The sequence below is a fragment of the Mesoplodon mirus genome (assembly GCF_964341445.2).
Source record: "Mesoplodon mirus genome assembly, chromosome: 2".
In the NCBI taxonomy this organism is placed as follows: Eukaryota; Metazoa; Chordata; class Mammalia; order Artiodactyla; family Ziphiidae; genus Mesoplodon; species Mesoplodon mirus.
This window is the reverse complement of record NC_138977.1, coordinates 203,518,028-203,578,975: the sequence shown is the minus strand read 5'-3', so window position 1 is coordinate 203,578,975 and position 60,948 is coordinate 203,518,028. Positions and strand designations below refer to the sequence as shown.

The 60,948-nt window shown below is 47.4% G+C and overlaps 3 protein-coding genes across 6 annotated transcripts; all 3 read left to right on the top strand.

Annotated features, from left to right (window-relative positions):
- The first annotated feature begins 433 nt into the window (after positions 1-433).
- On the top strand, positions 434-26,868 carry OGA (O-GlcNAcase). Its single transcript, XM_082630265.1, has 16 exons — positions 434-719; positions 4,067-4,118; positions 4,580-4,677; positions 6,223-6,353; positions 8,121-8,292; positions 9,481-9,579; positions 11,248-11,532; positions 13,532-13,690; positions 14,730-15,343; positions 15,735-15,909; positions 19,313-19,398; positions 20,351-20,455; positions 21,148-21,233; positions 21,515-21,707; positions 22,931-23,090; positions 24,735-26,868. The coding sequence occupies exons 1-16, from the start codon at positions 521-523 to the stop codon at positions 24,869-24,871; spliced, it is 2,751 nt and encodes a 916-aa protein (XP_082486391.1). The 5' UTR covers positions 434-520; the 3' UTR covers positions 24,872-26,868.
- A 1,024-nt stretch (positions 26,869-27,892) lies between these two features.
- NPM3 (nucleophosmin/nucleoplasmin 3) lies at positions 27,893-29,909 on the top strand. Its single transcript, XM_082605346.1, has 6 exons — positions 27,893-28,033; positions 28,323-28,408; positions 28,649-28,768; positions 28,876-28,969; positions 29,331-29,452; positions 29,548-29,909. The coding sequence occupies exons 1-5, from the start codon at positions 27,916-27,918 to the stop codon at positions 29,441-29,443; spliced, it is 531 nt and encodes a 176-aa protein (XP_082461472.1). The 5' UTR covers positions 27,893-27,915; the 3' UTR covers positions 29,444-29,452; positions 29,548-29,909.
- A 5,395-nt stretch (positions 29,910-35,304) lies between these two features.
- On the top strand, positions 35,305-40,902 carry FGF8 (fibroblast growth factor 8; the record flags this gene model as incomplete). Of its 4 annotated transcripts, none has more annotated exons than XM_082604868.1 (6): positions 35,305-35,336; positions 35,431-35,467; positions 35,996-36,082; positions 36,340-36,487; positions 39,666-39,772; positions 40,612-40,902. In XM_082604868.1, 6 exons carry the CDS (start codon positions 35,305-35,307, stop codon positions 40,900-40,902), a joined length of 702 nt encoding a protein of 233 aa, XP_082460994.1. The 4 variants fall into 4 exon arrangements, with proteins under 4 accessions (XP_082460994.1, XP_082460993.1, XP_082460996.1 ...); XM_082604867.1 differs by having other exon boundaries at positions 36,307-36,487; XM_082604870.1 differs by lacking the exon at positions 35,996-36,082.
- Positions 40,903-60,948: the final 20,046 nt, after the last annotated feature.

Sequence of the window (60,948 nt, the reverse complement as noted above, 5' to 3'; positions counted from 1 at the left end):
CCCTACCGAATGAAGCTCAATAGGCTGGCCCAAAAGAAGGAGGGGGAGTCGGGTTGAGGGGACCGGTCTGAGCCGGTCTCCGGCGCAGGCGCAGTGCGGATAAACAGGAAGCGGGAGGTAGGGGCAGCAGCAGAGGAGATCCAGGGGCTTCGGGAGGAGGCAGCGGGAGAACGAGGATTATCGGAAGGGCAGCAGAAGCTAACTGAGAACGAGAAAAGGAGCCTTGGCCATCTGCCTCCAGGGAACGAGAGGTTGCAGCCTCGCTCTCTGCTTAGGCTTCCGGCTCCCCAGCTAAGGCTGAGGCTGCGGCTGACAAAGGGCTCGCGCTGGTGCCGCCGCCCTTCTCATCCGGGCATTAGGGTCCCTGCGGCGAGGGAGGGGGAAGGGCAGAGGGGGAGGGGAAAGAGCGGAGGGGCGCGCGCTTAGAGCCGAGGCCGTTTCTGGGGCTCTCCGGGCCGGCGGCCCAACGGACGGAGGCCAAGGAAGACCTGCAGAGGTGGCGGCGGCCGGGGGCAGGAGGATGGTGCAGAAGGAGAGCCAGGCGGCGCTGGAGGAGCGGGAGAGCGAGCTCAACTCCAACCCTGCCGCCTCCGCGGGCGCATCGTTGGAGCCGCAGGCAGCTCCAGCCCCTGGAGAAGACAACCCAACCGGGGCCGGGGGAGCAGCGGTGGCCGGGGCGGCAGGAGGGGCTCGGAGGTTCCTCTGTGGCGTGGTGGAAGGTGAGCGTTGTGGCGCGGGCTGGGCAAGAGCGTCCTCCCTCCCTTTCCACCCCAGTAGTAATACGTTCTTTCTTTTTTTGCGGGGGGGAGGGGGCTCTAAAAGGGGGTTATTCCCTTGGGTCTGAAATTTGACCCTGCTGAAATGAGGGAAGAGGCGAGAGGATGGGCAGGTCTTTTCTCGCGTTCTGAAACGGCGTCGAATTCCCTCCCGGCTATTAACAAGCCTGACCCCACCCGCCTCGGGCTTGGAGCCAGGCATGCTCCAATGGAGGCGGTGTAAGGAGCCTAGTCTTAGGCTCTGAGTTTTACGTCTTTGTACCTTGGGATGTTATTCCCTAGGGTGTTTTGTGTTCAAATGGAGAGATGTGTTTAGTTTTGTTGTCCCCACCCTTTGAAAAAAGACTACCCGTACAGGTGTGCTAGTTATATTGCTGGAGTGAAGAGAAGCACTGTCGTCTTACAGTTTTACAGATTCCTTTCTGCTTAGAATTTTTGTTTGTTCTTGTGTTTTTGTTTGTTTTTTTGCTGGCCAGTCCCGAACCCCCCATCCTTTGAAGATTGATTTGCAGCCTAGAAAATTGCCCTTTGCCAACTACTGTGCCTTGCCTCTGAGGGATGAAGCTTTGATTTTAATAGTATTTGAGATACGGAATTTTAGTGACTGCAGAAGAGGTGTAAAAATTCCCTTTTCATTTCCTTCCCATTTCCATTTAAAAGGAATGATGGACGTTTTTGGTGGTTGGGGAAAATGACCAGAAGATTGTATCACAGTTCATGAATGTAATGAACAAATGTTGGGCTGTGCATTCTAAGCGAAGCATGAATCAGTTTCATTATTGCTCTTTCCTGGAGTACAGCATGTATTTGAACTCTCTGAAGTATTTTGGGTGACCCAGGGTTTCTTAGCTGTATACTTTATTAGTTCTCCCCTATATGTGGTGTGCATAGGAGTAACACTAAAAAATACTGGTCTTTATGAAAAAAACAGAAAGATGTGGAAAAGGAAAGAAGCATTGTCCTCTTGGCTGAGAGCTTTGGTACTCACGGAGTATTCATTTGAAAGATGGGTGGTGGTTATACTACATTAGATAAAGTTTGATTGTAGGAGAGAACATACTAATTGGCAGCTACCATAAGGAATGAAACGGCTCAGCAAAGTTAACTGTCTTGCAGAATTTTCGGGAAAACAGAATGGAAAACTGCCTGTGTATTTGACTGGAGTCAGTGTTTATGAAAACATGATTGCTTTGTTTGATTTATCCGTTGATGTATATATAGGGCTAGAATCTGTACTTTGTTATGTAAGATCTTGGGGTGGAGGGTGGGAAAGGGGTGCTGGGGGATTAGAAATTTTAGAGCTAGACTAAAGTGAATCTAAGGAAACTTGCCTGTCTATTACACCTTCAGTAATTATGGAGAAAAGTTAGTTGTGGTTTAGATCAGTTGGTTTGTTTTTCAGAATAGTATTAAAAGGGAACTAGTTTACTTAAAATTGTCTTATCTATTGTCTTTTCTCCTTTCAATTCCCTAGTATGTTTTCTTGGTGACTGAGCACCTGATATTTTTTTGGTGTTTGTTTTGCTTTTCTTTCCCTCACAAACCTTTGTTGATTTTATTTATTAATTTATTATTTATTTTTGAGGTTAATTTGCTTTTATTTGCCAGTATAATTTAACTACAGTGGCCTGCAAACTTTTTTGATCTAAAAAGTACATTTTACATAACAGTCCAACAAACGCACACACATATATAATATGTATACATATATAAAAGTGAAACAAAAGTTTTGCTAAAAACGTCTACCCTGAGTGTTCTTTTTTTTTTAAGACTTTTTTTAAAACCAAGTATGAACTGCACTGACACATCATAATCACCAAAGTCCCCAGTTCATCTTAGGTTCAGTTTAATGAAGTGAATAGTGTTGCACGTTCTGTGGACAGACCTTTGTTGATTTTAACTCATGTGTAACAGCACTACTTCCTCTTTGCGGTGCCAATTAACTAAAACCATGAACCTTACTCTCAAAGAGCAAAGTTAGGATTTCTGAAGATTAAAGTGTTAGTCACTTGAAAAAAAAAATTTTTTTTCATGTTGAAGCAGCTCTAAAGGGAAGTTTAATGCCTACTACTTTAAGAGAAAAATGATAATGCAGAGTGTTGTAGGAAAGCTATAAAGACTTGTGAAATTCACCTAATACTTTAAATCACCTGTAAGAGAGTAACCATTGAATTGTCCAGATTGAAAGTGCCACAGTTTCATATATTAGTATGTAACGAATTTTTCTTAGGCCTGTCATTGTCTTTGTGGTGCAGAGTAACCATTCTATCTAGAGTGGAGCTTACTACTGTTCAGAAAGTTTGATTTTTGAGTTAGTTTCTTAAACTGTGTGTGTGTGTGTGTGTGTGTGCGCGCGCGCGCGCGCGCGCAAGGAACATTATGTGTTCAAAACACAATTTGAACCATTTTTATGATATTCCTGGGAGGTTGTCTTTACCTCTTGCAGATGATTAGACTGAGACGGGTTGGAAATAAAGGTTAGGCAAGCTGTAAGGTGTGATTAGCACAAGCCGCAGCTCTAAATACCAGTTTGGTACTTATACCACTACTTAAGTCATCATTCTGCAGTTCTGTTTCTTGCAGTGTGCATTACTATTGCTTTGCCCCCATCTAGGATACTCTGGAGTGAGTCACGTTCTTGAATTTTCAGTTGTTTATACATTTGCTCTGGAATTGAGATTGCTTGAGAGTTTCCTGTTTGGGCCAGTTCCAATGTTGAATTTGTTGAGTGTAGTTTAAGGCATTTTTTGGGTCCCTTTTATAATTTTGGGAACCAAAAAAAAAAAAGCCATCATAAAATTAGATCAATCAGATTCTTTTCTAATTCTGTCCCTGGTTTTTTCCCTACCTTACTTGTTTTCGCCCCTTCCCCCTCTAAAAGTGGGTTTAACTCTCCTTCTAGGTAGTAATTGTTATTATTAGCAGTTTGTGGTTACTTTGCTTCCCCTTTCCCCACTGTAAGATTGAGATAATTTTTTTTAAAGTTAGATTTAAATATATTTGGTATTTTTTGGCAGTGAAAAGAGATGATGTTTAGCTATTTTTAGATGACTTTATCGCATAAATAATGTGTTCATGGTAGAAAACCCAGAAAATTTACCTAAGCAAAAAGGGAATTAAAATCACTTTAAAATATCGCCCCGAAACACCTTAATGTTTTACTAAACATCCTTCAGATCTTTGTCTATTGTACATATTTTTTACAAAGTGGTGTTGTATGTATTGTAACCTGCTTTTCTCAGTAGATAGTTTATCACATTCTTATAATTTCATTCTTACTTTGTATCTAGGATTTTATGGAAGACCATGGGTTATGGAGCAGAGAAAAGAACTCTTTAGAAGGTAATTTTTTTATTACGTGAAGGAGAGTCTTAAACGATTAACATTTCCTTTTTTTTTTTTTTTTTTTTAACATTTCCTTTTGTTTGAGGAAATACACTGAATAGGCCAGGTGCCGTTTGATGATTTCTCAGTTGTAGAAGTTACTTTACCTTGGTCTTTTTCCTCTTCTTCACCTAAGCCAGTGGTTCTCAAACTTTCCTGGGAAAGCTGGATAGGTTTTGGGCTCATCTGTCTTACTCAGAGCTGTTGTATTTTTATTTAAGACTGTTTATAATATGTTGACATTCCTTATAATATTTAATTTTTTACAACTCCACTGGATTACAGAAAGGTTAAAAGCTACTGCCCCAGAATATTAGCTTTTTAAGAGACGGAGCTGCTCCAAGAAAAGGAAATAAAGTGAGATTTACAGGTTATACATGTTGCCTGTTTATATACGTGTAATTTTTTCTTCTCTTAAGGCTCCAGAAATGGGAATTAAATACATATTTGTATGCTCCAAAAGATGACTACAAACATAGGATGTTTTGGCGAGAGATGTATTCAGTGGAGGAAGCTGGTAATCTTTTTCTTTTTAATCCATAAATTCTGAGTACATGAAGAAAACAGCTATATTTTAAATGTAGTTGTACAAGAATTAAGTATTCCACTTTCACTTTGTAGGTAGTTTTCTTTTATATGGTAACTCTGTGTGTTAGTGCACATTGAAAGAGTAGCTCTAACAGTGTGTAGCCATGGTGTGATTTACAGGTATACCAGTCTTACTTCACCTGTTCTGTGGTCATAAATTGTACTTTTTAACTTCTGCCAGTGGACTAAACAGTGGGCCATTAGACAAAGAGGTGCTGAAGCAGGGCTAGGCCTAGGGCAAGGCAAGTGAGGGGCTTGCCGGCAGTGCAAATTTTAAAGGACTCCAAAAATCAATAATCAAGATGAATAATACTTTATTATCCATTTTTAAAACCAGAACTAATGCAAAAAATCCACAAACAAAATACCAAAATTTAAATAAAGATAGGGTTAGTACTACTGATCCTTTTGCTTCAGGCTCAAGTATGGCTTGGTCTTGACCACTTGATTTCTGTTACTGGTCCTCTCTTTATTTAAAATGAAGGGCCTCACCCTAGTCTGGGCCTATACTGAAGTGAAAAACCATCCTGAACTATCCTTGTTACATGTGTTCTTATGTCGAGTTAGTTACATAAAGTTCATAATTAAGAGAAGTAAATTAGACAAGTGGTGCTTTTCTTTGGGGACTTGAGTGAATGGGGGAACATTTTCATACCTGGAATTAAATGGTAGCTAACAAGATATTTGGTTACAGAGCCCAGTCAAGGCACTGAAGGCAGAAAGTTTTCTTAAAATATGAAAAGCAATTAAAACTCGATCTAGTGTTGTTGTTTACTACTCTATATAACTTAAGTGTCTTCAACTTGATTATTTTCTGGTGATGCTGGTAATGAAATTTAATATGATCAAAATATAGTCAAATGACTATCTTGAGATACCACTGAAAGTTATTTAAAGATACATCCTGTGGTATGGAATAGTCAATTTACTTAGGAATTATGGAATTATGACATTATGGAATGTCAGTTTACTTAGGAAAATTGTCTTTCCCATTTTAGAGACTTAAAACTGTGATGAATATTTTTCTTGTAGTTACAAAGATGTGAAGATTGTTAAGGCCATCACTTAACCCTGGTTCTTAAGAACACATTTTTCTTTTTTTCCAAATTATGAAGTTGCTATATGTAGATGTATTTATTTAGGAATTCCAGTTGTACAGAGACAGCAAAAATGAAAGCATACCTCTCAAATATTATAGGAAATAAAAATGTTTTGTATTCAGTAAGAGAATTGATGCTTAATTCAGTATTTTTGAGAAATGGCAATGCTTTTATTGAGTTCAGGGTGACGTTAAATCACATCAGGTTTGTGCCATTATGTATTGTCACATTGGACCTGACAATTTTGTAGAATTTAAGGGACTTTTTTTTTTTTCTTGACTCATTGAAAATTGGAGAAAATAACCTTCAGTTTAAAGGTGAAGGCTCTTTTAGTTTTTGTGGTGCTTTCTTAAATCATGGACTCTATTCTTTAGAGCAACTTATGACTCTCATCTCTGCTGCACGGGAATATGAGATAGAGTTCATCTATGCTATCTCACCTGGATTGGATATTACCTTTTCTAACCCCAAGGAAGTATCTACATTGAAACGCAAACTGGACCAGGTAATTTCCTTACTTTTTCATTATTTTTCCCTAAAAGTTTTCTGAGTTGCTTTTATGATGTAAAAAGGAAACCAAATTCGTAGTACTTCTTTGTTTCTGTACAAATTTTTTTACTTTAACTCTTTTGATAAGAGGAATATTTTCTAAAGTGAGTCAAAAGAGCTTTACTGGAGGTACCATTGCTTCTCAAACTTCAGTTTGCATAAGCACTGCCTTAAAACAGTGCTTAGAAGTGATGCTTAAAAGGGTTCTTATAGGGCTTCCCTGGTGGCGCAGTGGTTGAGAGTCCGCCTGCCCATGCAGGGGACACGGGTTCGTGCCCCAGTCCGGGAGGATCCCACATGCCGCGGAGCGGCTGGGCCCGTGAGCCATGGCCGCTGAGCCTGCGCGTCTGGAGCCTGTGCTCCGCAACGGGAGAGGCCACAACAGTGAGAGGCTCGCATACCGCAAAAAAAAAAAAAAAAAAGGGTTCTTATAGGCTCCATTCCCAGAGATTCTTAATATAGACTTGAGGTGGAGACTTACCTCAGATTCCAGGAAATTCTGAGTGGTCCAGAGTCACATTTCCAGAAACTCTGTTGGGTGCCTGACTGAATTTCTGAGTGAGGTTATAGAAATAGGTTCACTCAGTTATATGGACAAGAGATATAATTTAGTTTGGACATGATTGGCTAGTTTTCCAAAATGAGAAGAAAAACTAGGTAAACGTGTAAGCTGTTGGTGAACCTGATTGGAGTCTAAATTCTGCTTAACATAAAAGCTGCACATGTTTTTTGGTAAAGTAAGTGTGCTGTTTTTTAAAATATATATATGTTTCTTTTTTTTGGCCGTGTGGTGTGCGGGATCTTAGTTCCCTACCAGGGATTAAACCTGCACCCCCTGCATTGGAAGCGCGGAGTCTTCACCACTGGACCGTCAGGGATGTCCCCTATATATGTTTCTTTAAGCAAAAGTTTATATTGGATTTCCCTGGTGGTCCAGTGGTGAAGACTCCACGCATCCAATGCGCGGGGGTGCGGGTTCGATCCCTGGTCAGGGAACTAAGAAATCCCGCTTGCCGTGCAGTGTGGCCTTTAAAAAATAAAAATTATATTATTGGTGGCATTAAAATGGCTGGTAAAAAATTTAAAGTAGTTTGGGAGGTTCCTAGCGGTCCAGGGGTTAGGACTTGGTGCTTTCACTGCTGGGGCCAGATTCAGTCTCTTTTCCGGGAACTAAGATCCCACAAGCCGTGTGGTATGGCCAAAAAAAAAAAGTTAAAGTAGTTAAATTTCTGTGAATAAGCTTTTAAAAGGTTATTTACGTATTTGATCATATTCTACTATGTTGGTCTTTCTGATTGATGGTTTAGATTTATGTGCAAAGAAATTAATAGCATCAGTATATCTTGACTGGGACAGGTGACTTGGGTTTGTCATGTCTTAGAGTTTATTTATTGTTCACGGTTGGGTTTTTTTTTTTTTTCTGTTTGGTTTTCTGTAGTTGGCAGTGAAGGAGGTAGAAGGATAAGCTGCATTATAGAAGCTTTGTTAGACATATTGGCATATTGCATTCAAACCCAAATGAAAAAATGGGTCCCCAAACTGTCTAGCTGTTTAACATAGAAAATATAAAGGCAATGGCTTGGCATTGAACATTCTACTAAGGAAAATATTTGACTTTTAAGTATAACTATTAAGTATATACTTTAATATTTGAAATCCTTTGTTTTTTACTCTGTAAGATGAGCTGGTAAAGCATCTTGTTTTTTTTTTTTTCTTTTCCTAGGTTTCTCAGTTTGGATGCAGGTCATTTGCCTTGCTTTTTGATGATATTGACCATAATATGTGTGCAGCTGACAAAGAGGTATTCAGTTCTTTTGCTCATGCCCAGGTCTCCATCACAAATGAAATTTATCAGTACCTAGGAGAGCCAGAAACTTTCCTCTTCTGTCCCACAGGTATTGTATATAATAGCTTTATATTTAACTAGTCTTCTTGAAATATATAACTTTCAAAAGACCATGTATGGGCTTTATTGTGTTGTCCCCTCTCCCTTTGGTATATAAAGGTAGGAATTCTTTTTCTAGAAGATATTTCTGCACATCTTAAATTGGAGAGATTTTAGGGATTAATAAATGACAACTGAATAGGCAAAAGATTTTATGCATTTTTTTGGTACTGGAAGTATATGAACATTACATGTTCAGGATTAGAGGAGGGGATAGTATTATAAAAATGAAAGCTAGAAAAAAGCAAATTTACATTGCTTTTTAACTTAGTCACTTCTCATATCCTCCTACTTGTTCCTTTTTTCTGCCCTTGAATATCTGTATCCCTTTTCATTCCTCCCACTCCCATCTGGGCTCTTAACTTCCAGTAGTCAGCATAGAAAGCTTAATAATTTCCCCCCCCCTTTTTTTTTCCCCCTCTCATCTCTCCCTGGTTCCTTCCATTGAAAATGTTTTTTCTCTTTTTTTGCCTCTCAAAATTCAGCCTATAAGAAAAATTCCCTAGGCTTGATTTCTTGTTCAGGAAGAGTTTAAAAAGTTCTAAGAAATTTTAGACTGAATTTATTTAACTGTGTATATGTCTATCTTAGAGTATTGTGAGCCATGAACCTTATCTCAGTGGTCTGATACTATGTGAATACTCAGTGTTTAATAAGATCATACTTGGTAATTACTTAATTCACTGCAAATTACGATCAATTGTAGTTGAGTACTAATAGCCAGGGGCCTAATATTGCATTCTTTCTATTATGATATTATGAATCCAGTCTATTTGGCCTCTGATCGTAACTGAGAAATGTAGGCAATTCAGAATTATGTAGAAAATGCTAAAAATTCTAATTATTTCTTTAGTAAACTTGTATTTCTGGTGACCATAGGACCATAAGGATTGATCTGTCCTAATACTGGAGGAAGAATATCAGATTTTATGATTTGATTCTTTTTTTTTTTTTTTTTAAGTTGAGTCATAAATGAACTACCCACTTGAGTTTACTTCTTTCGGGACATAACATGGAGGGCTTTTATCATTTGGATGAAAATAATTTAGAATTGGTAGACATTTTTATCCCTATTCAAAAACTTATGACCATTTCACTCCTGACTGTTTTACTGATTAATTTTTTCCCCTACATTCAGAATATTGTGGCACTTTCTGTTATCCAAATGTGTCTCAGTCTCCTTATTTAAGGACTGTGGGTGAAAAGCTCCTACCTGGAATTGAGGTGCTGTGGACAGGTAAGTCTTAAAAGATTTAGACAGTAAAACTTTTAATTAACTAGGACTTGGGAGTTGGTTGTTCTGGTTAATTGGATACTTTTATTTATTTTTAAAGTTTATTTTTATTTTTTATTTTTGGCTGCGTTGGGTCTTGGTTGCTGCATGCGGGCTTTCTCTAATTGCGGCAAGGGGGGGCTGCACTTCGTTGCATCGTGCAGGCTTCTCATCACGGTGGTTTCTCTTGTTGCAGAGCACAGGCTCTAGGCTCGCGGGCTCTAGAGCGCAGGCTCAGTAGTTGTGGCGCATGGGCTTAGTTGCTCTGCGGCATGTGGGATCTTCCTGGACCAGGGCTGAAACCCGTGTCCCTTGCTTTGGCAGGTGGATTCTCAACCACTGCGCCACCAGGGAAGCCCCAAATTGGATACTTTTAAAAAGCTGAGCCTTGGGCTTCCCTGGTGGCGCAGTGGTTGAGAGTCCACCTGCCGATGCAGGGGACATGGGTTCATGCCCCAGTCCGGGAAGATCCCACATGCCGCGGAGCAGCTGGGCCCGTGAGCCATGGCCGCTGGGCCTGCACGTCCGAAGCCTGTGCTCCGCACCAGGAGAGGCCACAACAGTGAGAGGCCTGTGTAGCGCAAAAAAAAAAAAAAAAACAAAAAACTGAGCCTTAACCAGAATATTTTGTTATTAATTCTCTTTCTTTTACAAAGTACACATTCTTCACTTAGTATTAAAAACATCTTTGAGGTTTTATAAAGCAGAAACTAACACACCATTGTAAAGCAATTATACTCCAATACAGATGTTAAAAAAAAAATCTTTGAGGATTTTTCAGTGAGTCTGAATATCAGTTACTGATAAACAATAGATCTGTAGGGATCTGGGCTAACAGGTATTGATCCCAGCACTAGGAGAATGTTGTATTTTATAAAATGAAAGCTGTAATGCTAGATTGACAGTAATCAATGAGCTGTATTAGCTTTCATTCTAAGAATTAAGGGCAGAAATCCTCCCAGGGTTTAGGTTAATTAGACTTTGTCTAATTGAGGATATATTATAATGGTAAAAAATGGTTAACATGGAAATTTCTTTCTTATTGATGTATCACTTTGAGGAAAGTTACCCAAACCTTAAATATTCCTGCCTTTTAACCACTAGTTCTATTTCTGGGAATCTGATCTGAGGAAATGTAGGGCAAGGGGAATAAAGCTGAGTAAAAGGACATATTGCTGTGTTGTTTTAAAAAGAAAAATTGTTAGGAAATATAACAAGGAAAATAAAAAATTATATGCAGTGTATTTTGAAGAACCATGTATGAGAGTCTTTGTTGTTTCTGTTTAAAAATTTCCTCTGAGGATTTATTTATTTATTTATTTATTTAATTTATTTATTGAAACATTTTTATTGGAATATAATTGCTTTACAATGGTGTGTTAGTTTCTGCTTTATAACAAAGTGAATCAGCTATATGTATACATATATCCCCATATCTCTTCCCTCTCGCATCTCCCTCCTTCCCACCCTCCCTACCCACCCCTCTAGGTGGTCACAAAGCACCAAGGTGATCTCCCCTGTGCTATGTGGCTGCTTCCCACTAGCGATCTGTTTTACGTTTGGTAGTGTATATATGTCCATGCCACTCTCTTGTATGAGGGTCTTCTAATAAATGGTGATCGTTATTTCTAGGTCCCAAAGTTGTTTCTAAAGAAATTCCAGTAGAGTCCATTGAAGAGGTTTCTAAGATTATTAAGAGAGCTCCAGTAATCTGGGATAACATTCATGCTAATGATTATGATCAGAAGAGACTATTTCTGGGCCCATACAAAGGAAGATCTACAGAACTGATCCCACGGTTAAAAGGAGTCTTGACTAATCCAAATTGTGAATTTGAAGCCAACTATGTTGCTATCCACACCCTTGCCACCTGGTACAAATCAAACATGAATGGAGTGAGGAAAGATGTAGTGATGAGTAAGTAGATGACTTAATTCTTGACTTTGGGAGGAGGGTTGGGATTAAGTAGAACCATTGGCAAGTATGCATTCTTCTGTCATCAGGGTTTAAGAGGATTTTTTTAAGGTGGTGTTTAGTCCTGTGAATGAGATGTATATGATAGAAAAAGGGCTGCTTGGACTGCCTTTGTGCAAGTTACTTAATAACTTCTTGGCCTCAGTTCTCTGTTTTTTTTTTTTTTTTTTTTTTTTTTTTCTTTTTGCGGTATGCGGGCCTCTCACTGTTGTGGCCTCTCCCGTTGCGGAGCACAGGCTCTGGATGCGCAAGCCCAGCGGCCATGGCTCACGGGCCCAGCCGCTCCGCGGCATATGGGATCCTCCCAGACCGGGGCACGAACCCGTATCCCCTGCATCGGCAGGCGGACTCTCAACCACTGCGCCACCAGGGAGGCCCTCAGTTCTCTGTTTTTAAAATGTGACTTAGCCTTTGAAGTCTGAGTAACTAGACAAGGTAGTCTTTTAGTGTTCCTGTTATCCCTTGAATAATTCTGATTGAATTTGTGTTTCAGGTGATTTTATTAAATGGTGTATTTTAGATGGCTAAATATTCTCCTCTGAGTTACTTAATATATACTTTCAGCTTACATTTATGAAACATATTCTCATTTTAGACATTGGGGTAGGGAATCTTTTCTTTATGGGAAGTATAGTGCCTTTAACCTTGCATTCCCAATAATTGATAATAAGTGGACATTTATGACTGACTTGTCCAGTGATTCTAAAGTAAATGTTTATTATTTATGAAAAATTCCTAATTGAGTTCCAAGTAGGAGAACGCTGACTAGTTGTTTATTCACTAACATTTAAACACCTATTTATCAGACACTAAGGATGCAAAGAATAAAATAGTCCCTACTTTGAAAGAATTTAGTCTGGTGTTAGATAAAGCAGATAGGCAACTGTACTATAGAATGATAAGTGCTGAGATAATTATCTACAGAGTGCTAGGGAGAACACAGGAGGCAGTGATTACTTCTGCTAAGCAAAAGTGCTGGTAAATGATTTCATAGAAGAGGAGTTACTTACACTGGGTCGAAGTATGCGTAAAGTCTGCTGGGCATTAAAGGGTTGGTGGGCTAGAGATGAAAATACTAGACACTGAAAATTTCAAGTTACCTGAATTTTGGCTCATTGGGGGGTATTGAAATGTCACATTATGGTGCTTAGTGGTATGTAGTTGAAAGTTGTGTTCTGTTTCTCAATTCTGTACCCCTACTTCCAGTTCTGTTTATTGAATTAATGCTTCCCTTCAAGGCTCAGTCATTGTCACCCTCCTCTCCCCAGTAAAAAACACAGAGTTAGGGATATAATCTCAATCCTCTCTGTATACATGGCTGTTAGTATCTACCTCTTTTAAGGCAGAGCATGAAGCACATTAACGACTGGTGGACATTAGCCAGACTGGCCTGTGTGCAGGGAAGTAAGAAGGAAAGCTAAGAATAGTGGGATTTGAATACCAAGCCAAAGAGAGTTCAGACTTAATTCTTTCTACCACTACCCTGGTTCTTCATTATATGCTTATTATCTGTGCTCATATGTGGGCTCTCCATCAATTTTCTCTTCTCCCCTCAATGCATTTATTAATTTGCCCATTATTTTTTCATAATTATTTGCCTTTTTAAGTTATAAGCCCCTGAAGGGTAGGGAATCTTTTCTTTATGGGAAGTATAGTGCCTTTAACCTTGTATTCCCAATAATTGATAATAAGTGGACATTTATGACTGACTTGTCCAGTGATTCTAAAGTAAATGTTTATTATTTCAATTAGAATTTTACATTTAGCAATGCATTTAGATGACTATTCTAGGTGAAGTGGGTTCAGTGAAGGGTCTTGGTTGTGTTTGCATATTATGCTTAAGGTTTGTTCTTGTTCCAGTTCTTTGCTTTTCTGGTTTTACTGTAACAATTAGTGTTTTGTAATGAAAACTGTTTTTGTGCTCTTTCTCTTTTTTTTGCAGCTGATAGTGAAGACAGTACTGTGTCGATCCAGATAAAGTTAGAAAATGAAGGCAGTGATGAAGATATAGAAACTGATGTACTCTATAGTCCACAGATGGCTCTAAAGTTAGCTTTAACAGAATGGTTGCAGGAGTTTGGCGTACCTCATCAGTACAGCAGTGAGTTTGGCCTTCCTTTGTAAGGGGGTTGGATCACATTGTTTGAGACATAAAGAACATTTGTGATGTGTCTTCTTATAGGCCTGCCAAGCAAAATGAAATTTAGGAATCTAGAGGATAAGGTTTTTTAAATTTTACTTTTGGTCTTAAATAGCTTTTATTTTGACGGAATGCTAATTTTTATATATATACATATATATATTTATTTTATTTATTTATTTTTGGCTGTGTTGGGTCTTTGTTGCTGCGTGCCGGCTTCCTCTAGTTGTGGTGAGCGGAGGCTACTCTTCGTTGCAGTGCGCGGGCTTCTCATTGTGGTGGCTTCTCTTGTTGCGGAGCACGGGCTCTAGTTGCGTGGGCTTCAGTAGTTGTGGCACGCAGGCTCAGTAGTTGTGGCTCACGGGCTCTAGAGCACAGGCTCAGTGGTTGCGGCGCATGGGCTTTAGCTGCTCTGCAGCATGTGGGATCTTCCTGGACCAGGGATCGAACCCATGTCCCCTGCATTGGCAGGCGGATTCTCAACCACTGCGCCACTAGGGAAGCCTGCTAATTTGTTTTTAAAATATCTTTTTTTGAAGTAGTTTTTAAATACAGAGCTTCAAAAGAGAAGAAAGGGCTTCCCTGGTGGCACAGTGGTTGAGAGTCTGCCTGCCGATGCAGGGGACACGGGTTCGTGCCCCGGTCCGGGAAGATCCCACATGCCGTGTAGCTGCTAGGCCCGTGAGCCATGGCCACTGAGCCTGCACGTCCGGAGCCTGTGCTCCGCGATGGGAGAGGCCACAACAGTGAGAGGCCCGCGTACTGCCAAAAAAAAAAAAGTAATAGGTGTTGGCATGTTTATGATCTGTGTTTCCCCTCCTCTCTTCCTTTCCCCACCTCCCAGTGGTTTAGAGAAATTGTACTTTTCTTGGGGCTCAAATTATTTGGAATCTCAAATTGAGGCTCTTAGTTAGAGATATGATAAGAAGAAAACATTTATCTAGATCTAATTTGTTCTGTTTCTAATTCTGATTATCTTTCTGTCAATTTGTTTTTATAGGTAGGCAAGTTGCACACAGTGGGGCTAAAGCAAATGTAGTAGATGGGACTCCTCTAGTTGCAGCACCCTCTTTAAATGCCACAACTGTAGTTACAACCGTTTACCAGGAGCCCATTATGAGCCAGGGAGCAGCCTTGAGTGGTGAGCCTACAGCTCTGACCAAGGAAGAGGAAAAGAAACAGTCAGATGAGGAACCCATGGACATGGTAGTGGAAAAACAGGAAGAAACAGACCACAAGAATGACAATCAAATACTAACTGAAATTGTTGAAGCTAAAATGGCGGAGGAATTGAAACCAATGGACACTGATAAAGAGAGCATAGCTGAATCAAAATCCCCAGAGATGTCTATGCAGGAAGATTGCATTAGTGATATTGCCCCGATGCAGACTGATGAACAGACAAACAAGGAGCAGTTTGTGCCTGGTCCAAATGAGAAGCCTTTGTACACTGCAGAACCAGTGACTCTGGAGGATTTGCAGTTACTTGCTGACCTATTTTACCTTCCTTATGAGCATGGACCCAAAGGAGCGCAGATGTTACGGGAGTTCCAGTGGCTTCGAGCAAACAGCAGTGTTGTCAGTGTCAATTGTAAAGGAAAAGACTCTGAAAAAGTGAGTATGCTTAATTTACCTGTTTCTCTAGCCTGGATGGGTCCCCATGCTGTTGATACAGGGGAGGTCTTAAATGAGAATTGACCACATCTTAGAATGTGTTCTGTAAAGTAGGTACGGACTCTTCTGAATCTGATATATACAGTTCCTTAGTTTGACCTTATAGTAGTTAAGAATGAAGGAAAGTCAAAATTGATTATTTTAGGAATATTTGTCAGTTTGGGGAGACAAACTTTTATTGTTTGTCTTTAAAAGTTTAAGCTCATTGATTCTTTAATTTTTAGTATAAATTTGCAGGTACCTGATAACATAAACAGCTTAGTTTATAAACTGTGTTTTAGATTGTTGTTAAACTTTCCATTTTTTGAGTGTTTTTATTGCTCCTCAATAGATTGAAGAATGGCGGTCGCGGGCAGCCAAGTTTGAGGAGATGTGCGGACTAGTGATGGGCATGTTCACTCGGCTCTCCAATTGTGCCAACAGGACAATCCTTTATGACATGTACTCCTATGTTTGGGATATCAAGAGTATAATGTCTATGGTGAAGTCTTTTGTACAGTGGTTAGGTAGGTATACCAGGAGTAATCTCTTCTCCTCAGATATATTGTCCCTTAAAAAAAAAAAGACATTATCCCACAGGGAGAAAAACATATAGGGAATTGACGAACTTCCAACTGTGTTTAAATTCTTTGCCTAGATTTCAGAAGTGTACCCATTGTTACAGACTTGAGGTGCAAGCCTCACTAAATATACTGAGCACGATGATTTTTCTCCCTTGGGCTAATTCAGCATAAATATCTTGAAAATGTGTCAGAAAGTACTGACTTTAACTTGCTCTGACTGAATGCTTCCTGGATGGAACCGTGTATACCACTTTTATCTGATTTGGAGATGAGACACTATGAATTGTGACTCTGTAAGCTCTCTGCTGCTTGCTGTGTCTTGATGACATTAATGCTGTGTTTAATAGAAGAATTGCTGAAATGACCTAAGGGGGTCTGGAAAGAGGAAGCCATCCTCCCACCCCTGTGCGCATGCGAGCTTTAGTGGTAGGCTATTCTGGTGCTACTTGGTATTATTTCACAGAGCTTTTTCTTTATGCCTCTACCAAGTAATTGGTTTTAGCAGGGGATAAAAATTGCAATCCTCTGAAAACTCTGCTTCATTAAATAGACTTCTCTTTTGAAAACAATGAATTTTTTTTTTTTTTTTTTTTTTTTTTAAATTCTCAAACTTGGTAAAAAGCACCAGCATGGCCAAGTTTCTCCAGGGATCTCATTTCATTTCCAGGTTTTCAGTCCAGCTATAAGGAATATCTAATGGACTTATGCATAGCACATAGCAGGCAGCAAGGCTAACTGACATGTCATAGTTTTCATAGTAGTCACAAATACTATGATGGGTTACATACTCTTGGCTGTGAAATAGAAGTGTGAAACACTGTGAGCTTAGAGTAACTCAGGAGTAGTAGCAAAGAGATTTCTCACTTTCTGCGTATATACTTTTGGACTCTTAAATATAAAAAAAAAATGTTCCTGTGATACAACTAATTAGCAGCTAAAAATAGAGTCTCTCATTGTTAATTTGAAAGTAGAGGGAATTCCCTGGCTGTCCAGTGGTTAGGATTCCACACTTCCATTGTAGGGGGCATGGGCTTGATCTCTAGTCCGGGCACTACCCGCAAGCCATGAGGCACAGCCAAAAATAAAAAATAAATAAATAAATTGGGGAAAAAGAAAATGGAGAATTTTGGGTTCCTGTATATGTAGCACAACAGGTAAAAGAGAATTTTGACCTCCTCTTGTTAAAAGGCTCCAAGATACCTCTTTTCTATGATACACGTCTGCCCTTAGGCTTAGGAAAAACCTCTATTGATTGTTGGATGATGGCATTTGCCTTCCAGGCTTTTGGCCACGAGGATATAATTAACCCTTATAGGGATTGAAGTTCTTAAGTTTCCAACTTGCAATCCGGATTATTAAATTTGAGAAAGTGTTGCTTAAAACATTTGATACTCAGCTTTTAATTCAAGAATTACTAAAAATTCTTGATTATATACAGTATTGCTGCTTTTTCCTCTCAGGCTTTACCTCTGTACTGTGCAGTTATGGGGGCAGCTTTCCCAGATTGTATATAGTTGTTGTACGATCTCAAGGTCAGAGCATCTTAGAAGCTTTAAATAATCATCTAGGCATCCACATAGCTTTACAACAGCTCACGACAAAGAGAGTATTTTCATGGTTCTGTAGTAATTTCAGGGAGTTACTGATTAGTACCCTTTGTTTTCCTCTAGTCTCCAGTCCAGCTGGCATTCAGTCCTTTAAAGAATGTGGCTATGCAGTACTTTTGATTACTAACGACTTCTATTATCTTCTTCCCCATTGTGTACAGATGGGAGAATCCTCAGCACAAGTTCTACTACTATTGGATGGACAGCGGCAGATGTTCACAGCGCGTCATGATTAATTAGTTTAACTTAAAAGGTTCTGTGAGGTAGCTCAGGTAGATTTAAGGGCAGTAGGCATGAACTGAAGTCACGTTTGCGCAGCGACTGAGGCATTAACCATGTTTTCATTTATACAGCTCTTCGTACATGCAGCTTTTTATTGTAATAGTTGGAAGTGCTAGTTACGTTGTAGTCTCAAAGTGGGGGGTAGGGGAAATTGGCTCATCTTAAAGTTTTAGACGTGTAGTTTTTTCCTGCAGTGTAAGTTTACACTGAGCTATGGAATGGGGCAGGTTCTCTTCATAACCTAAATTTTGACCCTATTTCATATTTATTTTACAAATATTACATTATATATATTTTTTTAAGTACCCCTACCCCTGAAAAATGACAACCCTGGATATAATCTCTTAATGGGCCTGAATTGTCAACAAAAAAATTGGTTTGCTTTGGGACTGTCTGACTAGCACACTATGTATTGTACTGATGAGACTGTTAACTTGAACAGGAGGTAGAATGCTGTCTTCAATTGGAAAAGAACTATATTGCGCTGCTTTATCTTGTCAGAAGACTAGGCAGGTGATTTTGATTTGGCCTCCAAATTATCTTTTAATTATCTTATTAACTTCCTTTATTGCCTATGGAAGGCAATTATAATTTGCTTTTAATTATCTCTTATTATTAGCTTCCTTTATTGCCTGTGGAGTTGGTTAAGTGGTGACCTTAAATGCTGACTTTTGGGCCTCAAAGCCTGCCACTCCATGTGTGAGCTAAGTGCGCTGCAAAGATTATAGTGGTTGATCAGAGGAGCCAGATACTGTCATACTTTCAAGAAAAGTATGTTTTAGATGTGGACAAATTAGGAGCATCAGTTGGCTCTCCTTAGTTCTCAGAATCTGTCAGACTGATATTGTTACTAGCCAAGTCTGAATTTGGATTGCCCTTGTCAGAAAAAAAAAAAAAAGTACTCATTGCATTTCATTGTCAACTTACTGAATAATTTCTTTTACTTATTCTGCTGACCTTAGTTTTCTGACAAGATTAACCCCTTTTCCCCCCTTTTTCCCTTCCCTGTACCCTTCCTCAAAATGTAAAATGTGACTTCAGACAAGTTTAATTCCTTCATGGGCTGTGATAATAAAATGTCTCATCAATCTCACTTCATTTCACTTTAAAGTTACTGTAATTTTGCTACAGAGCAAGCAGCTGCCTTGATTTTTACAGCTGTACGTAGGGAATATATAAGCGTGGCCCAGACAAACTTGACACTTTTTCCTTCCAATAATTTAAGAAAGGGTAGAACTCTTTCACTAGAACAGTGATTATTCATTGATCAGAGGAAGGAACATCAGTATTGAAATTCCATTACAAATTAAAAAAAATTATTATCACAGCCTTGTCCTGAAACCCTGGATTATTATTGTTAGCTATTTCCACAAAGTGTTTGTTAGTTTGTTGGACGTTTGAGACCCCAGGAAATCCCCTTTCTCGTAACGTTCTCCGCTTGGATCTGATCTCAACAGGGTGTCGTAGTCATTCTTCAGCACAGTTCTTAATTGGAGACCAAGAACCCTGGGCCTTTAGAGGTGGTCTAGCAGGAGAGTTCCAGGTATCAATATGAATTCACAACTGAATTGACGTTTTCTTTGTCTTATGAGAAACCTTATGTTGCGCATCAGATGGCTGGAAGGATTGGTCTGCCGAAGGCTTTCTAGTCCCAAATTCAATTAGTTACATAGCTGGATTTTAAATCAAATTTTCCTCCTCTTTCACAGTAATTTCTGAAGGAGATGCTGCCAATTCCCCCCCGCGCCTGCGAAGCGCAGCGGCTCTAGGTATACACTTCACATTGTTTCTTTGCAGGTCGCACAGCATTTTAATCTGCGCCCGCAATGCACAATGCGCGCATGCTTGTCTGCCAATGGAAACTCCATGAGCAAAAAGGACGAGTGATTATGCAAATGAATGGTGAAAGGGCTTTTGGATATTTTCCCAATTATTTTATAAGTAATACTTGTACTTGAAAGAACAGTCCAGGAATGAAACTTGGAACAAAATGCGCAGTTTACTTGGTGCTGGAGTTTGTTCATGGACTTTCAGGCGCTCTGCTTTTCTCCCCCCAACAGGTGCTCTGCTGCGCACAGCAAACTGAAGCGCATTGCTTTGGGGATAAAGCGTCTCCTGGACAGATAACCCTCTTCAGACCAAACCTCTCCTCCTGACAGTCTGTTCTGCCATCTTTTAGTGAGAGATGGTTGATATAAGATTGGTTTAAAAGATAGATTTGTCATAATTGGAATAGAATTTTTTTTTTTACTGTATATTTAAATCCCCAGTAGTATGACACTAAAGCTATGTAACTCAGTTTGGGTAATTTCTATTCAGAAGCACTCCCCTCCCCCAGCAAAGAGGTGTTTTTATTAGTAAAGCATAGCACACCCCTCTTCTTTAGGTCTGCCTGCAGTAGCCAGTTAATGTTAAGTTGGTAATCTGCAGTGCACACTCATTAAAAGTAAGTATCTTCCCAGCACTAATCATCTCCCTTTTTTTTCTTCCCACAGCGTTTGCTGCCAATTGATGGGGCAAATGACCTCTTTTTTCAACCACCCCCACTGACTCCAACCTCCAAAGTTTATACTATCAGACCATACTTTCCTAAAGATGAGGTAATCATCTACCTGTCAACTTGGTGTATGGTTATGGTGAACACTTAATCCTTTCCTTTGAACTCCCTGGTTAAAAGTATCAGTTTTATGTCTTAAAACTTGAGATGGAGAAAGTTTAACTAAAACATTGAACATGGGATGTTTAAAGAAGAGCTGAAGGAGTTTAGACTCAACATCTCATGTCAGTTCTTTTAAAAAAAAAACATGAAATGTATTCAGAGTTGGAATTACTGAACGATGTCTGAATGATCTGTTGTTCTCAGCTGATTTTCTCCTATATATTTTCTGCAGTTTTCAGTTATGAAGTGCTTACAGGCTGCTTGATAATCAGCTATAGAAATAAAAAGCATGCCTGCTTAAAGACAATAACATGTTTTAAACATTTGGGATGTATAGAAAACTGAGAGAGACTCAGCCTCATAGTTTGCTGGATTTTGAATCCACTACTTACTGTCTAAAACTATCTCCTGCAAAGCAGTTCTCACTGTTTACTATAACCATGCTGTTTTCTACTGGCTTAACAAATATGACTCAATAAATTTCTATTTAACAAAGCAGAGGTGATATTTATGACAAGCCAAACGTTTTGTTACTCCCTCTTCTAGAAGTCCATTCTGACTTAAGAGTCATATTGTTGTTAAATACTGTTGCCATTTTTCTTGATGTGTTGCTTAACTAGATTATATTTTCAGGCTTCCGTGTACAAGATTTGCAGAGAAATGTATGACGATGGAGTCGGTTTACCTTTTCAAAGTCAGCCTGACCTTATTGGAGACAAGTATGTGATGAAGTATTCGGATTTGTTGGATTTGGGAGTAGACATTTCATAGCCAGGTTTATCAGGTTGAGGGGAGGTGCTGACTGGAAATAGAGTTTTTTAGAAGTCCTACTTCAGTTGTAATAAAATCTGAGCATTAATATGTGTATATTTCCAGTTTGTATTTACATCAAATGCAGTTTACACGCATTGTCATTCGAGTGTATTGGGCCTTACATCACTGAATTCTAACGTTTTGTGTTAGTAACTTAACTCACTCTGGTCTCTTTTCTTGTGAGCAGGTTAGTAGGAGGGCTGCTTTCCCTCAGCCTGGATTACTGTTTTGTCCTAGAAGATGAAGATGGCATATGTGGTTATGCCCTGGGCACTGTGGATGTGACCCCCTTCATTAAAAAATGTAAAATTTCCTGGATTCCCTTCATGCAGGAGAAGTATACCAAACCAAATGGTGACAAAGAACTCTCTGAGGCTGAGGTAATACACAGATTTAGAATTATACAATGGTAACTTTTTAGAAAATAAAATACTTATTAAAAAAGCAAGCAGATACATCTTAAAATCCCAGTGCTTACTGAATTTCTCACAGAGAAGAATTCTTAGGGCTTATTCTTATTAGCATGGTATTTTCCACTGTTCCCTACAGTTTTTGATTTGGAAGCATTGTTGTAATACTTTCTCAAGTAAAAGCACAACGTAGACAATTAAAGAACCTTCTTTCTCCCTCCCTTTCTGTTTTGAAGCACCAAACTTAAGGATGTTATGGTCTCTTCTTTGGGTACTTAGGGCAAGTTTAGGTAATTAAAAATCTCTCATTTGCGTGCTAATGAAGCTGACTTACTTTCTCAATAATGCATTTCTCATGGTAATTAAAAACTAATAGGAATGAACTTTAAAAATAGTTTCTTCTTGAGGATAATTTTTATTTTCAATAAATACTTTTAGAGAATATACTTGGACTCGTATTTGTGACATTGTCTCTATGTAGTAGGAGGCTGGGTTGGAGTAGGCTCCCTTACTTGGGATTTCATCGACATGACTGCAGCATGCTGGTGATTGAGCTGTTGATGTGTTGCTTTTCCATATCTGACAGTTCTCAGCATAGGAACCTATGAAGAAAAACCAGTGTGTCTCTTATAAACTTTTTTGTAAAAATTGTGGTAAAGCATACATAGCATAAAATTTACTGTTTTAACCATATTTTTTTAGTGTACAGTTCAGTACTGTTAAATACATTCACATTTTTGTGCAATACAAACTTTTAAAAAATTGTTTTATTTTGAATTATTTATTTTTTATTTTGAATAATTTTAGATGTACAGAAGTTACAAAGATAATACAGAGCTCCAGTATACCCTTCACCCATTTTCTACATTTGTCCTAGTATGAGAAACCAACTTTGGTACATTGCTATAAACTGCTCACCTTACTTACCAGTTTTCCCACTAATGTCCTTTATCTGTTCCAGGATCCAATCCAGTATAAGTATACCACATTACATTTAGACAAACTTTGAAAAAAATAAAAACGCTTCAGCTAGAATTATAAGCTAATTAATTCTGCATGTGGTAATTTTATAATTACCAGAAGAGTTACTGAATATTGCTTTCCTTTTTCTGTTACTGAGTTCTGTAGTTGGGATATATGGATTCATAATGAGTAGCTACTGAAAGTCAAGAGATTCTTCCTAAATTTTACAGAAAATTATGTTGAGTTTCCATGAAGAGCAGGAAGTGTTGCCAGAAACTTTCCTTGCCAACTTCCCTTCTCTGATAAAGATGGATATTCACAAAAAAGTAACTGATCCAAGTGTAGCCAAAAGCATGATGGCTTGCCTCCTGTCTTCACTGAAGGCTAATGGTGAGTACATATTCGTAGAGTTGCTGGTATTTGGGCTATGTCGGGACAGGACTCTATTTTAGGATAAAAGGAAAGAAGTGAATTTACATTCCCTTCTCCACCATTTATGGTTTTGCTTTTGAATTATTAGTGCTACAAGAATTGGATGTGTATTAATCATTGAAAAATACTGCTCTTTTACACTATGAATGCTTATTTTGAGCCCCAATTAAATGAGAAGTGTACGTTTATTTTGCTAGGAGACTTATAAATGATAGTTGAAAATTAAACGAACCTCGGGAAGACTTCATTTAGGAATGCAGAGTCGCTGATATTTTTTGAGTTTGTTACTTAAACCTTCAAAAATACGTCGCTGTACCTTAATGGTATGAAAACTTTTTCTGTAAAGGGCCAGATATTGAGTATTCTGGGCTTTAAAAAGGCAACATACAGTGTTCCGTTGCATGTTCTTTTTTTTTTTTCCGGTACACAGGCCTCTCACTGTTGTGGCCTCTCGCGTTGCGGAGCACAGGCTCAGCGGCCATGGCTCACGGGCCTAGCCGCTCCGCGGCATGTAGGATCTTCCCAGACAGGGGCACGAACCCGTGTCCCGTGTCCCCTGCATCGGCAGGTGGACTCTCAACCACTGCGCCACCAGGGAAGCCCTGCATGTTCTTTTTTTTTTTTTGCAGTACGCGGGCCTCTCACTGTTGTGGCCTCTCCCATCGCGGAGCACAGGCTCCGGACGCGCAGGCTCAGTGGCCATGGCTCACGGGCCAAGCTGCTCCACGGCATGCGGGATCCTCCCGGACCGGGGCACGAACCTGCGTCCCCTGCATCGGCAGGCGGACTCTCAACCACTGCGCCACCAGGGAAGCCCATTTTTTTTAAACAACCTTTTAAAGCTGTAAAAACAAAAACAACACAAAACAAAAACAACTTTTTAGCCTTTGGCAATACAAAAATGGGCAGCTTGTTGAGCACTAATTAGAGGGTTCTTGATGTGTGAGGATGCACTTTTGTTGCATCTTTATATCATTTGATTCAGTGGTGTCCCCTTTGTAGGATAATTTAAACAGCTCTGTTCAATGAAATTATAATTCTCAGTGTTGTGCTTGGAACTGAATCATGCAGGTGTATGAGGTATGTCTTTAACATATAAAACACATTCTGGTTGTATTGGCTTGCGACATAGGCTGGAAAAGGCTCTGTGGGTCCCTTAAAGATACTTTACATAAATATAACATTCAACAGAGGTATTCTTTGCCTTCAGGTTTCTTATAACCACTTTGCCAAAAGATTTTCTTTCTGGGGAAGAGTGTTACTCACCATGCAAAAAAAAATTTTTTTTTTGAAGTATATTTGACAATTAAGAATTGTATATATTTAAGGTGTACAATTTGATGACTTGAAATACATTGTGAAATAATCACCATATTAAAGCTAGTTAACATATCCATCACTTTAAGGTAGTTATCACTGCAGTATTGATGAATATAAATATTGACTTGATATAAATTTTAAAAAGTGTATGAAATTTAGGGGCTGGTATAGATAAGCCAGTACTATGATCTTTTTGAAACATATTAGAGATTAATTACAATTCATATTCATAATTCTACGAATTAAGTGACATTTATATTTTGATTTTTTTTTTTCCCCTAGGCTCTCGAGGGGCTTTCTGTGAAGTGAGACCTGATGATAAAAGAATTTTGGAATTTTACAGCAAGTTAGGCTGTTTTGAAATTGCAAAAATGGAAGGATTTCCAAAGGATGTGGTTATACTTGGTCGGAGCCTGTGATGTTTGTTGGCACTATGAACTGTTGGGAAGTCTCTTCACTTCACCTGGTGGGTGGTGGTTGGGGTCTTCATACAGCTCAGCCTCTGGAGCGGCAACAGATCGGCTAATTCAGATTGGAAACAATGAGGACTATGTAAAACTCACTCATCATGCTTAGAGACTACTCGCTGGTTGGATAAAGATAGTATTGCTGTAAATCCTGTATGAAAGAGATGTGGGCCTCCTTATTGGGTCTTGTGTTAGGTGCTGAGACCTCTTATGTGGGCTTATAGGGAGGGGGTCTTCAATAAATGTAGTCAGCACTGTTCTCTGCATCCAGTGTGGTTGCATTTCTCGCCTAAGAGTAATCAAAATCATTTGTCATCCTCCTCGGCTTATTAAATGCAATGTACCTCATTCTTTGGGGACATGGCAAAGATGAGAAAGATTTGGTTTCAGAGGCTTCAGGGTGGAGAGTCCAAGTGGGATGGTTATGGCATAGTTTAAGCTGAATAAATGATTTCAGTTTGGGCGGTTTTTCTGCTTTTTGTAAAGCCTTGGCCAGTTGTCTCTTGTGACCATTATCGGTTCAGGCATATTGTGCTTTGTAGGGACAAATGTGCAGTTGTTTGTGGCAAAAGCCTAAAAGTGACAAACTTGTAAATTATTTTGTATATAAACTAAATTAGCTGTAACCTGACTATCCTTTGTGTTTACTGTTTTTGTAATTTTCCTTTTGAAAATGAAAGGGTGTGATTCAAGATGGCACTTTGAATATGTAATCAGTGGAAAGTGTATTTTCTTTACTTTTGTCTTTGTTTTTTTAGAAGTTTTATTTTCGAAGTGCCTCCCACCTAGGGCTAGGCCATGACCACTTTGGGTACCAGAGCCTAACTTCATAGGACTCAATCTGTTGCAAAGTGCAGTCACTTCTGGAAATTAACCTCAATTCAGGTCAGCATGTGAAATGTTAGTTTTGACTTCTGGCAAGTAGGGTTCAGGGACTGATTGATCCCATTTGCGCACAGGTCAGTTGTCGTTTAATTTCAAGACCTGTTACTGCTGGTTTTATTAAATCAGTCTTTAGTTCTTGCATGTTTGTATCAAATTTAAAAGAGTGAGCACACTTTAACCAATGACTTACGGTTACCCTTTTCTCTTTCCTTTAACCACAGGTTCTGAAAGCTTTCAAGTATTTTAATTTAGATTTGGTGTGTTTAAGGGTTCTGAGCATGAGGCTAGCAAGTAATCTCTTCAGGATTCATTTTTTTTTAATCAAGGCTGGCTGGCTTCTCCATAGATTGGTAACAGTATTTTGTTATCTTGCTTCCCTGCAGTTTTGTATCAGCAATTTAACTTTGAGCTGAGAGCGGGGAGGGTCAAGAAGAAGGAAATTTTAAACATATTTTCTTTCATAGATTTCCATCAGTGTGGGCTTTGAAAAGAGTCTTTTAAAGCATTGTACCTAGTGACTTTCAACCAAAGCCTGTGAGTGTGAATGGGTGAGATGAACGAAGGAGGCCTCTTCACATTCAGGGTTAGAAACCTGCAACTGATAGCAGGATACATAAGGTATGCTGGACAACGGGAACCAAGTTTGCGTTTTCAAGGGCTGAGATGAAGGGAAGTTCTCTACAAGATACTGTTTAAAACGGCTTAATGTCATTTGGTCTTCTCTTTACATTTTGTACACTAGTGGACAGTTCTAGCATTTTATCTGGAGGATTCATTCCATGGTCGTCATCCTGTGGAATCAGGATTTTTAGCAAGTTTGCTGCAGCTTTATCTTGGCTTTTAATAAGTTTGGCTGGTGTTCTGGTCACAGAGCTAACTATGAAACATGTCCACGCCGCTAGGATTGTTACAGTGCTATGCTATCTATCTTCTGTTGTTACGACTATTTATTACGGTTGGGTGGTATTCCATTGATTGTTTAGATCACAGCTCAGTTTCTGTAGAAAATGAACTGTAAAACCATCTGAAGACCATACAAGAGGCAAAATAAAACTTGAAGTGAATATGTGTGGTCGTGTGCTGTGTAAACCTCCTTCCTGTTTCTGCCTCCTACCTTTTCTCCTGCCCTTGCATTCCCGAGCAGGTGTTCCTCCTTTCCACAGCTGTTCCAAGTTAGGGACTGGATCTTAAAGGCAGTTCTCTCCCACTTCCATCTCCACTAAAAGATTGCCTTCCATATTTTCCTCAAGGCAAAACAAAAAAAAAGTAGACTGGCTTTGGCTAAGCCACCCTCTTGCCACAATTATAACCTGGGGGTAAATGAGGGCAGCTAGTTTGAATGAGTTCCTGCCACCTAATAGAATAAGGAACACAGTTGCCTGATAATTTGGTCAGAAGGTGAAAGTTGGGGGCGTAACCCAAATTATGAGGCTGGAGTCTAAGAAAGATGTTCCTGGACTAGCCAGCCTCTGTCAGGATAAGCAATTAGTCCCACGCTTGAGCTAACGTCCTGTGCTAGCAAGCACCAGCATCCAGCCAGCATCTGAAGTTCAGTGAAGATACGCCACCATCTGGATAGTGAGCTGAAGGGTTGTTAGAGCAGGGAGTACATCCAGGAGAGGATGGAGTGGTTGGGATACAAAGTACCCAGAGCCGAAAGTCGTCTTTCAGGCTCCTCGGTTCCCTTGAAGGGAAGGCAAATCTGAGCGTATTCGCTTTTATAGGAAAAACACTGCACCGTATCTCGCCTTTGCTGGGGGAATTGGAAAGGTTTCCATTCTCAGATACTTCTTTAACGGAAGCTTACCCTGGATTGGGAGAGGGGGACACTAGACAGAGTGCAGAACTAGAGAAAATGGAGGCAGGAACCGCCCTCAGAAAGTCTTGAAGTGAGCAAGGACATTAGTCCAAAGTTGATGCTTCTGTGATGTTACTTGCTCTCTGCGGTCTCACAGACGCAACAGGTCTGAGGCTCCTGAACGAGACTGGGCTGATGGAGCCCCGGACCGGGGGCGCCTCGCGAGCGTCTCCTTTAATAGGCGGGGCCGGAACCCCCGCGAGTCACCGGCTTTGTACGTGTCGGGGGCGGAGCCGCAGACGGCCCTTGCAGCATGGCCGCCGGCGCTGCAGCCGCCTTGGCCTTTTTGAGTCAGGAGAGCCGAGCCCGGGCCGGGGGGGTCGGCGGTCTGCGAGTCCCTGCCCCGGTCACTATGGACAGCTTTTTCTTCGGTATTGAGGAAAGGAGGAGCTGAGGGTGGTGTGGGGGCAGAGGCAGGGCTGAGGAACAGGAAGGCAGATGGGTGCAGGACGTGGGTGGGGGCGGAGGGGGCCTCTCACGCGGCATTTGGAGCGGAAGAGGGTAGCCAGGCCCGTGCCCTAGTCGTGCTGGGCTGGGTCCGGGCTGAGCGCTCCAGGTTTTCCTGAGGAGCGGGCGTGTGAATGGCCGGTCAGTCCATGGCTGCACGTGAACGGGATTCGGAGAAACGCCCCCGCACACTCACCCTGTACTCTCTTCCAGGCTGTGAGCTCTCAGGCCACACCCGCTCTTTCACCTTCAAGGTAGAGGAAGAGGATGATGCGGAGCACGTGCTGGCTTTGACCATGGTAAGGGGCGGGTAAGGGGGGTGGCGGGGAATAGGTTGACCTGAGCGGGCCTCTACCCGCGTGTCTCTTCCCCTCCCCCGCTTTACTGGGAGTCACCTCCTCTGCTTAACCCCCACATGGGGGTGCCCTGGCCAGGTGATCCAGGGACCCCTGGGGCTGGGCAAGTTGTAGGGTGGATGCCTCCGTTTGTGGTCTCCCCCCTCACTGGGGAGACTCCGAGGCCCTGTGTACCCTTCCCAGCTCTGCCTCACCGAGGGGGCCACAGATGAGTGTAATGTGATAGAAGTCGTGGCCCGGAATCATGACCACCAGGAGATCGCAGTCCCTGTGGCCAACCTCAAGTTGTCCTGCCAACCCATGGTGAGTTCCCTGGCCATACCTTGGGGGATTGGGAGATAGGAATTGAGGACTTCAGGATTTCTCACAAGATGGGGTGGGCCAGGCCTTCATCCTTGTCTTCCTCCCAGCTCAGTTTGGATGACTTCCAGCTCCAACCACCTGTAACCTTCCGCCTGAAGTCAGGTTCTGGCCCTGTGCGGATCACTGGGCGGCACCAGATTGGTGAGAGTCTTCTCCTTTGCCTCTAGTAGACTCTCCATCAGGACTCCTACCCAACCCCAGCCTTATCTCTCAGTGCGGTTCCCATACAGACCCTGTATGCTGTGCCCTCCACTTAACTGTCCTACTCAAGCCGTTCTTCATGGAACCTGTCTCAGCTTTTTCAGCTCCAGTGATGTGGACTCCTTTGGCTCTTTGTTACCTAGTTTAGTATCTGAGGTTTTTCCCACCTAGACCATAAGTTCTGGGAGGTCAGGGTCCCTACAAGCCTAGAGCCACAGGGCATGAATAAATGACCTGTAGTATGAAGGGGGTGTGGCTTTAACTCCTCTTCCTCCCTTTACTGCTTGTGTGTCTCTACCAGTTACTATAAGCAATGATGTTTCTGAGGAGGAGAGCGAAGAAGAGGGCAGTGAGGAGGAGGAAGCTGAGTTGTGCCCCATCCTGCCTGCCAAGAAGCAGGGGGGCAGGTTCTAACCCTCCCTGGTGAGTTGGGTGGGAGGCATGCCCAGCAGGGCCTGGGAGGGGACAGGAGGAGCAGATATGGACCTAGATGCTGACCCCTTGTTTGCTCTCTTCAGGTCAGCTAGCTGCCTGCCACATGCACCATGCACCAGGTTCCTGTACAAGTTTCAAGAATTTTGTGTCTTTTCCATTGAAGAGGATGGGTAGTGGTGGGGTGGGGTGGGTGGGGTTTGGTTTGGTGCTAGGAGAGAGGGGGTCCCATTCTCCATAGTGCCCTGGTGTTCTAATCCTGTATCACATCCAGAGCTTCCCTTTTCTTCAGGAGTGGGAGGAACTCTGAAGTTCCATCCTGACCCTCTCTCCCCACTTGCCTATGAGGTTGGAGGTCAGCATCTGAAGCTCAGGACTACACATTTTTAACATTTTTTACATTTTTGGATAAAGGTTGAAATAAAGTGGTGTGGAGTTTTTTCTGCAACTCATTTGTGTGGCTTCTTTCCCTGCTGGGGTGGCATTCCCCTAGGGACCACCAGGTGGCACTGTGGCAGCACAAAGGGTGGCCCTGGGCCTGGGGGAGGGTGAGGAAATGTGGGATCCTGCTCTTCCCAGGGCCGTGGGACTAGCCCAGGCCTGGGCCCCAAATGCCTTCCTAGAAGAGGACCTCCCAACACCAGGCTCGTTCCCCGTCCTTAAAGGTGGGGGAGGGCCATCCCAGGAGGTTATCAGCATCAAAACAAGGGGTCTGGGCCTCTGTCAGCACTCAGGCTGATGGGCAGGGGGACAGATAAGGGGGCTTAAGCAGCACGAGGAATGTGCATCCCTAGCCCCATGAGGGGGCTCAAGCCCTGAGAGGGCCTGTGAGGGGTAGGGTAGAGGCCAATCTTTGCTCCTCCTTGCAGGCATGCAGGCCATTTCTGAGCCAGCCTGGGCCCTTAGAAACCTGATTCCAGGGGCCAGATGGAGGGGGCTGGCCAGATTGGGTGACAGGGAAACCAGAATCTGGGTGGCCTGGCATATGGGGGTAGAGAGGAGCCCCTGGGATTCAGCCTCCTGGGCTAAGGGGTTCCTGCCCCCCAGCCCTCTGCCTGGTCTGTGGGGGGTGGGGAGGTGGTCTCTGGTGCCTGAGATAAGGTGGTTCTAGGGCTTGGCTGCTGCTGTGCCAGGAAGAGAAAGGGATGTACCTGGTGTGAGCATGAGTGTGTATATGACCAAGTCTGAGGTCAGCAGTTCAGCAGCTGTGTCGATTGGGGGGTGGGAGGGGCGGTCTCCGTACCCCATAAACAAACAAACAAACAAAGGGTTACCTCATGAGAGCCTGGGGCCAGACATGCTGAGGAGGGACAGAGAACAGTGCCTGGTGGGACCCGGCCCACTCCCTCCACTCCCTCCCACACCGGCCCCTGGGCAAAGGAGTGAACAAGTGGGAGGGGTCCCTAGACAACCCGAAGAGGCTGGTATTGGGGCAGGTGTGGTAAACTTTGGAGAGTGTTTCCCACAACACTGAAAAGCACTCCCTCCTCAACACAGCCCTGGAGGAGTTTCCCTTCTCCCTGTGGTGAGGACCAAACAGGTCCGATTTTTAACCTGGTTTTTTCCTCAAGTTGAGGATAAGGGAAGATGATCCCTCTCTGTGTTGCGGTGATCAGGGTCGCAGGCCCCTTTCTCTTCTCCAGGACTTTCTTGAAATGCTTCCACCAGGAACCGGGGTGGAGGGGGCAGCCAGAACGGAACCATTCACCTACCCGCGGCACGGGGTCAGGAGGTAGAGGGGAAGGTGGAGCTGGCGCCCTCTGGTGGGCGAGGTTGAAACCGCCTGTGGCCGTGCGGCTTCCCGCGCCGCCTCTCTAGGGGCTCTTAGGGGTACGCCGCGGTGCAGGGTCCTACGTGCCCCGCCAGTGGTCTGGGCGACTAAGGCCGACTTCATTCGTTCGTTCGTTCATTCACGCATTGGAAGGGCTCCTGTTAGAACCCTTCCCTTCCTCCTCTCGTCTATAGCCTCCACAAGTCCTTGGCACGTGCATGGTTGAAGGCGCAGTAACCTGGCTGAGTGCAGCGAAGAGTCATCCCTCGCGGGAAGCCTCTCCAGCAGACATATCTACCCCCTGTGCGTGGCCCCGCCCAAATATTTACCCCCCGCGACGCGGCTGATCGCTCATTGTACGCCTTTGCTGGTTTCTTGGTGGGTCTTTCCCGCGGCCCCGGCCGGCGCCGAGCGCTCTCCTGCCCGCGGTGGGGGCCCAATCCACATCTGCTTCGTCCAGGAGTATCCCGGCCCGACGGGGCGCCCGGCGGACAGAGCTGGGAATTGTTTTTTCTCCTTCCCCGTCCCCGCCTCTCCTCGATCCCCCTTTCTGCCCTCTCAGCGCACAGTAGGAGAGTTGCCAATTCACTTTGGCCCCTGAGAGCTGAGGGATGAAGGCTTACGCCGGGGTTTGCAGACTCTTGGAGGAGGGGCAGGACTGTATTTGGGGGGTGAAGTGGGACGACTCCCAGACCCGGGCCTAAAGTGCTTAACACTGTCTCCGCGATTTACATTTGAACGGTCGGCGGAGGGTCTGCGGCGCTTTGAACGCCGGGCGCGGGAGACGCGTGTTTGAGCGAGCGGCGGTCCGGGCGGCCCCGGCCGGTTGGTGTGGATTTGAGGGGCCCGGGGTTGTGCTGGGGGGGCGACCGATGCACTTGGAAAGAAGCTGAAGGTGTGTGTTTAGAGGGGCTATTTGTGTTGGCGAGAGGTGTGTGTTTGTGTTTGCAGGAGGCGATGGACACTGTGTGTGTGTGTTTGTGTGTGTGTGTGTGTGTGTATTTGTGTTTGCGGAGTGTGGAGGCGGCCGGGAAAGGTGGCCGGCTGTCACTCAGCGATCAGGTTGACAGGCACTCCCTCATCAGGGCCAGGGAGCTCTGATTGCAGATTCGAGGAAACAAAATAGCAATTGTAATTACGGGGCTTTGATAAGATAAAGGAAGGAGCGAGCTGGCCGGGAGGCGAGTAAGAGAGCAAGGGAGGAGAGAGCGGCCTGCTGGGGCCCCGATGGAATATTTGCATCTGTCACTCACGGGGGTGTGCCCTGGCAGTACCCGGCGCCTGATGCGGAGGTGTCCCTATTGCCGCCCCCCTCCTTCTAGAGACAGGGAGGGACTTTTGGGGAGATGAGAAGAATCCCCCGAAATCGACGAAGGTCCAGTTGGGGGAACTTCTCCAAATATAAAGGAATTCTGGTCTGTACAGGCCCCTTGGTGGAGGTTAAGGTGTAGGACTAACCCTGACCTCCACACTTCTAGGCCCTGGATTGCTCACCTCTGGGGGAGAGGGAGGAGGGTGGATTAAGATCATTGAGGTTCAGCCCAGCTCCTTCAAAACCTTCTGGGGCTCCAAACCAGGGTTGGTGGAGACAGGTTGGACTGTCTGGGGAAGGACAGGCGCCCAGAGTGACTCAGGTTGTGACTCCAGGACTGTGCGCACTAAGGATGGGCTGGATGCCCTGACCCCTGTCTGGGTCCTGCTCGCTGCTGTTCCATCAGACTGTCTTCAGAGGGCTGGGTTCCTGGCGAGGAGGAGGCCCTTCTCATGCTTTGCTCCCCATCTCTCCACTCATTGTCTAGTTCATACAAAGAAACATTTTCAAGGGCCTACTATGTGCAGGGCATGAGGTTAAGACGGTGAACATCTTGCCTGCTTGAAGTGGTGCAGCTGGGGAGTTAGACACCCAACAAGTGGCTGGCAACCTCTAAGACAGAGGCGCTCAAATGAAGGAAATGTGCTGGTCTGGGCTGTGGGCACTGGAGCCCACCTCACCTGTCTTCCCCCAGTGGGCCCACCTCCCAGTGGGGTTGAGAGAAGATGGTGCAAACCCAGCGCTTAGCAAATACAAGTGCTCAGTAAATGGTGGTGCTTATGATTGTTATCTGTTGGGAGGGTGGTGAAGGCAAGCCTCCCCGCAGAGGACCCACATGCACTGAGGTCTAAATGCTCAGCCAGTTTCCCCATTATTCATTCATCGAATACTAATTGCAGAACAACCCCTGCCCAGCTCTCTGCCATGATCTGCAACTTCTGAGCTAGTAAGACATGGTCCTTGCCTGGCAGTCTGTGTGGGCAAGAGCCAGTTGTGGGAACAGACTCCTGGAGGTGGGTAACAGGTGGGCTCAGGAAGTCTACTTCTCTGGGGAGGGATGAGATCTTGGGACAAGTCTTCTGACTCTGTTTTCCCATCTAGACCTCACTCAGTGTTAGCGTTATGGCTGGGAGTGGGAAAGGTAGGCCACAGAGAAAGGGGAGGTAGGCAGAACTTTGCTGTGCTGCCTACTGCCTCTGGACTAACGGCTTCCTGGGACCACCCCAACCCCTCCAGCCCAATCCCCAAGAACATGGCCGGGGCAGTAGGGCAGGGGAGGTCTTGGGTGAGGCCAGCAGCTGGGCAAAGCATCAGTGACCCCACCTGCTTCTCAGAAGTATCTGTCCCAGGGCACCTCTGCCCACCCAGGCTGCTCTCAAAGAAGCACCATGGCTCAGGGTTTCCCAAAGCCCCTGGAGGGAAGCAATAAGCGGCTGGGAAAGGCTTAGACGACTCCTTACCTTCTTGATACTCCCCCTCCCCCACAGTTGACACAAAGCCAGCAGTCCATGTCTAGTACACAGTAGGTGTGTAAATACCTGTTCAGTGCACAAATATTGGGACTCTGAGAGAAAAAGCCTGGGCAACCTGGATCTAAGTCCCTTCCCCTTCCCCAGGAAAAGCAGCTGAAGCAGTTATTTTTGCGCCCTCTGCCTGCTGCTTTGGGGGGGGTGAGGGTGGTGGCAGTGACTGTGGGTCTTACCAGGGACCTCTGGGCTCTCCCATATAGTTGGCTGTGGTTCCTCTCAAGCTTCAGGCTAGTGTGTATGGGGGCGGGGGTGGGTACAGGGGCAGGGGTGATGGTGATAATGGGGGCAGGAAGGGGAGGAGAAGATGTTTCTCCATCTCAGGGCCTTCTTGGAGACTGAGCGAGACAGGAGAGACCGGCAAGGCGGGGTACTCAGCCGAAAGATGGGAGTGGGTGTCGGGTCCCCGACGCAAGCAATGCACTGCCAGAGACGAGCGCACAGCAGTTCACTCCAGTGTTAGCGGCCACTTGCAGGCGGCGGGCCCAAGCGAAGCACACAGTAGGCGGCTCAGAGAACCACCGTATAGCCTGAGGCTTAAGTGGACCGGGTGCCACGGTGGAGACCGGGCACCTTCCCACTCGGGCTCACCGGCGGTCCAGGAAGCTCCAGCCGAGGGTCTCGGGACTCCACGGGGCGGGAGGCCCGAGGCGCCCCCCCATCCCCGACCGCCTGGACCCCAAGAGCGCGTCAGTGGACAGGCCGGGGTTGGGGGGAGGCGCCCACACCGGCCGCCCCCGCCCGTCCAGACGGTCCCCAGACCCCTCCCCTCGCCCAGACCCCCAATCCCATACCCGCCGGCCGCCCCGCCCCGGTCCGCCCCGCCCCCGCCCCGGGCTGGGTCCCGGCCCCCGCTCCCAGCCGGGGGCTGCGGGCTCCGGCCGCCCGCCCCGCGCTCCCCCCTCACGCCCGGTGCGGCGCCCCCCGCCCCCACCCTCCCCCTCCCCTCCCCCTCCCTTCCCACTTACCCACCCCCCCCTGCCGGCCCGTTACCCTCCCTCCCGCTCCGGCTCCTCAGCAGCCAGCGGCCACCGGCTCCGGCTGCGGCGCAGAGGCACTCGGCGCGGCGCGGCGAGCTCGACATTCCCTGGGACCTGCGGAGCCGCGTCGGGATCGCCCGGGCTCCCGCCCTCGAGCCTTCCTCCGCCGCCGCCGCCCTCGGCTCGTCTGTCTGCGGCCTCCCGCGCACCGGCGTGATCCCGCCGGGGCTGTGCGTGCTCCCCGGCCGCGCGCCATGGGCAGCCCCCGCTCGGCGCTGAGCTGCCTGTGAGTACCGCCGCCCCGCGCCCCCGGCCGCGCGCCCGCCCGCCCGCCGCTCACCCTGCGCCCCTCTCTCCCCGCCCGCTTTTGTCTCCCACAGGCTGTTGCACTTGCTGGTTCTCTGCCTCCAAGCCCAGGTAAGGCGCGCTGCGCGGAGGCGGGGGCCGGAGCCGGCGGGGGACGCCGGGGGGCAAGGTCGGGCAGGGGCAAGAGGACCGACCCTGCGGCCGCGCGGCGGGCTGGAAGGCACCTTAGAAATGCAACCCCTAACTACCCCGAGGAGGGAACTAAGGAACAGAGAGGTAGCGCCTGCCTAAGGTCACACAGCCAGCGAGTGGCGAGGCTAGAACCCGAGGTCTCGGAGTCCAGCTCTGTCTCCCACGCCTCCCAGCCAGGTGGGGGTGGATGGGGAACTCTGCGGGCAGCCACATCGGGCCGCCGAGGATGGAGGCATTCGGGGCCCGGGGGCGTTCGTTGTCAGAGGTACGGTGACTGTCTCAGGGACCCTCTCCGCGGCTCTCTGGGGAGGCTTGCGGCGGGACTGGCCGAAGGATCAGGTGCCTAGGTCTTCTGCGGTCTCAACATTTGCTCCGTGTATTTGTCTTTATAAATGTCAGGGGTCGGGCAGCGCTGCCTCCCGACTTAAAAGCGCCCTGCTCTTCTAGGAAGGCCCGGGCGGGGGGCCTGCGCTGGGCAGGGAGCTCGCTTCCCTGTTCCGAGCTGGCCGGGAGTCCCAGGGTGTTTCCCAACAGGTGGGTCCAGATGCTTCTCCATCCCGGGCTCATCCATGCTAGGCTGGGTCTGTCCGACTTTCCTGGGTGGGGGTGGGGGGCGGGTGGCCTGAGCTGGTTTGTTGGGGGGACCCCAGCCGGCTGCCTGGGGCAGTGGAGGGAGGTGCCGGGTGATGGGGGCCACTTGGGCCCCTGGGCAGAGTAGCATTATAATGGCGTGTTGTGTATTTTTCAATTTCCTAAAGGTAACTGTTCAGTCCTCACCTAATTTTACACAGCATGTGAGGGAGCAGAGCCTGGTGACGGATCAGCTCAGCCGCCGTCTCATCCGGACCTACCAACTCTACAGCCGCACCAGCGGGAAGCACGTGCAGGTCCTGGCCAACAAGCGCATCAACGCCATGGCAGAAGACGGGGACCCCTTTGGTAAGGCGAGCTGCGCTGCAGTGGGGTAAAGGTAGCCTGTGGAATGGGCCCCTCTTCCCCAGGCTGCCCTGCTATGACTGGACCTACCAGTCACATCTGCGCTGGCCAGAGGCCTGCACTCTCCCCAGCTCAGAAGGGAAGGAGTTAAGGCGAAAACGCATCTTGGGGGTCAGCTGGAGAAGAGAGGGTTGGGGAAGGGACCTCGGGGAGTACTCGGCCCACAGGTGCCCCTTCCTTGCCCAGCAGATGAATGAATCCAGGAATCTCCTTTTCCACCTCCCCCTTTCATACCCCTCCCCACTGCAGGTGGAGGCAGAGGGTTCAGGGGGAGGGGGCCCAGGTTTAAGGGAAGCTCTTGAAAGAGGATATGTCGCCAGGGCCCACAAAAGGAGAGTGGGAAAGAGAAGGGAGAGAAATCCCTTCAGCTCTCCCAGCTTGGGGGGGTGTTGCTGTGAACCTTTAAATACTTTGATCAGGAGGGTCAGTTACACATGGGGACTAGGCTAGGAAAAGGGCCCTCCCCTCTGCACTTGTCCAGGAACCCAGGCGGTCAGTCAGAGTGAGGCTCCTGGCTGCCGGTGGGGTGGTGAGTACAGGGAGCTACTGCGAGGTGGAGAGGCTGAGGACTGATTGATTTCTAAAGCATTCAATATTCCTTCCTTGAAACAAGGCCAATTTCCAGAGTCCTGGATGTACCAAGAGAAAAGCAAGCCCTCTGGGTTGTTTTTAGAGAGCGATTATTGTGAGTTTAAAAACCTTTAAATAATGACCAAGTTAAACAAGCATGAAAGGAGAGGGGAAGACTCTATTAAAATGTAATAAAAAGGTGAGGTGTTTTAAGAGCTAAGAAGAAAAATGAAGAATGATATAAAACAGAAAAAGAACGAGGCTTTTTTTCAGATGTGGAGTTTGAAAGGAGTTGCAAGTCTGTAAATGTTAAAAAAGAGGTTCAAGATTGTTCTCTATGAATCTCTGGAGAGACCCCCGCGTCTGGCAGAGCGATTAAAACTCTTCTTACTTTCACCTTTTTTAACATTTCCTGAATACTTTCTCCTCTTCTCGAGCCAGTTTGGGGGATCGAGTATGTCTCGCTGCATTTTTTCTGCATCGACGTAGCTGACTTCCCTTCAAAGCTGGAGAAGGAGACATAATTTTCCTGGGATAAATCTGTCACTGGGGTGGAAGAATAGGTTTGAAAATGTTAAGCTTTCCAAAAGCCCAGTCGGGAAAGCTGCCGTAAACTTCGGCCCCAGCTCCCCAGATCCATCCAGGAAGGAGAGTGGGGGCTTTCTGCGGTGGGGTGGGGCTGGGGGTGGCCTGCCCGGTGGCCGAGCTCCCCCGCTGGGCTGGCAGGGCCAGGCTACCGTCCCTTTGTCCCTCCAAACTGGCTACTTGCTGCCCTTCTCAGCTTCCAAGGAAAGGGAATGAATGCCTGGCTCCTCCTGGGTTTGCTCCCATTGGAACAAATGGTCCAGCATCCTTGGGTTTTGGGGAGGGAAGAAGAGGCTAAGCTGCTCATGGGGGAATTCCTCTTCAGACATCAGAGGTCTGATGCCCACTTCTCTCCTTACAATTATAGGAGGCTCCCCAGTTTCCCTGGTCCCTGCCTGGTGAGCAGGAGCTGGAGGGCCCAAGAGCAAAGGCTTAGGGTGTATAGCCAGGACAGGAAGAGTCTGGGGGAGAGAGAACAGCAGAGAAGTCCCAGTTGCTTCCTTATGGGCCCCAGGAAGGGACAGTGGGCTCCACCCCTATCTGCCCTGTTTGGCCAGAATCCTCAGAATGGAATCCCCTCCCCTCTCCTCCAGTCGTGTCCTTCCTGGCCCTTAAAAGTAGTTGCTCCTTGCCCTGGAAGGCAGACCAGGAGAGGGATGAGCAGACTGGCTGGGTCCAAGAGGAGGTGGGTGGGAGGGGAGGTGACAGCTGCATTTCCCTGGCTGACTTGGAGCCAGACTGGGGACTTGGCTACTGGGTCCCAGCTCTGTGCTTCTGTGAAGGGGGGCAGGTAGTCACAGGCTGGGCAGTGAGGGCTGCCTTGCTGACCTGTGCCCGTCACCTCCCATTAGTTTCAGGGGCAGAGAAGGTGCCACCTTATCAGTACAGGCTGGGAGGCAGACCTGGGAGTACCCAAACCTCTTTCTCAAGGAGGGAAAATGCTGCAGTAGGGAGGGCAGGAGACCCAGCGCCTTCCGTCCCATCCTGAACAGCTAAGTCGGCCCCCACTCCCTTCTTGGTGACAGCCTCAAAGGGAGGAGTTGTGCAGAGAGTGGACAGGGACCGGGGCTTCTGTGGCAAGCTGGCTGTCTAAGGGGAGAGGGCAGTGGGAAGAAGGCACAGAACTCAGCTCCCTCTCTCCTGGCTCTCAGTGAGAGGCAAGCACACCTGATCTTCTCTCCTCCTCACCTACAGAAAGTGTTTGGTCACTGGGGTGAGAAGCCCAGCGCTGCTGGAGGGTGAGAGAAAAGATTATTGAGTTGTTGATTTCTGAACACTGGGGCTGGGGACTGGGGTGACTGGGAAGCGTGGGGAAGAGACAGCATCTTCCCAGCTGGTGTCTGAGGTTCTGGGAAAGCAGCCGGCCATGGGCTGTGGGTGTAGGGAGAGCTGTCTCATCCCTATCAGCTTCTCAGCAGAGCAGGGGTAGGGTGGTGTGGCCAAGGCTGTGGGTTAGAACCCGAGGCACCAGAAACAAGAGAGAGTGCTTTTATGTTTGACCTCAGGAGTGGAGGTCACCACTGCACCCCGGATGTTTGTAATGATCTGTGAGGCATGTGCATATAATATTCTGAGTTGGAAGAATCCTCAGAGATCTTTGATTAGAAGCGGAATTCTAGTCAAATTAAAATTTACTTGAAGCCTCGACATAAAAGTTTTTAGTCTGGTTTTAAAAGAGGGTCTTTTCAGTTTGATGGCTCCAAGACCCCTCTGCAGAAACCAGTTCATATGCCATGATCTCATCCACCCCCCTTCTGTAAACCCAGGTAAGGGGTCGGTCTGAAGCCCAGAAAGGAGACTTGACTTTCCCAGGGTTGCACAGCATGTTAGTGGCTGGAGCCCACGGCGTGGGTACCTGGCTCTTGGAGCAGTTGCTTCTGGGATGGGCCAGCTGGGATGGGGACATGGAGCACTGGGGGTCAGGGAGCTGCTAATAACCACTCTCCCCCCCCACATTCCCTGACAGCAAAGCTCATTGTGGAGACGGACACCTTTGGGAGCCGGGTTCGAGTCCGAGGAGCTGAGACAGGCCTCTACATCTGCATGAACAAGAAGGGGAAGCTGATTGCCAAGGTGAGGTCTTAGAAGGAAGGGAGGGGGCGGCTGGGGCCTGGGGAGCAGGCTGGGCTGGCTCAGCTCCTCCAGGATCCCAACAAGGTGGGCAGAGAAAGAGGGCCACCTTGGGGTTACCTAGTGATTGGATGGTGGGGGAGGTGAGGGAGGAGGAAGCTGAGAGATGAAAAGCTATAAAAGCAAAGGAGGAAGAAGACAGGCTAGGAAAGGGGCGGGGGGGGGTTTGGTAAATTCCATATATCTTTTTAACAAATCGCCAAATTGCTTTGCTATTATGTCCAATTACATGGTACCAGCATTTGGAATGTTCAGTAAGCCGCAGGCCCAGCCCCTCGGCGGAGCTCTGAAATGGCCCCATTAGTCACGGCTCCTCTACAGCCTCGAGCTCCCCGCTTCCTGGGCTTCTGGGGCTTGGGGCTCAGCATCTCCTCACCGGCCTTCCTTCCCCCATAGGGTGGCAGCCCTGGGGCTGCAGGCCGGCATCCTGAGGGGCTGAGGGGGGCAGGTGGGGAAACGGGTGCTAGCAGCTTGGGCCAGACTGGTGGGCAGGAGGCCAGGGTAGGCAGGGGCTGGGCCCCCTCTCTGCCTCTCTGTGTTGGGGCCCAGCCCCTTGGTAGACAGCCATGTGTCACTGCTACCCAGGAGGACAGGAAGTTGCCGGGTGGGCTGCGAGTTGTCAGGGATTAGAGAGCGGGTGCCCGGGCAGGGGGTGGGGCTGCCCACCCTGCCATCTGCTGGGGTACCCACCTGCTGTCTGGGGCCGCCTCCCCTCTGCCTCTGATGGGGGCGGGTTCTGGACAGAGCCCGGTGACACCGTGTCTGGCCCCCCCTACCTGCAGAGCAACGGCAAAGGCAAGGATTGTGTGTTCACGGAGATCGTGCTGGAGAACAACTACACGGCCCTGCAGAATGCCAAGTACGAGGGCTGGTACATGGCCTTCACGCGCAAGGGTCGGCCCCGCAAGGGCTCCAAGACTCGGCAGCACCAGCGCGAGGTCCACTTCATGAAGCGACTGCCCCGCGGCCATCACACCACAGAGCAGAGCCTGCGCTTCGAGTTCCTCAACTACCCGCCCTTCACGCGCAGTCTGCGCGGCAGCCAGAGGACTTGGGCCCCCGAGCCCCGATAGGCCCTGCCCGGCCCCTCCCCGCCGCTCCCAGCGCCGGAGGTTTCCTCTGGTGCAGGATGAGGTCTGCGCTACTGAAGGCTGGGGAGGAGCTGGGGGAGCCCTGGGCCCTAGTTGTTGATAATTGTTTGCTGTTGGGTTTTTTGTTGTTTTTTTAAACAAAAGAGAGGCTCTATTTTTGTATTCCACTTGGCTGTGGCGTCTGACTTCTTAACTCTCAGGAAGGCCAGTGAGTGGTCTAGACTGGGATTCCGGCGGGGGTTTCCTGGGGGTGGGGGGCTTTTTCTAGTCCCGCAGAGGCGCTCCTGAGACCCTAGCAGCTGCAGGGCAAGACTGCTAGGCCGCCAGGGGCTCCACTGCACCCCCAGGTAGGGGCAGGGAGGAAAAAGCCTGAACTTTAGGTCAGATCTTTCAAGGGCGGGTGTCAGTGGAGGGTGGTTGGGTATTAGTTGCTATTAAATGACTGAAATATTTATTTAACTGGCGTATTAAAAATGTGTGTTGGAGAGTGAGTCCTCCTGGGGTCAGCCCCCTCCCCCCGTGCTGCCCCAGCTGGCAGGCGGCTGAGAGATGCAGCAAATCAGGCAGCAGCTCTGACTGCAGCATCCCTTCTACCTAAGGATCCACACCTGTTGGCCGTCCCTATCGTCGCTGGAGGGGTTTTCTTGGGAGGACAGAAGCAGGGAAAGGAGCAAGAAGAGGCTCTTAGCTGGTCCTGGGACCTCTCAGACATGGGCTTTTAATAGGAGTCATTGCTAACACTTCCCCAGGCCACCTCTGGGCCAGAAATGATGACTTTGCTAGGACCGGAGTTGTAATCATGGATTCAGTGGGTCCTTTAAAAAGTGCCTTTCTGTGTATGCCTCGGTCTGTGTGGGAGACAGATCAGAGATGCCAGAGCGAGTTCTTTCTGAGTACCAGGCTCCAGAAAATGAAAGAAAAGAGCAGCTGCCGGGGTCCAAGGTGGAGGTATGTTGGAGGGGGGCTGCCAAGGCTGGTGTTGACAGTTGTGACATGAAACAAGTGTTAACTTTGGGATATCTGGTTAGAAAGCTATGAGCAGAAGGTGCTGTGCTCAGGCGCTGCAAAAGAGCCCAGGGGACTGTGGTCCAGGGAGAGGCTGCCAACCTTGGAGAGACCAGGCCTAGAGGGAGAGGAACTGGCATTGGCCGGGAAGGGAAGCTCACAGGCCTAGAGCAGAACTCAAACTCTGGCCAGGGGGAGAAGCAGCAGGTGGTAAGTCAGAAGGACTAGCCTGTGAGGAAGGACTGCTATGGATGAAGGAAGACCAGGTCATGCTATGACAATGGTAGAGCAGGTCATTCGTGGCGTGGGCAAGAGGACTGGCCTGTGGTGGGTGGAGGGGTGGGTTCTTGGAGGTGGACTGGTGAGATTGGCATCACACCACCCGGAAGAGAGCCCAAGCCCAGAGGCAGCAGGTCTCCTGAGGTCGGAGCTGGCCCAGTCATCATACCTGAGCTCTCATTCTGGTTGCTTCCACTGCCTTCTTTGGGCTGGTCCCATAGCACAGTTACTGGATGAATCCAGAAACCTCTTCCCTCTGGGCCTCTGGTCCTTTGGGTGGAGGGCAACCCAAGGCTTCCTAACCACGTGGGCCTCCCAGAGTTGCAGCCACAAATCCCAGGCTCAGGCCATCCAGATAGATCAGGAATCCCAGGGCTCAGTGGGAAGCCTTGGAGAGGTTGAGGTACCATGGGGCCTCTTCTGGCCTGCTATGGGGGTTCAGGGCTCTGGACAGAGCAGGTTTCTCCTGGTGCATAGATACGGAGGATGTGGGGAGGGGGCTCTAGGCATCTCTCTTCCAGCTCCCCCAGCTCTTAGTGCCTCCTCTTCTGCTCCATCCCCTCCCCTCCCCCTTTAATTAATTCTGGGTGAGCAGCCTGGCTTTATTGTGCAAGGAGCTGGGGTCTCACTGTGGGAAAAGTCACACCTTCTGAGCAGCTTCTGATGCCATGCAAATGAAGAGACCGTCCAGGAAACGCTTTCATCTGCACGGCCGCCTGTCCAGCCCCCAGCCCAGTAATTACCCACATTTCATTTGTTTGAGAGCAATTCCTGGGGGAAACCACAGGGTAGGAGGGAGTCTGGGGGGTGGATGGAATGTCAGACTCTCCCTGCCTGTGATCCTGGCCACAAAGTGGGGCCAGGCTGGGCCAGGGTGGTCACTGGCTAAGCCAAAGCTACCCTGAAGCCCACAGGCTGGGGATGCCTGAGTACTCCAGGGTGGTGGGGTGGAACTGTGCCACGGCTTCGACGACAGAGAAGAGGTGGGTTGTCCAGAGAGCCGCACCTGCCTCATGGAGAAGGGAGAGATGACTGATGGGGGAGTAGAGGTGGACAGGAGGGTGGTGATCTTGTCCTTGAGGTGACCTGAGGCTTTGGGAAGGGGTTGACTCCCAGCAGGACCCCCAGCCAGGGACCCTGGGGAGCTGAGCCCAGAGCAGTGGGGCTGCGCTGGGCCGGAGCACCCACCACCTTGTTTATCTTTGCGTTGCTGCCTCCACAGAGCCCTCGCTAATGGGGTTTTACAGCCCACTCAAGCTGCAACTGGCCAAGAATCAATCATTACCGGCACTTAGTGGTTTGATAGTTAACAGCCTGAACTGAAGCCAAACTGGTTGTTAACTGTGATAACAACTGATTTCAAGGGGTTATTGCCGGCCCAATATGCTCAGCCCATTTATTTCGGGGGAAACAAGCAGGGAGCTGTTGCAAGGCCGAGAAAAGGGAGGAGGACTGGGCTTTCCTCAGCCAAAAGGCCTGCCACTCTGTTTAGGAGTGGGTGCTGGCTGTGAGGACCCTGGGGGCCGGCTGAGGTGTGCGTGGAGACCTGGCCTTCTGGTGGATCTGAGGATCTGTGTGCAGGCCCAGGTGACCCACGCAGAAGGCCCTCTCCAGTCCTCCCTTCTCCCCAGTTCTGACCTCACCCTGATTCCCCACGTCCCCTCTCCTTCTCTTCTTACAGTAGTGGCCCCCATGAGGCCCTCACAGGGACAACTCTCCATGGGGAGGATCCCAGGCCTAGTGGCCAGGCCTCTACTAGTCCCCACTCAGCAGGGGGGCCTGGACCTCTTCACCCATTCCTCCCTCTCCCAGGGCTGCCAGAGCCCAGCCAAATCCAAGCCAGAACCTCGCTTTTCATTTCAAAGCCAGTGATGACTCCACCCAAGCCTTGACTAGAAAGGATGCACTAGAGGTCTCTCCTCTCACTCCACCAGGTCCTGTCCATCCCTACCTGCTACCCTCAGCTGAATGGCAACAGGTGAGGCTATGGCCAAGCATCTTTCTAGAAAGCTGCTGTAGCAAAGGACCCCAGGAGTTCTCCACCATCTACAGATAGACAACCCGAGGCCCAGAAGTCACACAGCCAGCATGAAAGCTAGTGTGAAAGATCAGGTCTTAACTCGCAGACCCAGGCTGCCTCTTGAGGACTGCAGGTCTTTCTCTAATTCATTTATTCAGTCACTATTTATTGAGTGCCTATTATGTGCCAGGCTCTGTTCTGGGTAGAGGGGACAAAGCAGGAAATAAGTGACAAAAACTCTGTCATGATGGAGCTCAAGTTGTAGCAGGAGGCTGTGGGTGGGGTTAGAACAAAGAGTGTATAGTTTATCAGACCCTGGCAACCAATACAGAGAAAAATAGGGGGAATGAGTGTGGAAGGTGGGGTAAGGTAGTAGCAATTTTAAGTAAGGTGGTCATAGAAGGCCTCACTGAAAACTTAATGCTGGAGCAGACACCTGATGGCAGTAAGGCATGCACCTATCTGGGCGAGGAGCCATCCAGGTAGAGGGACCAGCAAGTACAAGCTTATAGCATCAGGGGAAGAGGAGGGAGGCCAGTGTGGTTAGAGCAGAGTGAAGGCAGGATACAGGTGTAGTGTGTGTAGTATGAGCGTAGTGGGGTGGGGAGAATGATGGAAGCTCAGGTGAGACATATAAGTAGTGGTGATGAGGGCAGATCATGTAGAGCCAATTGAAAAGACTTTAGTCTTGAGCCTGAATGAGACAGCAAACCATTGTGGGGTTTTGAGCACTAGAGTGACATGATCTGTATTAAGTTTTGTTAATAACAAGATTGCTTTGGCTGCTGTGTTGAGAATAGACAGTAGCGGGGTAAGGGAGACTAGTTATGAAGTTTTTGCTGTAATCTTGGCGAGGGATGATAGGGCATTGGAGGTGGTGAGAAGAGATTGGAATTTGGGACATTTTTTTGCAAGTAGGGATGTGCTGATGGTTTGGATGTGGTTTGTGAGAGAAAAAGAAGAGTCTAGGGGTTTCCAAAGTTTCTAGCCTGAGCGACTGAAAGGATGGAGAGGCCCTTTATTGAGATGGAGAAGATTCTAGAAGGGGCAGATTTTGAGGGGAAGAGTAGGAGTTTTATTTTGGACATGTTAAGTCTGAGCTGACTAAATAAATATTCAAGTGGAGATGTTGAGTAGGCAGTTGTATGTGAGTCTGGAATTCAAGGGAAAGGTCTCATGTGAAGATGTAAATTTGGGAGTATTCAACTCACAACTTTTAAAGCCAGGGGATGGAATGGATTTCCTAGGGAGTGAGCGTAGCCAAAGAAGAGGAGAGAGCCAAGCCTGAGCCTTGGTATCCTCCAAACATTTAGAGGTCAGGGTGAAGGGGGGGAAGCAGCAAATATTGTGGCCCATGAGGTAGGTAGGAGGAAAACCAAGAGGATGTGTGTCCTGATGATATAGGAAAAATACACCAGTTTCTGAGCCCAAAGCTTTAAGTGGGCTTTGGGTAGAGTTTTACTGTCATCAACTGTCTCCCTTCCCTCCTATCCCCGACCAATCTCAGGGCCAAGAGGAAGCAGCCAGCAAACAAGGGGGTTGTTGGTTTCACCTGGGGGTCTCCTTGACTCTTCTTTCAGCCTCCCCCTGCCTCTCATCCTGCCGCCTTTACCTCTGGAACACTACTCAAATCTAGTCCATCTACTCTTCTGTTTATCTACTGCCACCTCCCTGCTCCAAGTCATCATCACCTCTTGTCTGGCTTATGGCAACAGCCCCCTAACTGCTCTTCCTCTCATATCCCTCTACAATCCTTTCTGTACTCAGTAGCCAGAATTTCCAAAACATAAATCTGGTCATGTTACTTCTGCCATATCTAGAATTAAATTCAGACTCCTTTCCATGGCCTGCAAGGTCTCCTCCGTGCTCTGGGCCCTGTCTGCCTATCTAACTGTATGGCTTAACCTCTCTCCCTTTTGTCCGCTGCACCCGGCCACACCTCCTTCCAGCTTCTCAAACAAGCTGGGCTCCTATATGCTTCAGAGCCTTTGCACTGCTGTTCTCTCTGCTTGCAATGCTTTTCCTTTAGGTTGCTGGAGGGCTGACTGCTCATGTTGTAGGTCTCTGCTGTCATCCTCTGCTCTCTTTTCTTTATTACACTTATTAACATCTGACATTATCTTGTTTTTTATTTATCTACTCATTTTTGGTTGGCCTATTCCTCCCAAGAGAGCAGGGACTTTGACTTGGCTTATGATGAATATCCAGTGACTAGAAGAGTGCCTGGCACATCGTAGGTGTTCAGTAAACATTGGTAATCAACTAATAAAATGAGAGTAGATGTGGAGGCTGTTGAATGGAGAAGGTGCATTGGGGGTTCTCTGCATCCGGGACTTGGGTCAGGATTTAGGAAATGCCTGAAGGTCAGGGAGACTTGAGGATGGTCCTGGGATGGGTGATGCTCTAAGCCCATCTGGACATCACAGTCTTACTAAAAGAGGGTCCAAGCCTATCTGGCACAAGCTCACCTCCTTTTTCTCAAGCCGAAATAAGTGTCTCCTAAACTGGACAAAGGAGCATCTAAGAGAGCCTGTTGGGATGGACGTCTCAGAACCTCCCAAAATTCTGCTTCCTTCCCCACCGCTGGGTTTCCATAGCAACCAGAGGATTTAACAGGAGAGAGTGAAGGGGAATTAGGAGCTGGAGAGAGGAGGAGTAAGTGGTAGCAAGACAGATGGGGAGCTGGCAAGAACTCCGAGGGATCCCCAAGTCCCACGTTACTGCAGGAGGTTGTGCCAGTAAGGTCCCTCTGATTGCCCCCCTTCCCCATCTGGGTCTCTTGCTGACCCTGAAGAACTAACTGTCCATCTGCGCAGGCCCTAGGGCTCACCCTCATGTATTCTCCCCTCCTCCTGGCTGGCAGATGCTAGATGAAACAATGCAGATGGCAGATGTTAGTGAAACAAGTTGCGGCCACTGGATCGGTCTGGGGATCTGCGTTCCTTTTCCCTCCTTTCCTTGGCTGCGTATGGTCGGGGAGGACATGGGGGGAGGAGAGTCAGGGCATGAACCTATGCCAAGCGAGGTCCCAAGCTCTGGCACTTGGGGATTAAGGCCAGACCCCCAGTCATGAAGGATCAGATGGGCTCTAGCTTGGGCCTGGCTGAAGGTGCTCAAACAAGGGTTTGGCCTGGACACTGCTTTGAGGGAGTAAGAAGAAGCCTGCACAGAACTCAGCACTGTTTGCAGCCTCCTCCTACCTTGAGCCCAGAGGACCAGAAAACGCCTGGGCCTTGAGCCTGGGAGCAGCAGAACGGTGAGCCCCCGAGGCGCTGGGGCACTGGGCCCTGATACCCAAGCCAACTGCCTGGAGAACCAGCCAGTGACTTTCAAGGGTGGGAGTAGCCAGGGCCAACACCAAATTCCAGCTGTCCCTCTGTCTGCCCACAGGCACACAGCTCCCAAACACGCAGGCTCAAACCTCTACCTTCTTGGGCTCCTCGTTTCCAGCCACCGACATTTAAATCATGTCAATTGGACAAACGTGACCAACTCTTGCTAAACCTTTCTTCATAGAGAAATCCCCCTGTCCCATCACAACCTACACTGGGCCATTTCATGCCCTCCCACCTTGTCTCCCTGCCCAGTCTCTCCCTGGGCTTTTTTGTATCACCTCCCCCTCCCTGCCTCCTGCAGCCCTCAGTAATGAAGAGCAAACTCATAAAACATTCATCGTGGGTAATACACCATGTAGGGTCTGCCTGATCGCAGTTCTGATAGGGGAGCCGGGTCAGTATTGCTGGGTCTTAGGCTTCTGAGGGCTGGGGCTGACTTCTGTGCCTTGGGTTCAAGTTCCAGTGACTTCCATTAAGCCAGGCTCAGTCCTCCCTGGCGGGGTGGAGGGTCCTGGGTAGAGTAGAAGAGGGGCTTCCTGAGAGGAGGTGCTAGCAGTCCGGGGAGGGAGAGGTGGCTCCTGGGGCCACTCCTAAGCCAGGCATGACAGGTAGCTGGGGCTCTGGATAACAGCTGGAGACAAGGTGAGCCGTGACCGAAAGGCTAAAGGTTTGTGCTGAGTGAGGAGAGTCAGGGCCTAAGCGTGCAGTGTCTGGAATGGTTATTTTTGCCTCGGGGAGCCCGGTAAGACGGAAGTGTGCACAGGTGTGTGAGGGAGGGGAGGGTCCTGTGTGGGTGGAGGACCCTCTCCAGGAGCTTGCGCCGGAAGCAGGCCTCCAGGTGGGGGCAGTTTCATCAAAAGCAGACAGAGGGGGCTTCCCTGGTGGCGCAGTGGTTGAGAGTCCGCCTGCCGATGCAGGGGACACGGGTTCGTGCCCCGGTCCGGGAGGATCCCACATGCCGCGGAGCGGCTGGGCCCGTGAGCCACGGCCGCTGAGCCTGCGTGTCTGGAGCCTGTGCTCCGCAACGGGAGAGGCCACAACAGTGAGAGGCCCGCGTACCGCAAAAAAAAAAAAAAAAAAAAAAAAAAAAAAGCAGACAGAGGGAAGGGAAGGGAGAGGAAGGGAAGGGAGCCGCCTCTCACTCCCCCCCACATCCCTGGAGCGTGCACTGACCACTGACACTAATGAGGCACCCCTCAACCCCACCCCCGAGGCCTCAGGAAAGTCAGAGAAGGAATTCAGAGGAATGGTGCTGGGAGCAGTCAGAAATCAGCTGTGGCTTTGGAATCAGATGGAAGTAAGTTAAATCCTGGCCCTGCTACTTACTTCCTGACTGTGTGAACCTTTCCAGGCCTCCATTTCCTTACCTGCAAAATGGGGAACATGCTCCACCCTATAGAGTTGTCACAAGGAGTGTGTAAGGGGTCTTGCAGGGTGTCCTAACAAGGGCTCCTCATACATGGTGTCTGCCGTGGGGGGAGGGGTCGGGCCAGTTGAGCTAAGGCTCTGGGAGCCCAGGTGTGCACCATGATGATATCCAAGCAGCACCATGACGAGCCCAGAGGGCGGGCGAATCTCCAGGGGGCTGTGTTCCTGGGCCCGAGGTAGCCAGGAAGCTGAGTGAGATAAAGGGCACGCCCTTCAAGCACATAAATCTGACCTCGCTCTCCCTCCACTCACCGGAGCAGGTGTGCTCGCCAAAGGCCTGGGCCCCGGAGACCTGGGAGAAGCGAGGGCGCAGAGACGCTGTTGTTCTGCAAGGCTTCCTGCTCACCCCTGAGGCCCTTGTGCAGGTCCTTCCCGCCCTGCTCCTCAGACCCAGCCTTGCCTCCCTCTCCCAACCCCCAAAGCAGCGAGCTGGGGGGAGAATGAAGTCCGAGATGTCTGGAGTTGGGAAGAGTTCAAGGAGAGAGGTACACGGAGAACACAGAGCATCAGCACTCAAGACTTCTTATCTGTGCTCCGGCCTCTTCCCTTCCCCAGGGCCTCACACGGATACATGACCAACCCACTGGGCACTTCCTCTTCCTCTACGCCAGGCATTAAAGCAAGTGTTGGGACGCAACGGTGAGCACGTGAGACGGACCCCTGACTCCCGAAGCTTCCCTTCCAGCGCCGTTAGACAGTCAACTCTGACGAGGTATGGGAAAGGCCGAGACAGAGGAAGAGCAGGGGTTGGGCGAGGAAAGGGGTCCGGGGAGGAGGGCAGATGGCTTGGGGTTGAGGCCATGCTGGCTCTGAGGCCGTCGGGTGGGAGATCCTCCAGATGGAGCTCAGCTTGACTCCTCTCAGCCCCAGCTCAGTCCCGTGCACAGAGTATTGAGTCGCTGGAGCTCAAGAGGACAAGGCACGGCCCCTCCTTCAGGCCACCCCCAGGTATAGGGGTTCGCAGACGTGTAAACCTGTGGTTGCTGCACCAGGGGGCGTGGACAACAGTGGGTTAGCACCAGGTGCTCCACTGGCTGAATCGTAAAAGCCCTCACAGAGAAGATAGGAGCTGAGGACGAGCAGCTGTGGAATCCTCAGAGTAATTTGTCTTTTCTGAACCTTAGTGTCGTCATCTAGGAGGTGAAAGGTTTGACCTAGATTATTTTCAAAAAATTTTTAGCGGCAGAACCTTATTTTCTGAGGAAAATCTGTATATATAGGGGGGTATTTCATAGAACAGATGTAAACGATACCTGCTGTGGGCGGCTCAGGGGTCGGGACCCCCTCAGCTTCACCCTTCGTGCCCGACATCCCCACTCGGGCAGGTGGTGAGGGAGATGGGGGCCTGAGCCCGGCAGGGTCCTCTGCGCCTCCAGGGCAAGATGGTGGCAAGGAGCCTCCAGAGAGGAAGGGCTGGGTGGGCTCAGGCCACCCCCTCGGCCCCTCTGGGAAGGTACCGAGCTCTCTCCCTCCTCAGCACCTGGACAAGCGGGTCTGTTCCCACAGCCTCTCAGAGAGGCTCCCATCTCTTCCTGCACTGACCACTCACACCCAGGGATTATCCCAACCAGAAACTTCCATTTGGAACAAAGCTCCCAGGAATGAAACCTGAGCTGCCACGGAGAGGCTCCCAGGCTAACTGGGAAGCGGCCGGGAAAGGGAGGGAAAATTTGCAAAGCACCGGGAGCCTCAGGGAGGCTGTGAAACCTGAAGACCAACGACCAGCCAGCGGACTGGTGCCGGGAAGCTGCCACCGCCTGCTGCAGACCCAGAGGTCAGCAGAGCCGAATGAGAAAACGAGGGGGAAGTGCACCCCCAGGCTTTCCAGGGGAGAGTAATTGGTGCACCTGTGGCTAGGGCCAATATCCCCTGTGAGGCCCTCAGGGCTGGTCTGCAGTTCCTTAAGCGGCCCCCTCCCCTCCTCCCCGCCCCCCTCCCAGCTGCTTCCACTTACTCCAGGGGCCGCTGGGTTGGTCAGTGGCAGGCCTGCCAGGACATCCAAGGGAGGGGAGGGAAGAGTAAGAGCCTCAGTTACCATTTACTGAGCACGCATCAGGTGCCAGGGAGCTGCATGTGTTATTTCTCATCCTCACAATAGCCCAGTAAGGTCAGTATGACCAGTGCCATTTTACCGTTGGGGAAACTAAGGCTAACAGGAGTTAAGCAATTTGCCCCAAGTGATAGAGCTAGTTAGCGGTTAACCTAAGATCTCCCCAGCGCTTTTGGACTCTGAAGTGCTAAAGCATCTTCTGCTTCGCCAGGCTCTAAAGTCTTCAAATCCCTTATTAGAGCCCAAGAACCCCAGTTAACGTCCAAATAAACTCTTTTTCCCCCTCAAGACATCGTGTGTGACCACGCAAATGCTGTGAGTGGTCCTTTCTCCAGTTTGGATCCTGGTGACCTTGTGAAAGTGATTTCACTGCTCTGGGGCTCAGTCTCCTCATTTGTAAAATAAGATTCGTGATAATGCCTGCTTAGAGGTGGAGGCCCAAAACGGTAACACAGACAAAGTACTCGGAGCAGTGCTGGGCACAGAGGAAGTGCTCAATAAATGCTAGTCTTGTTGTTAGAAGGATTCCTCCCCCTTCTGCCCAGGAGCCCAGAGCCCTGAAGAAGAAGCCCTCAGTGGGCCGAGTGGATTATCCCAAGCTCACCCCCCTCCCTGCCTGCCTCTAAGGGTTCAAACGTAGGTTAGAAGGAACCTCAGAGGGCCAAGGACTTTGAGTATTCTGGGAGCCAACAGGGAATCTTTTCTCCCACCTCCAGAACAGCTCCTGGCCCTCCAAGTGGCTGAGACACTTGGCTCTTAGCTGAGCTACTAGGCTGCTCTGGTGTGGCTCTGAAGGCGGACAGCGAATCCCAACCCAGCAGAATGTTTCCGTTTCAGAGGAGCCTTGAAGTTGATCCGACCTGGGAAAGGGGAAAAGGTAAGGTGGTTGGGCTGGGTCCCGGGGGCTGGGCTGTCGTCATGTGGTACTGCCGAGTGGCAGGCAGCTTTGGGCTCTGAGGAGTCATTTTGCTGTGTTGAAGGCCAGGAGCTTAGTCAGAGGCTGTGGCCTTGCCCTTCACCTGCGGCCTCTCTAGATCAGACTTCCAAGATGACTATCCTTTGGGGTCAGCACCAAGCACTGGTTCTGCCCCGTGGGTAGACAGACCCCGCTGGTCCCTGCTCGCTTCCCCAACATCTGGGCATCTGGAGGTCAGGCTGCTGGCTGCCATTAGTGACTGGGGCTTGGACTAAGAAACTAAGGATATCATGTTCAAGGACAAACTTGAAGTCAACTTTTGTGATGCCTATGTTGAGCCTGTGTGGTCAACAAAGGTGACAACTGAGAATGGGTAGTGAGGGGGGCACCTCCCAACATGGGGACAGGCTCCATGTGAAATGTGGGGCTTAAAAAAGATTCTTTCCACTGCCAGGCACCGAGCCCTAGGCTCCACTCCACCTCTCATCCACAGGGAAAGCAATTATTTTGTTCCTGTTTCTGGGGAGTTTACAGCCTAGTAGGAGAAACTGCATATACAAATGATGGTCAGATATCAAACAGGCAATTAAAAATGGGTGTGCTTTTCAATTTTATTCCAACTGTTCTGTGAGGATGAGTCAGATAGTACTATCTTTTAAAAATAAGAAAATCAAGGCATAAATGCAATATCAACATTGTTATTGAGTCCATATTCATAAATGTTTTAAGCAAAGTGCTTAGGTACCAGGACCACAGTGCACTCGTGTGTGTGTGTGTGTGTGTGTGTGTGTGTGTGTAGTGTGTTCACATAAATATTCTTTTAGTGAGTGCCTAATGTTTCAGGCAGTGTTTACATACTTTATTTCAATTATTCTTTCTATGGACCTTCTAATGACTCAATGTGCTAGGTATCAATATTCCAAATTTACAGAGGGGCAAATTAGACTTGAGCAAGGTTAAATAATGTCTCCAAGCCACACAGCTGGTCAGTGGCTGACCCAGGATTTGAAGCCAGATCTGTTGACTCTAGTCTTTCCAATCTGCAAAGCACGCCAATGACTAACAATGCAGAGCAGAATGTAATGGAAAAAGTTACCTAAGACAGGCACCAACATGGTGCTAGGGAACTTCTGGGAGGGAAGGGTTCCCCCCTGGCTGAAAGGAAGAGGCATTAAGGAATAGAAACTTACTTGCCCAAGGTCATACAGCTGATTAACCAGGAGTCAGAGGTAAAATTCAGGAGTCTGGGGCTTCCCTGGTGGTGCAGTGGTTAAGAATCCACCTGCCAATGTAGGGGAAGTGGGTTCGAGCCCTGGTCCAGGAAGATCCCACATGCCATGGAGCAACAAAGCCCATGAGCCACAACTACTGAGCCCTCGAGCCACAACTATTGAGGCCACATGCCACAACTACTGAAGCCCGCACGCCTAGAGCCGGTACTCTGCAACGAGAGAAGCCACTGCAATGAGAAGCCTGCACACCGCAACGAAGACCCAATGCAGCCAAAAATAAATAAATTAATTAATTAAATTTAAAAAGTGTGGATTAAAAAAAAATTCAGGAGTCTGGATTCCAAGATCAATACCAGTTTTGAATACTACTGACAATAAGAATTTTGAGAGGAATTCACCTCAGCCCTGTTTTGTTAAAGATAAAATTCTGATTCTGGAGTCTTTGAAAGTCCCTCAGAACCTGTGTGACATTGGGATGAACTGAAAGCACATGCAAAAAGTGGGGAGGAAACCCACTTCTCCCTCTCTTGGGTGCCAGAGCAGAGGCAGGCCAGGACCCGCTCCCCAGCCCCCAAAATGTTAGGGCTCATTCTGCAGTCTTCCTACTACAAAGCAGCCAAAACAAAAATTTCTAAACAAAGCCAGAGATTGTTTCAAGTCACCTGCGTGCTCAAAAATCTCCCCTGTTTCCACTTGCCCACAGGATAAAATTCAAGTCTGGCTACAACTTTCTAAACTTATCTCTTTGTACTTCTGTGGGAGAGTCTAGTGATACAGGTCTTTTATTTTTATTTATTTATTTATTTATTTTTTGTGGTATGCGGGTCTCTCAGTGTTGTGCCCTCTTCCGTCGCGGAGCACAGGCTCTGGATGCGCAGGTTAAGTGGCCATGGCTCATGGGCCCAGCCGCTCCACGGCATGTGGGATCTTCCCGGACCGGGGCACGAACCCGTGTCCCCTGCATCGGCAGGCGGACTCTCAACCACTGCGCCACCAGGGAAGCCCCCTTCTTTCACTTTAAACCCATATCTGTTGGCGTTTAAAACCCAAGCTCTTAACTTCCTAGATTTTCTGCCTCAGACTCCTCCAAGTGTGAACCTTTTCTTCTGTATTAAGTGGGAACAAATCCCATTGCTCCTTCTGCCTAGTTAGAAGCACCATTGGCATGTGGGTTCTGAGCTGCATGGCACAGGGACGGGGGTTACACAGACAGGCTGTGAGTAGTCAGAAGTTCCAGCTTGATGTTTGTGCTGAGACCTTGACATGCCCCCCTGAGGGGGGAGTGGTCGCTAATCACGTACTTATGACCACCCCTGGAATGGCCTAGGTTGACGGCTAAAGCAAAAACATAGAAAACAAAACAAAAAACTGACTTAAGATTGACTGGGGTTTCCCTCTTCAGGTTACAGGCACTTTGTTAGGAAAATAAAACCCCTCATTGGAAGCTCAGAAGGACTTCACTTCGAGGACTAAACCTGGGTTCTAGCCTGGCTTTTGTTACTAACCAGCTGTGTGACCCTGGTCAAGAGGCTTAACCTTATAAGCCTTTGTGAGTGGGCAGAAAAGTGGGCAAGAACACAGTACACTTAGGAAGGAAAGATCCAGATGACATCCAGAGAATGGGAGTCTGAGTTGGAGTTTAGGTCACTCCCAGGAAAGAGGCTCCAGAGCTGCAGAAGGTAGTGTCCCAGTGTGCTGCAGGGGCTGAGGGCCCACCAAGGACCAGGCACCATGAGGGAGTGGGGAAATGGGAGAGGAAACCAAGAGCAGAAAAAGCTGCTTTCCTCGTGTACGATACTACAAGTAGGCCCATTCCTAGTCCCTCTGGGGAATCAAGTGGGGGGCATCTAGACACCCCCAGCTTTGGGAAGAGTTAACTCACTGCTCCTTTGGGCCTCCCTCTACCCAATACACTCTTCTATCTCAAAAGTGGTTCTACTTCTTTTCACTTTAATGTCAACCTTCTCAGTAGAAAGTGAACTCCTGGAAGGAAGGAAACTTGACTTTTTAATCTATGTTCCTTGGCCCCTATACTGACTGCCTGGCACAGGGGGTACCATCTAACTGTCTGATAACTGAATGAATTGATGAGTGGATGAATCTTGGGTGAGTAGGAAGAGGTCCAATGTCACAGTAGAGAAAACCTTTAAAGCTTATTACAAAAGAGGAGGGACATTCAAGAAGAAACAGAGGGCTTCCCGGGTGGCGTAGTGGTTAAGAATCGCCTGCCAATGCAGGGGATTGGCAGGGACACAGGTTCGAGCCCTGGTCTGGGAAGATCCCACATACCACGGAGCAACTAAGCCCGTGCACCACAACTACCGAGCCTGCGCTCTAGAGCCCACAAGCCACAACTACTAAGCCCATGTGCTACAACTACTGAAGCCCGTGTGCCTAGAGCCCGTCCGTGCTCCGCAACAAGAGAAGTCACTGCAATGAGAAGCCCGCGCACCACAACGAAGAGTAGCCCCCACTCACCACAACCAGAGAAAGCCCTCACACAGAACAAAGACCCAACACAGTCATAAATAAATAAATAAATGGAAGAAGAAGAAGAAGAAGAAGAAACAGAATCTCAAATGGCTTGGGGGGTTCAGGAGCAGAAAAGCTAAGAAGAATGAGAACATGAATTCACATAGTCCTTGGGGCCACGGTGGCCAGGGAATCCTGGACTGAATCGACTCTAGGCCATTCTTAGGCCCCTTGGGGAAGATGTAAAGGGAGGTGGCACACAGGGATCAAGTTCATTGTCTCTAGATGAACTGACCATACATCCTGGCTTATTCATATTTTCCCTAGAGTAATTATTAATACCTCAGAGTGTCTTGATCCTGGTTTGGATGACAAACTCTCTTTTTTAGGTGGTATTACCCTCCCCCCAAGTTTTCTTTTTTCTTTTTTGTCGAGGTATAATTCACATACCACAAAATTTACTCCTTTAAAGCATACAATTCTGTGTTTTTTTGTGTATTGATAAAGTTGTGCAATTATCACCACTATCTAATTCCATGGTTTTTAGTAAATGGACAAAGTTGTGCAATTATCACCACTATTTAATTCCATGGTTTTTAGTATATTGGCAAAGTTGTGCAGTTATCACCACTATCTAATTCCAGAGCATCTTCATCACCCTAAAAAGAAACCTTGTACCCATCAGCGGTCACTCTCCATTCCCTCCCTCCTCCCAGCCCCCTGGAAACTGCTAATCTACTTTCTATCCCTAGAGATTTACCTATTCTTGACATTTCATATATTTGGATTCATATAATCTGTGGCCTTTTGGGTCAGGCTTCTTTCACTTAGCATAATGTTTCCAAGGTTCATCTATGTTGTAACCTGAATTAGTACTTTGGAAAACAAATTATTTGGTCACTATGGATAGCCGTTAATATTGTAGCTATTGCACTGTGGGTGTTGCCCTGGGGCCAAAAGGGAATGGAGATGGAGGAGCCAGACTAAGATTCTCTTACTGGAAAGGCCATTCTATTGGCTCAAGGCACAGAAACACTGATGGGGGATATGGCCGAGAAGGAGCCTCATTTAGGATTCTAGACTCTTTTTCTTTTAAATTAATTAATTAATTTTTAACATCTTTATTGGAGTATAATTGCTTTACAATGGTGTGTTAGTTTCTGCTTTATAACTAGGATTCTAGACTCTTGAGTTGGCACATTTATTGGCTTTGAGCTCCTTGACACCCTGATAGAAGTTAGAGAGAACTGGCAACAGTCTGATCTATTGCCAGCTTCTTGGAGAAAAGCAGAACTTATTGAATGAAAAAAAATGAACCAGGGGAGAAATGAACCACAGGCTCTAGGTTTGAGTGTTTGCTCAGCCACTGGCTTTGTGTGAGTTCCTCCATGTCTAGTCTCTGTATAGTGATAATAAGGAAAATCCCAAAGCTATTAGGTTTTAAGATGCTTCACAGAATCTTCCAGTGTTCTCTGTGCTGTTCTGCAGATGTGTAATGCTAAGATCCACACACTTAGGGAGCTAAGTGTGTGGATCTTTTGAAAGGTACATAGCTCCCAACTGTATGTGGTTTTGAGCACTCCAACAAGTTGAGTAGCTTGTGTGCCAAGCAGTTAGGTCAGGATAGTTTGGGTATATCTCACACTGTTTTAATGGCACAGCGTTAATTATGAGAAAATATTATGGATGTTTCTGCAGATACATGTTTACTTGTCTCGTTTTCCCTGATACGTTGAGTTCTCAGCGCCAATTTTTATATAGTTCTGTCTCTCCTACACTACCCAATACAAAGCCTTACACATATAGGGTCCCCACATGTACTGGAGGAAAGGGAAGACCAAGCAAGTAATACTTGTTAGTGTGTGGAAGTATTTCCTCATCTTTAGGGGGCTAATTAACAATCTGCCAAAGACTCGGGGGCCCCACCTCAGGCAATCAGAAACAGTCATGGGATACCACCAGACTCCAAACCAGGAGGCCCAGAGCGGAGCAGCAGGGCCTGTGAGTTGGCAGACCTGGGGAGGCTGTCCTTGGGGGAAAACCGAGGAGGGCCGGGCGTGCTAGCCAGGCCTGCTGTGCTGAAAGCAGCAGACGGGTAATTTCCAAATGACCATTTCAAAGGAAGGTTGAATTTCTCCCAGATAAGAGGGAGAGCAGAGAGCATGCCTATATCTCTAACCCCCTGAGCTCACGGCCGTGATAACAGCTGTGGGGTTGGAAACCTAATGCTGATGAAAGAGTTAAAGGGTGGCCCGGGCAGCTATCGGTGACAGCGCTAGGAACTGAGCGCGCTCCTGGAGCGCGGCTGGGGACTGGTGTGACTCCATGAATAGAGGCCACTCTCAGGGAGTTTTTCCTGGAACAGAATGGGGTCAGGGAGCCGCTTGGGGAACAATGGTTGCCACCGACTAGCTGAATTTCTTACAATCACACACCATACCCCCTGATCAAATAGCTCCTTTGTCCGGCTGATATAAAAACATGTCATACAATGATGATTTGGAAGAATGACACGGGTTTGCCTTTCACAGAGATCAGAAGGGCTTGTTGTGCAGCAGGGGGAAAAACATCAGAGTCAAGGAAAACCTGGAGAATAAAAGGAGCAAATGGAAACAGACAGCAACAATAAGAAAGGGCTGGGTGGCTCGAAAGGCAGACAAGGGCTTGGTTACCAACAGGGAGATGGAGCAGCTGGGCAGCTCCGAGGAAGGGAGAGCCTGCTGGCTGCCCGGTAACGAGATTCACAGCGCCCCCTTGAAACTCTTGAGAAACTCAAGGAATTAAAGAATACTACTTGGAGGAAGAGATAGTCCCAGGTGGTTGGTGTACATAGTGCTCTGTGTACAGAGTAGAGGGAACACCTGAGCAATCACCCTACCTATACCATTATTTTATTTTACGGATGGGGAAACAGATCTGGGGAAGGGTGGGGGCTTAGTCATTTACTTGGATTGTCTAGATTCAGGTCTTGTTTTACAACTGCTTCTCTTATTTCCTTGACTTTGAAGATGGAAATGTAGGAGTTTCCCAAGCATTCTCTGTTCAGAGAGTAGAAGAGATGAGCTGTTCAGATGAGTAGAAGAGAAGAGATGAACTGGGACTCCTGCCTCAACCAGTGATTCCTTACATAATGGAACTGATTCAAGGCAGTGCCTTTCTCTGTGCCTCTGTTTCCCTGTCTGTAAAGTGAGGGCACTCCCAAGTCAGCCAAGCAGCCAGCCAGCCATTAGTTCAGCCATCCTTTGTTAAATGCCTTCTGTGCATTCCACCCTGGATGAGGGCACTACAGAGGGTAGGAAGGGAGAACCTCATTGAAAGATAAGCCACAGTCACTAGACCCAGTTAGGCAAATGCTATTCAGGTAGACTGTGTGGATACAAAACCTTGCTTCTCAGCTGAGACCTGTAATTCAGGTGGGCAGGTTTCCTGTCTGTTTCAGGTAGGTCAGACTGAGACTTTGTTGTTCAAAGAGAGCAGGCTCATATGGCAAGATTCCTGTAGCTCCCAGTCACCAAGTAGGTTTACAAAGAAAATGACAATTGTCAATGTCACTAACATTCGTCTTTAGGGCAGCAAGTGTAAATGGATCTGAAGCCTTTATATTAGATTTCCCTAGAACTATGTGGGGTTAAAAAGCAAGAGTATTTTGTGTTAATCTATTCTCTTTCATTCCCAGATCCTGAAATCCTTTACCAGTAGATAGCCAGTTCTCAATGCTACCCCTGTGGGAAATGTGGCGAGTGCCACTCTCCCCATTCCCCAGCTGGGAGGCCTGGGTCACAGAAATGTTCTAAGCCCTGCAGTGAGGGATAGAAACCAAGACTGTCACCTTCTCATTCACTGCTCTGACTTCGGACTAAACAAGGCACTGGAAGGTAAAACTGGAGGTTAAGCAAACAGTGCATCTGGTATACCTCTGTCATAGGCAAGCAGAAGTGCTTTTATATTTTTAAAATTTAATTTGTTTAAATAGCTAATACACATCCATGGTTCTTCAAAAAGTTCAAAAGTGGGCTTCCCTGGTGGCGCAGTGGTTGAGAGTCCGCCTGCTGATGCAGGGGACACGGGTTCGTGCCCCGGTCTGGAAGATCCCACATGCCGCGGAGCGGTTGGGCCCGTGAGCCATGGCCGTTGAGCCTGCGCATCCGGAGCCTGTGCTCCGCAACGGGAGAGGCCACAACAGTGAGAGGCCCACATACCGCAAAAAAAAAAAAAAAAAAAAAAAAAAGTTCAAAAGAGTAGGAAGTAAGTGTCCCCCCAACCTCTGTTTCTTTTCTTTTCTTTTCTTTTTTCCTAAACAAACATTATTGCATCTAAATCATCATAGGAACACTGTTAGAGGATGGGCGTTATCATAATATCCACTTAATTTTGTTATTATTATTATTTATTTATTTTTGGCTGTGTTGTGTCTTTGTTGCTGCCCAAGGGCTTTCTCTAGTTGCGGCGAGCAGGGGCTACTCTTCGTTGCCGTGTGTGGGCTTCTCATTGCGGTGGCTTCTCTTGTTGCAGAGCACAGGCTCTAGGCATGCGGGCTTCAGTAGTTGTGGCTCACGGGCTTAGTTGCTCCGTGGCATGTGGGATCTTCCCGGATCAGGGCTCGAGCCCGTGTCCCCTGCATTGGCAGGCGGATTCTTCACCACTGCGCCACCAGGGAAGTCCCCCAACCTCTGTTTCTATGCACACCATTACCTATCCTGGAGAAGACCAGTTACTGGGATCTGATGAGCTTTTGTATGCATTTATAAATATATACATAAAATATTTTTCCTTTCTCATGTTTGATATATAAACTATTCTGCACATATAGGCCATGTTAAAATGAATATGAAATTCGCAGAAACTCGGGGTTGGGAGGACTATACAAACCCAAAGTTTGACACCAGGTCCTGGAGAGACTGCCCAGCACTCTCAAGTTCAGCTGCTGGCTTTCTGTGCTCTGCTTTAGAGAAATCTATGCATAATGCCAGAGGCAGGTGTATGAATTCCTCTGAGCTTCTTAAAAAGAACTCTCCTAAAATGTGTAGTTGTGGTCCCACAATGATTTTTCCACATAAAAAATGGAAAGTTAGCCAGAGTTAAAAAAATAGGAGGTCAGGGGTATCGTACTCCAGAGCCTCCTTCACATAGGAGCTGAGAGCCCTTTGATGTGACCTGTCCCATATAGGTTTTAGAGTTAATATTTTGAGTGCTTATTGTGTGTCAGGCTCTTAAAAAGTGATACGTACTTTTTATACGTTATTTTGCCTAATGCTCATCGCTTTATTATCTCTGCTATACCTCTGAGGCTT

Bases quoted from the DNA above. Each gene is read 5' to 3' on its own strand.
- OGA (XM_082630265.1), top strand. From the start codon at position 521: ATGGTGCAGAAGGAGAGCCAGGCGGCGCTGGAGGAGCGGGAGAGCGAG. The intron at 6,354-8,120 runs GTAATTTCCTTA...TTCTTTTCCTAG, and splicing joins TGAAACGCAAACTGGACCAG to GTTTCTCAGTTTGGATGCAG. The intron at 8,293-9,480 runs GTATTGTATATA...CCCTACATTCAG, and splicing joins TTTCCTCTTCTGTCCCACAG to AATATTGTGGCACTTTCTGT.
- NPM3 (XM_082605346.1), top strand. From the start codon at position 27,916: ATGGCCGCCGGCGCTGCAGCCGCCTTGGCCTTTTTGAGTCAGGAGAGC. The intron at 28,769-28,875 runs GTGAGTTCCCTG...TCTTCCTCCCAG, and splicing joins AGTTGTCCTGCCAACCCATG to CTCAGTTTGGATGACTTCCA. The intron at 28,970-29,330 runs GTGAGAGTCTTC...TGTCTCTACCAG, and splicing joins CACTGGGCGGCACCAGATTG to TTACTATAAGCAATGATGTT.